This window comes from Polypterus senegalus, chromosome 9, assembly GCF_016835505.1.
Source record: "Polypterus senegalus isolate Bchr_013 chromosome 9, ASM1683550v1, whole genome shotgun sequence".
Taxonomy (NCBI): domain Eukaryota; kingdom Metazoa; phylum Chordata; class Cladistia; order Polypteriformes; family Polypteridae; genus Polypterus; species Polypterus senegalus.
The window spans coordinates 60,763,842-60,835,930 of record NC_053162.1 but is presented as its reverse complement, the minus strand read 5'-3'; positions in this window follow the sequence as shown (position 1 = coordinate 60,835,930).

Below are 72,089 nucleotides of genomic sequence, written 5' to 3'. Positions count from 1 at the left end.
CGGTCAAACCTGTATTTAAGAAGGTAAAGTTTGGGTGGTAGGAGAGCATCAGAGAGGTATTTATTTTATTTGTCTTTTTCAGATGTTTTCACACATATCATTTTATTAAGATAATTGTTGTTGTATAGCTGTATTTGATCCAGTTCCCAAACGATATCACAAAAATTAACCTATGGGGAGTTCACAGTCACAATTATGAAGACTCTGACCAACTGTGTGTCCTTTCCTTGCTGGGAATTCTTAAATATCATTAGTATACAGTATTCTTAAAAGCACAATGAGAAGCAGATTGAATTCTTTTGAATCCCAAAGTTCCCATATATCTCTCCTTTCAATTTCCATGAACAGGAGTTGTAGTGTCTTTTGTCAGATATACTGTAGGTAGCCAGTACTTCTTTATTCAAAAACATTTTTAATGTTATTTTTTATGTATTTAATGCTGTGTAAATTCCATTACAACTCAGATTATAATATGTCTCAAAATCCATCAGAGAAAGAGAGAGATTAACCTAAGCCAAAGTGGATGAGACAAGCTGTGGCAGATGTAGAGCAGGTAGAGACTAAGACAGACACCAGTCATGTTCAGCAGGGTGCTGAAGTTGCGAAAGCAATCTTATCAGCAGAATGCACATTCAGCAGTGGCCAGGCTCCCAGTCTGGGGATTGGTAAGACTGAAGCTAGTAGCAAGGTCTCCTTGAAAATGATTTCAAGAAGTCACAAAAAAATAAATCATACTAAACAGTGAATGGCATAAAGAATATGACAAAGCCATATACTGTATATTGGAATAGTCATATTCAACATGAAATAGAGAACAAAGATCCTGCTCAGACAAACATAAGTAAGGGTGGGTTTAGCGTGGTTTATGATTCTATCTGTCCATCCAATTTTCTAACTTAACAATCCTAAGCAGAATCATGGAAATGTTGGATCCTATCCTAGCAAGACAGAAACAATCTCTGGACAAGGTTCCAGTCCATCACATGGTGAACACACACAGACTAATTTAGTAATACTAATTCACTTAATCTGCATGTGTTATGACTGTTAGAGAAAATCCTATCATTATAAATCTTGTTTCTGAAATATATTGGACTAATTGTATTCCTGATTAAATAGACTTTTAAATTTCTTAATTTTGTTTTCACTAGAATCTATGTTTGTTATATTGTACATTTTTGTATTTTTGGAATGAATAAAATATAAAAAAGGGAGTAGTAGCTTGTTAATGTAGCTGTAGCACCAAGTACCCTACTATGATACCAAGAACTGAAAGAGAATAGAGGAGGATCAGTAACAGTTCCTAAAGATTATATTTTTACTCTTGTGTAAATGAATCATATACACAGTTGTAGTATGAACAGCCTAATCCGTACCAAAAATCAGGACATGTCACAATCAAATATTGTCCTCAGACTGAAATAAAGTTGAAGGCCATCCCTCACACAGATGGACTGTTCTTACCACAGTTAAAAGCTCTCCCTCTCAACATAGTTTGAACCTTCAGAAGACCCTGCCAAGACCATGTTGTCACGTTTCTGACCCAAAACAATATGGTTTCTGCTTCCCTTGTACTCACCAGATCTCACATCCTGTGACTTCTTTTTGCTCACAAAATTAAAAGAGAGAGACTGAAGGGAAGAAGATTTGCTACTGTGGATGAAATCCATATAAAATGCAGGAGACCCTAGACCAGGAACAAAGGATGAATGAAGGAAAAGTTTCCAGGAATGGGAGGAATGCAGGGACAAGTGTATCACATTTCAAGCAGAGTTTTAAATGCGACTAAAACAGAATTGCTGTAAGCTTTACAAAATGTATTTATTTTTTAAATACTTCCAGGAATATTTGGGTCCCCTCTCAAATATTGTATGACGTTTTCATTTCATGTTTTGACATTATGTTCTTTGTTAATGTTTATTCTTTTAATTTATTCTGCATTGACTATTAGAGTATAGCATGCTGTTTAATATAAATAAATTGGAACTAAAAAATGGAATTATACTTAATATGCTTTTGTGCGTCATGTCTTTAACAATTGTTCATATTAATGTATACCTCATGTATTTTTTGTTAACAAGACTGTAATTATCAAGCTGAGCCCAGTCTTTTTATATACAAAAACATTGTGGCTTTATTTTCCTGGTATACACTAAATTCCAAAACAAAATGCATATGAAGAGTTTATAATCACTAGCATTTTTGAGTACTATTGGGTAAATGTTATTTGCTGCCAGCAATTTATTTGAATTTATCCTTTTAATCCAGGTAGTACATCTTTCTCTGGAATGTCCAAATCATTTAGTGTTTTATTAATATCCCCCATAGCTACTGGCAAGTTTCCGACTTTTTCATAGATGAATTATGAAGTGAGGGTATTTGTTTCTTTCTGTATATTTTATTTCCCTTTGCTCACTTTAATACATACACCTTTTCCTTGACCATTCTCTTACTGCTAATACTGAAAAAAGCCCATAGGGTGTACTTTTGCATTTCTAGCTGTGTTCATTTCTATGTGCCTTCTGGCATTTCTAATTTCCTTTTGAACTGCTGCTCACAAGCTCTATAGTTAGGACCAGGAGTTATTCTGTGTCTCTTGTAGTCCTAGCAGAATTATTGTTTCTTTCATAACATCTTTCATATATCATTTCTTATCCATTGAGAAGCTCTTTTAAATTTACTATTACACTAAACATTAGGATTAGTTTATTCTGCACTGTATGAAGTACACCTTTAATTCTGCTTTATTGTTCCTCAGTTGATTTTACACCTTCAAGTTTATCAAGGTTTTCTTTCTTTACGACTTCATTACATTTGCTCAAAATGTAACTTACTAAAATAAAATTTAATACTTTTTAGCTTTTGTGGATTTTCTCTGTGAAACATATTCAGTTAGCATTACTAACGTCTACCAGCCTTTCTAATGAGCTTGTCCATTCTTTGGCCCTTCTTGAACTTATGTTACCAGAATGGCACAATAAAGCATAGAAAACTGAACTGGTTATGGCAATTAACATAAAAAGGATGTCACTACTCATATAGAAAGAATGCAGCCCCTAAGGAAAGAGAATCTGGTGGGCCCTTTCATATGTAGTTCCTCTGTATTACAATGTATGTCCACCCTGTCATCTGTTCTGCTAGAGGTGGGCAGCTAGCACTTTAGAAAGGTTTGGATTAGGGGATTAAACATAGTCAAGGAAGACAAAAAATAACATCATTGTAACTAAAACAAGAATAGAAAATTGTAATCAAAATTTCAGAGCCAAAAGATTAGTAAATTAGAGAAACTTAAAAATAGCTAACATAAGGTGGTTTCTGTCCACAAAGCTACAATAGGAAATAAATGCCAAAGGTGACTTTTTAACCTATCACACAAACAACGTCAGAAGTCACATCCTCCAAGACCATACCCATGGCAACTAGGAGTTGTATCCTAACGACAAGACTTACAAAGCAGACACATCATAGAGCAAATAAAGTGGCATTGATAATACTTGATGAATTCAAAACACCAGAATGAGATTACTTGTGCCAAAGAAAAATGAAAGATCTATGAAAAACATGACAAAACCTGTAGAAGGAAAATTTTTTATGCATTAGCATAAAAAATAGCAAATTAACATAAAGAGCCATACAAAGTAATTAAAAGCTTCTAAAACATTAGTTTAAGCATAAATTAGAATGTTAAGAAAATAAGATAGGTCAAGGAAATAGTTAACTAAAAAATCAGTCATATTGCATTATTATTTAAGCTTACTACAGAATTTCTAGTGTGAGAAAAGAACAGAACTGACGTACAGAAACCAGCTTAGAACAGGATAAGAGTTTGAGAACACCTGTGTCCAAGGCTGGGAAGCTAAGGAAACGATACCTCAGACAGAAGATGGCTCTGGTAGGCATGTAAAGAAACCAGCTGGATTGATGAATCAGCAGAAAGGAAACAAAAGGCTTTCTGCTGTAAGCAAGGTCACACTGATGTAATGCATGAAAGAAAAACATTAGTAAATTCAGGCATTAGCAATAAATATACAAGAATCTATACTAATAAAAGGCAAAGCCCTCACTGACTGACTCACTGACTGACTCACTGACTGACTCACTGACTGACTCACTGACTGACTGACTCACTGACTCATCACTAATTCTCCAAGTTCCCGTGTGGGTAGAAGGCTGAAATTTGGCAGGCTCGTTCCTTACAGCTTACTTACAAAAGTTGGGCAGGTTTCATTTCGAAATTCTACGCGTAATGGTCATAACTGGAAGCTATTTTTTTCCATTTACTGTAATGGAGTTGAGCTGGATGGCCTTGGGGGAGCGGAGTTTCGTGTGACATCATCACACCTCCCACGTAATCACGTGAACTGATTATCAACGCAGTACGTAGAAAACCAGGAAGAGCTCCAAAAAGCGCTAAAGAAAACATGCATTATATAATTGACAAGGCAGCGAAACAATAAGAAGCGAGCGACTGACATTTACAACCATATTCATGAGTGCTGCTACTTCGGAAACAAAGCACGGTGTAAACTTAAAGTTTAAATTAAGTTCATAGACAGGCTGCCGCTGGTGTTTGTCATGACCACGGTAATGCGGGATACAAGTTTAATCAGAGGACGCAGGATATAAACGAGAGTTTTGATCACTTCGTAACTAAGTTAAAATTGTAGGTGAAGGGCTGTGATTATGCAAATTCCGAGAGACTGTGTTTGTGGGGGATTGACAGTTAAGGCGGGTGGGGGAGTTACGTCATCAACTCCCCTCCCATTCACCTCATTTCGCTCTGAGCTGAGCTCCACGGCTAACGCCGTCTTCCGAAGCAACTTCGTCACACTGCCATCAAATACTCACAGAAAAATCCACAAGTTAATACACACGCTGTCTCTAGAGTTTCTACACACTCAATGTATTCCTCGCGTCCCCTTTATCCCCTCTGATCTCCCATTTAATTTCAGATGCCTCCAATTTCCAGTAAGGCTCTGCTGCGCGATGACAAGTAATAAGTCTCAGGGACAGACCCTACAAAACGATGCCATTGATTTCAGGCAAGATTGCTTTTCTCCTGGACAACTATACTTGCATTCTCAAAAGTGACCTCGCAGCTTCGTCATATTACAACCGAGTGCAGCCAGAAACTTTTAAGTGCCGGGTCTTACTTAACATTAAATTAAGCCGTGGACATCGCAACATCACACAAGAGAGCAGCTCACGTGAACTTACTGAACGCAGTACGAGTGATCACTTCCATGCATCAAACCTGTTCAAAAAACGCATTACACAATTGACAAGGTGATGGCTTTATATGGCGTTCGTTTATAAAGCAGCGAAGAGGCTGTGTGAAGGCAACTACACAAAAAAACAGCAGAGCGCCACACTCTGAATGTATTCCCGGTATCACCGTTATACCCCTGATCTCCCATTTCAATTGAAATGCCTCAAATTTCCAGTAAGGCTCTGCTTCACGATGACAATTAATAAGTCTCAGGGACACACCCTACAAAAGGTTGCCATTGATTTGAGGCAACATTGCTTTCCTCCTGGACAAAACTATACGTTGCATTCTCAAAAGTAATATATATATATATATATATATATAAATATACTTTATCTATATCTATATCTATCTATCTATCTATCTATCTATCTATCTATCTATCTATATATATATATCCTTTGGGGTGCAAGCAGCTGTTGCTGGGGGTGCCAGAATCCATTGAGGAAGAAAAATTAAAAACATTATTTGTACAAAATCTTAATTTATCTATCCATTCCTAAATAATTAAATGGGCAGGCTATTTCGTATCAGTGCAATACGCTGCTTGTTAAAACGGATGACTCCTAATCTTACGTGCACTTAGTCCTGCGTGGGTATTATGAACTATCGTATTTGTTCAAGTTCTATTTAAATTTTAAATATAAGTAATTTTTATTTGGTCGACAGAAATATGATTAGTAGGAATAAAAGTTAAATATATTCATCATTGCATAAATTTTTCTTCACCATAGAAATTTAAAGACTAAATCCAACTGCCTGATGGGCTCATCAGGCAGTACATACTCACTGCACCCACTCTCGCGAATCGAACCTCAGACGTCAGCGCTAAAGGCGAAGCCTCTCATGTTGCGCTAGGGTGTGTGGTTCGTTTATTTGACAGTATGTAGATCGGGGTGTGTATACAGTATATCTATGCCAGCAACACTCATGACAATGACAAAACAATTACATTGTCAATCATGTTACGTTATTATTAAAATGTTTCCTTTTCTTTTTCATTTCTTCTTTAACACACTACTTCTCTGCTGCAAAGCACGGGTATTTTGCTATATATGAATATTTATATATGTATATGTACTGTATATATGTGTATTTATATATATGTATATGTATATATATGCATATATATGTATATTTATATATATGTGTGTGTGTGTGTATGTGTGTGTGTCTGTGTCTGTGTCTATATATATGACAGCAACACTCATATCAGTGACAAAACAATTACATTAACAATCATCTTACGTTATTTTTAAAATGTTTCCTTTTCTTTTTCATAACTTCTTTAACACACTACTTCTCCGCTGCGAAGCGCGGGTATTTGGCTAGTATATTATAAATTAACTTTAGCATAGAAATAAAGGCAAATCAAGCATGCCAAGCAATGATTAAATGAAAATATACACCATATTTCTTTTTAATTAAAGCTTAGCTTTAGGCCACCATTATAGCATAGCAAGAAAGTCTAGAGATGGAAGTGACACCACGAAAGACCAAATATAGAATAAGGAACATCTGGCCAGTTGAAGAACCAATCAATAATAAGCAAAACAGAAACTGAAGTGAACAATAGACAGTATAGCCAGGTGCAGAATGAGCTAATTGAACAAGGTCAAAATGATAAGAAATTGTTATATAAACTTCGATTGCTGCAATGTTCAGGGCTCGATCTCATTCAGCCGAATTGGGTCTGTGTTGTTGATTTATTGCAACAAAGCTTTAAAACTCTGTCTGTCTATCCCGAGTCCTAATAGCTTTTATTTTCAGGTAAAAAGCCTTCTGGTGACAAATTTTTTGCCACAACAAACCTTGTAAAAAAATAAATAACAAAATCAACTTATGACATCATAAATGTGGATCCCCAAGTACTTGTACCAGCATCTCCACATTCACTGTATGAATAGTGACTGGGTATAGAGGCCTTACTGGTGAGGCAAAAGACAATGACCAGTTCCTTGGTTTTGCTAATGTTGAGTTGCAGACACTCCTCTTTTCAAAAATGAACTAAGTTTAATACTTGACTCATTTTCTCTTTCTCATCCCTTTACCAATACAAGATCTGGACTTTTCATAATATTTATGTGTAATATTTATGTATACAGATATTGTTTGATATATTTATTTCATGTGGCAGGTACTTTTCCTGAATGGGATGCAATTTTTCAGCAGTGCACACCCAAGTCAAATGACTCATTAGACAACTGAACTATCCTGGGAAACATGCCGTACAACAGCCTTCTTTTGTAGTTTTCTCTCTCTTTTTTGTGAATCTTTGTTTGATTTTAAAGTCTCTGACTCATTTTGGACTTCTGTAGGATGTACAGTATGTCTACAACTAGAGTTTGTGGCTATGCTACCTGAGAATGTGAGGCCTCCTGTTTTGGTCTAGACCTGTGTGGCAGTGCAGATGTGGCTTTTTTTTAAAGCCTGCATCCTTTTTTGTTTCACTGGAAAACTAAACATATTGCAGTCAAGTGCAAAGTGCAGTTTTATATTGGTTAAAGGAAAGGTAATTATAATTACAGGAAAGAACTCCTAAAAAGAAAAGGGGTTTACACTGATTTAGCATTGAGTTGTTCAAGGTGAGATGCAAAAGTAATCCAAAAAGGAAAATTAAATGATAATCTTTTGTTGTATAAACATGCATATAATGAGTTAAGGTTGACATCAAAATTGGGGTGCCATGGCCAATTTTATCACTTGGGTGTGTGTGTGCACTGTGGTGGGCTGGCACCCTGTCCAGGGTTTGTTCCTGCCTCGTGCCCTGTACTTGCTGGGATTGGCTTTAGTAGACCCCCATGGCCCTGTTTTAAGATATAGCAGGTAGCAAAATGACTGAATGACTGACTGCTAGGCAAGCAATATTTCTCTGTAGACAGATACAGTATACAGTATGTTGGCCTTTTCTCTGTGCTGCCTTCTTGTTTATTTTATGTACCGTATATACTCACGTATAAGTCGAGTCTTGAAACCCGAAAAATTGATCATAAAATCAGACCCTAACTTATACTCTTGTTCAAAACTGCAACACGTAATTTTTTTTTTTCATCTTCTTGCCTCCTCCAATCGCACATCAGTTTCACAGATGCATCGAATTTTGTTGCAGCAGCACAGTTACCAATTTCTTTCTCTACTTCAATGATGCTTAATTTAAAACCAGCTTCATATTTTCTTTTGATCGAAGTGTCCATCGTAGATAAGGGATGCTCTTACGATAAAGGTGTATGAGAGTGTGAGATACAAAAAACACAAACAGTGCAAACGTCACTTCTGAATAGTTGGGGTATTTCCACGTGGTCATGTAGGCACAATAGAGAGAAAGAGAGACAGGTTAGGAGCACACACTGATATAGCACATTGCCATACCCACACAGAAAAAAAAGGCAGTGTGCTCGTGGTTACTCTCTCAGGTGAGTGTTAGCAATATCAGAATCTCTTGGACCAATAGCGTGAGTTTTCTTCATTCGACTTATATGACCGACATTATAAAATACCAGAAATTATACATTAAAATCAAGTCCTGACTTATCCGTGAAAGAACCTATCCACGAGTATATATGGTAAATCTTCTTGCTGTCTTCTAAAGGAAGGTAGCATGGTGATGTTCAGCTTTAGCTCACCTAAGGACCAATTTCTGGAGCTGGAACATAAAGGAAGCATAGACAGTAATGGTGTTATTTTCCATACTTCAGATTATATCTTGACATTCTCTTCCCACCAGGCTTCTAGGAAAAAGTGAGACAATGAAAATGCAATTTAAAGTAAGTAAAATATATCTTCATAAAATTTGATGTACTTGAGCACATGCCCTTTTAGGTCAATACTTGCTATAGTCATTGTGTGCGTTTTATGCAGGAAATGTAAATAATTTTATTCTACATCATTATATGCAATAGTACAATATTAAAGTGAATTAATGAAGCATTCAATATTATATGTTTATTTTCTGTTTACTAAACAGAGTATAATGCTTTCTGGTGTTTTGTATTTTATTTATTTATTTACCCATTTAATTCAGCATTTAATGTTTAAACAGATTTATACTGTCAATAAACGAAAAGCAGAGCCTTACTGTCAGTCTTTTATTAATACCAGAACTATAAGCTTCTGGATGGAAAACTGTCTGGGGAAATCACTAAAATGCTTAGGAATCTTCGCATACGCAGCATTTTACAAGCTCCATTTATCTTTGAGGTTAGGTCCTGCATCTTTTTTGATAAAACACAATGATTTCTTTAACATTTTGTCCAGTTATGGAATTGCATCTTTGAAAAGTAATGCAGATTAAATAAAGTTTTAGCATTTCCAATCCATTTGCTTGTATTATTTACATTGTACATTAACTTTCTAAGAGAAATGTTTTCATAATTAAGAATAAGCATTTATCTTTGAAGTTTTTAAATTCTATTTAGAACTTATCTGCTCAGAAGTAATAAGGGAGATTAAAACACTCACAGGCACCTAAAACTGTTCATTCAATTTTATAATAGAAAATGTTTTGAAAGAAAATAATTTTACAAATGTACATAAAATTAGTAATAGAACTATATATAAGTGGGATACTTGTTTTTTTGTGCTCACTATATCTCTTTGATACATTTTTTAACTAGTAATAATGTTTCATTATCTGCTAACTCTACCATTTGTCATCACAAATGTTGCTAATATTCTTAATATGAGGTTACAAACATGCAAACTTTTCAATATTTAGCATGTCAAAATTCCACTCAGTAACATCTGCACTTTGAAGATAAAAGATCCCAACAGATTTTCTACCTGTAGGGATAATGTGGGCACCTTATGATTTCTGAGAATACATAAATTTGGTTAGTTTCACAAAAAAAAAAAACCAAGATGAGACACTTTTAGGTGTACAATATTTTCCATAGTTCTTTTTGAGAATCAGAATAAAAAAAGGTCTAATGATGAAAACGTCAAATACTAAAACCGTGGAATGAGTTGTCAGTAAACAGAATTCCATCAGTGAAAAAATTAAACTCCTGATGATAATGAAAAAATGGAAGCCCTTTTTCATGCTCTGCTTCATCCATAGGAGGACATGTTCAGCGGCCACGGGCTTTGTTAAAAGAAAAAAAAAACCTGGAAGTAGAACATACTTAAATTTGGCCTTTGCTAAAGCATGATGTAATCCAAATACAGTATGACCTGCCTAAGTAAACCTGCTACATAAAAAGGACACCATGTTTTGCTGTATTTTAATAGTTTTATAAAATGTATAAAATACAGTGAAAGTAATGGAAAAAACTTAAATCACACAAATTTAATAATATTTAATGCTTCATTATTTTTGCAATGCTTTTTCTTACTTAATTCCAAATCAGAGCCTAAGATAGCTGAGTGTATTCTGCCAAGAGCAGGTGCAGCTGTAGATTGAATACTAGTTGACTGCAGAAAACAAACAAACACAGCCACACACTATACTCTCTTATAATTCAATGTGCTCAATGTGCTCGAACCTCTTATATACATTGGGATTGGATACTTTGCTCAAGTATATTTTTCAATATTCATGTAACATTTGTAAATTTGGGTTAGAAAGTTTACAAGCTGAATGCACTAAGAAACAGAATGTCCATTATTCTTGCTCCATTAATTTAAACCGATTTGCCATGTTGTCTTTGTATTCTTGTTATTTCTCTTTCATCTTCTCTTCCCTGCAAGTGTTTTCTACTTTAGTTCAGGAACACAATGTGAAATTGCCTATTTTGTGATCAAAATAATTGTTACTCTCTGTCCATTCATTCATTGGGAAAGTATCATCCTGTCCACATATGAGTACTACTTGAAAGTAAGCTCATTGAATAAATGGGAATGTATTATTTAAAAAAAAATCAATTCAAAGTAAATAGTGGGAGAATCCAACAGAATATGTAGATTTTCTGCAAATAGGCAGAAGATTTCATAAAATTACTGCTTCATCCCTTAGTAGAATTGCAAAAACACAAAGTATATACAGTATGTGGTGTTTTAATCAAGCCATTACGACTAATATTTTATATTAAAAATGTATTAATATCAATAAATTGAATTTTCATATAGCAACCCACTACTATCCATCATTGTTTTGGCTGGTAAACTAAGATGCTATAATAAGATTAGAAACAGACACCTGGCTAGAAACTTACATAGACAGGGAAAAAAGCAAAACACCTCAGTAGTATACTGTAATTAATATTTTAATAAACATGCAAACACCACATCCACAGGTTATGCAGTTAGTTTTTTAAAAAATTGACAGATCTGTAATGACTTACAGTGCCTAGACACACTAAGTACATAAATGAGGAAACGTCCTTCCAATTGCAAAAATGAGTCTAATAAAAATCGATTCTGCATAATTAAACAGCCTCCTTCACAGAATATAATTCAATTAAACACATTATTTTAAAGCAAGATTCATAACAGCTTGATTCAATGTACTTCACAATTATTCAGGACACAAAATAGATTGTAACAAACAGATTTAAAATCTACAGAGACATAAACAGCACAAAGAAATACAAGGCAATGAATAAAAACAAACTAAAAAGTCAGGCTCTAAGTTGAATTCACCTGGTGGGGAACTACTCAGAAATATCCCAATGTTTGACAGCCTTTTTTGACATCATCTTCCACAGGTATTGTTTAAACTTCACTGGATTCAGAAAGTATTCAGACCTTTCACTTTTTTCACATTTTGTTATGTTCCTACCTCTGAATGACAAAGTGAAAACCGTATTTTTGCAAATTTATTAAAAATAAACAACTGAAATATCACATTGACTCAAGCATTTAGCTACTGTTGAAAGCCGGCCCCATAGCATGATAGTACCATCATCATCATTCTCTACCATTGGAATTGCATTGAACAGGTGATGAGTGGTGCCTGGTTTACTCCAGACATGACGTTTTCTTAGTTTCATCAGGCTACAGAATCTTGTTTCTCACATTCTAAGAGATCTTGTGATGCCCTGAGCCCTTGGCCTAAGCAGGTTGTATAGACCTGGGCAATAGCCGAGCCGAGCATCAGTTATGAGACACAGACACAAAGTATATAAAGATATTAAAAAAATGTTTAATCTATTAAGTGCCACTTTGAAAACACAACCTGGTGTCAAGCTATCAAAAACAAATACAAATAAAATACGAAAAATGATAAAAAAAAAACAAAAACTGAACCTTCAACTTGTTTCTATCTCGAAGCTTTTTTAAGGGCAAACAGATCCCAAACCAAAGACAAATTATACACAAAATAAAAATAATCATATAACTAGCTGATCTCCCGAGATTCTGTATCTCTCTTTCTCTCTCTCTCTTAGTGGATCAAAAAGAAGTTTGCTAGCAGATGAGCAGATGAAAAAGAACAACCCTTCTTTTTCCAGTTCCAGTAGATACTTCTCCCCACCAACAGGCATACGTGTTTCCACTCTCACAGCATTGTGTGCCTCGAGCAGGAAGGAAGTCCTTCATCATGAGGTTTGATCCCCAACACATGCACATGCAAATATATGTATGACTCCACTACTCAGATTACTGTCCTGAACTCCACTCAGGTAATTTTTGCTGCACTTCCTCTGGGTCCTCAACTCACTCACACTTTTTCCCTTGCGAGCAACTAACCTGATGCTCTTTCCACAGCGCTTGAGCAATACCAATACATCGGTACTTTCATCCTCAGGCCTGGCCAGCCTCTTGAACCTGGGAGCACCATCCAAGTGCACTGCCTACTGAAGCACAGCCTCATGCAGCTACCCATCTGTTTCTTAGAGGCGTCTTGTACGTCCCACTTTTGAACAACAAGTACATAAAAATATTCCTAAAAGGCAAAGTAAAACTATAAATAGATTTATACTTGCTCTAAATCATAGCCTCAAGAAACAGCTTGCCACAGTCCTTTAGGTGCAGTCTAATTGGTTTTCCGTATTTCTTTTACTGAGGCTTTACTATCTCATAAAGCCTAGATTGACAGAGCCTTGCAGTGATATTTGTCAAATCTGCAGACATGTTCACTGAAGCTCACCCATAGTGACGATTGAGTTCTTGGTCACCTCTTTTACCATGGCCCTTCCCCTACGATTGCTTAGTTTTGCATGGTAGCCCGCTTCAGGACGTCATTATAGTTGTTCCTGCATTTAAGAATTATGATGCCAACTGTGCTCTTGGGAACCTTCAATACTGCAGACCATTTGCTCTGGACAAACTGTTTAATAAGAAGGAGTTTGTTATGAGAGTATTTTAGCATGATACTTGACAATACTTATCTGAAAAGCAGTGGAGAAGCAGCACAGCACAGCGGAACCGGTAGGGCAGGCGGGTGTGGTAGCGTAGATGAGATGAGCGGCGAGAGCAAAGCAACAGAAATTATCATACTTAAGTGAAGTATACATGCACATTTATTATACTTAAGTGAAGTATACATGTACATTTTTGTCTTAGGAATATCTCACAATTCAAAAACTAATTAACAGTCCTTTTTTTATTCTAAATGAACTATATTGTTTATTTTTCTCTCTTCTATTAGTTTTTGGTAAAGAATAATTGATAATTAAATTGGCTCCAGCAGACCCCCCGTGACCCTGTAGTTAGGATATAGCGGGCTGGATAATGGATGGATGATTAATAAATAATCCAACATTTTATTTCAGATTTACCTTCAGCTCATGTACAGAACTATGAAATCTGATAACCCATCATGAGATTATCACTTATAGATACTGAGTTATCTGACAGGGTTAACAGAGACTTAGCGTGCTTATTTAGCCTCCTTAACATTAACCCAGAGTGTGTCTTGGGCTCAGAATTCCATGTAAACACAGTTAAGGGTTTAACTTAAGAGCTATTGTCGTTTTTCATTATTAAAAACCTGCATTTCAATAATAATAATGACTATGGTAATATATAAAGTATACTCCTCTGCAAAAAGGTCTTGCTGTTAAAATGTGTTTCTTTTTAATTATTCTTTAAGAAATTATTACTGCTTCCAACTTTTTGCCACCCAAAAGTATTTTTTTATTACAGTAGAAATCTTTAATTCCATCTGTTTGTTGATGTAGTGTAGAGTTATGGGGGAACATAGCCCTTCCCAACAACAAAGGACACAAAGTTGAAAACTATTCTAGATGCGGTGCTAGTTCATTGCAGTTTTTATTATAAAAATATTTGAAATAATCTCATCTACAGTAAAGAAACTATCTACTTAATTGTGGTTTTTATTATAATAATATCTTAAATAATCTCATCTACAGTAAAGAAACTACCTGAGATGAGCTATACACTACATTATATACAGTATCAACACATACTCATTTTGTAACATATAATTTTAATTCAGAAGTAATGAGTCATTTTGAATGTCTAATAGATAATAAATTGCAATGATTCTAGAGTTAAAAAAACATGCAAAAGAGGCCAACAAATGAAGTGTGTCCCCCTGAACCTTTCTTCTTTATTGGTGATTGAAGACTCATAATTTAGTGTTTGAAGATATATAAGAGCAAATGCTGCAACCACAAGAAATCAATGTGGTTCCTCTCAGTATAATTAAAATTCCACAGATGACATTTACTTACATGGTATATCGATCATAATAAGGAAGATTTCTTCTTCATAAGCACATATTGTATTTTTTGGCCGTTTTAACTAGGAATGCAGTTTGTATTCTTCTATCTATATTTATTATGTTTATGTTAATTTTCGTTACAGAACAAACAAAAGAAAGGTGGGATGGATATAGAAGAACCATACTATGGGCAGATACTGTTCCCTTGTCCAAACAGCAATTGAGTGATTAGGTAAAACCACTGGTTGTAGATATTTCTATCTATCTATCTATCTATCTATCTATCTATCTATCTATCTATCTATCTATCTATCTATCTATCTATTTATCTATCTATCTATCTATCTATCTATCTATCTATTTAAATAAACTAAGCAGGGGATTTACCAAATTTTGATTAAAAATATAATTTTATTTACTTACTATTTACTTACAGTTTGTTTTTTGTTAATTTGTTAATTGGGTGTTACACTCCTATGTTTATAAAATTTTAAATTCATTAAAGATGAAACATATGGTATGCATCATTTTAAGAAGCAGCTTTGTCAAAGGTGCAGCAAAGCTGTGTGGCAAAAGCTCTGATAATGATTTAACCAACTGTATTTTGACAAACCGGAGTACATATTTTGTTAAATAAAGATACGTTAAATGATTTGGTATTTACTTGTGTAATGCAATGACTCTGTAGATGTACAGAAAGTTATTGAAGAAACAATTTGTTAAATAATATTATTTTTATGCAGAATCGAAACAACATAACCTGCTTGAATCCTTTAGATCACATCTCAGCTGGCTCTCGGTCGTCTTAGAATCTTGGGCTGAAGCATAGCAGTGTGTGAAGAGAGGGTTTCAGACAGGAGGAGGTATCCTATGGAGACCTTTTAGTAGAGATCGAAGGGAAACAAGAACTGCAGGTGGTTGCAGGAAACACTGGCAGTCACGAGAGAGAGTTAAGTGGGTTTTTTAAGCAAGATTTGTCACAAGGAAGCCTAAAGTCAGATGATTCTTGTCACAAGGATGTTGCAATAGTTGAGCATAGGTTGTCAAAATATTTGTTTAAACCAGCAAGAGCTATGCAACTCATCTAGCTACCATTTTGTAGTTGACACCATGCAAAAGACAGATAGATAGATAGATAGATAGATAGATAGATAGATAGATAGATAGATAGATAGATAGATAGATAGATAGATAGATAGATAGATAGATAGATAGATACTTTATTAATCCCAAGGGGAAATTCACATGCTCCAGCAGCAGCATACTGATAAAAAACAATATTAAATTAAAGAGTGATAAAAATGCAGGTATAACAGACAATACCTTTATATAATGTTAACGTTTACCCCCCGGGTGGAACTGAAGAGTCGCATAGTGTGGGGGAGGAACGGTCTTCTCAGTCTGTCAGTGGAGCAGGACAGTGATAGCAGTCTGTCACTGAAGCTGCTCCTCTGTCCGGAGATGACAATGTTCAGTGGATGCAGTGGATACTCCATGACTGAATGGAGCCTGCTCAACACCCATCGCTCTGCCACAGATGTCAAACTGTCCAGCTCCAAGCCTACAATAGAGCCTGCCTTCCTCACCAGTTTGTCCAGGCATGAGGCATCCCTCTTCTTTATGCTGCCTCCCCAACACACCACTGCGTAGAAGAGGGTGCTCGCCACAACCGTCTGATAGAACATCTGCAGCATCTTATTGCAGATGTTGAAAGATTCCAGCCTTCTAAGGAAGTATAGTTGGCTCTGTCCTCTCTTGCACAGAGTATCAGTATTGGCAGTCCAGTCCAATTTATGATTGAGCTGCACTCCCAGATATTTATACAATAGGTCTGCACCCTCTGCACACAGTCACCTCTGATGATTATGGGGTCCATGAGGGGCCTGGGCCTCCTAAAATCCACCACCAGCTCCTTGGTTTTGCTGGTGTTCAGTTGTAGGTGGTTTGAGTCACACCATTTAACAAAGTCTTTTATTAGGTTCCTATACTCCTCCTTCTGCCTACTTCTGATGCAGCCTATGATAGCAGTGTCATCAGCAAACTTTTTCATGTGACAGGACTCCGAGTTGTATTGGAAGTCTGATGTATATAGGCTGAACAGGACCGGAGAAAGTACAGTCCCCTGCGGCGCTACTGTGTTGCTGACCACAATGTCAGACCTGCAGTTCCCGAGATGTACATACTGAGGTCTGTCTGTAAGATAGTCCATGATCCAAGCAACAAGGTATGAATCTACTCCCATCTCTATCAGCTTGTCCTTAAGGAGCAGAGGTTGGATGGTGTTGAAGGCGCTAGAGAAGTCCAGAAACATAATTCTTACAGCACCACTGCCTCTGTCCAAGTGGGAGAGGGATCAGTGTAGCATATAGATAATAACATCCTCCACTCCCACCTTCTCCTGTTATGCGAACTGCAGAGGGTCGAGGTCGTGGCGAACCTGTGGCCTCAGGTGGTGAAGCAGCAACCACTCCATGGTCTTCATTACATGTGACGTCAGAGCAACAGGCAGAAAGTCATCCAGCTCACTAGGATGTGATATCTTTGGGACTGGGGTGACGCAAGATGTTTTCCAAAGCCTCTGGACTCTCCCCTGTTCCAGGCTCAGGTTGATGTGCTGTAGAAAACTCCCAGCTCCAACGCACACGCCTTCAGCAGTTGTGGCAATACTCCATCTGCTCCCCCTGCTTTGCTGGCACGAAGTCTCCTCAGCTCTCTGCTTACCTGGGTTGCTGTAATTGTGGATGGGGATGTCTCTCCTATGCTGGTATTAGCAGAAGGATGGGTGGAGGGTGCAGTACTCTGAGGTGAGAGTGGATTAGGGTGGTCAAACCTGTTAAAGAAGTTGTTCATCTGGTTTGCTCTCTCAACGTCTCTCTCAATGGTGGCACCCTGCTTTGAGCTGCAGCCAGTGATGATCTTCATCCCATTCCACACTTCCTTCATGCTGTCATTCTGCAACTTTTGCTCCAGTTTTCTCCTGTACTGCTCCATCGCCACCCTGAGCTGGACTCAGAGTTCCTTCTGCACGCGCTTGAGCTCATACTGATCACCACCTTTAAAAGCCCTTTTCTTCCATTTCAAAAGGCCCTTGATGTCACTTGTAATCCATGGCTTGTTGTTAGCATTGCAGCGTACTGTTCGTACTGGAACTACAATATCCATATAGAAGTTGATGTGGTCAGTAGTGCAGTCAACAACCTACTCAATGTTCTCACTATATGATATCTGCAGGATATCCCAGTCCATAGTTCCAAAGCAGTCTCTCAGAGCCTGCTCTGCCTCAGGGGACCACTTCCTGAATGACTGTGTGGTTGTAGGTAGTTCCCTCACTCTTGGTTTGTAGTGAGGCTGAAGCAGAACCAGGTTATGATTTTCTTTCCCAAGTGCAGGCAGCGGGATGGCACTGTATGCGTCTTTAACGTTTGCATACAGTAGGTAAATAGTCCTATTTCCCTGGGTGTTACAATCCACATACTGGGAAAAGGCAGGTAATGCTTTGTCCAGCGTTGCATGGTTAAAGTCTCCAGTGATTAGCACAAGCGCCTCGGGGTGCTGTGTTTGTACTTGAACAACAGCGGAATGGATGATGTCACACTCTATCTCCATGTCTGCCCGAGGAGGGATGTAAACAGTAACAACAATGACGTGTCCAAACTCTCTGGGCAAGTAATAGGGACACAGACTTACGACCAACAGTTCAATGTCCCTGCAGCATGGAGATTTTGACATTTACATGTCCAGAGTTGCACCACCTTGTATTCACATAGAGAGTGAGTTCTCCTCCTTTCCGCTTCCCGCTGGTATTTGCGTCTCTGTCCGCTCTAACTGGGCTAAACCTAGATAGCTCTACGTTAGCATCTGGGATGTTAGTTTTTAGCCACGTTTCACAAAAACAGAACAAACTGCATTTTCTGTAGGTCCTACTATTTTCCACCAGCGCAGCCAGTTCGTCGATCTTATTTTTTAGTGAATTCACATTTCCCAGGATCACAGAAGGCATCGAAGGCTTATATCGCCACTTTCTCGCTAGCCTCTTAGCTTTTAGCTTAGTGCCGGCTCTACTGCCACGATACGACCTTCTTACCTCTTCGGGTAAATAGGGAACCACACTGGCACAGGCCTTTGTTCTCAGCGCTAGAAGTTGACTCCCTTAATAGACGAGTCTCATCGTGTACAAATCCATTTCCAAGTAGTAAAAAGTGTCCAGGAAACGAGTCCACATAAAAGAAAGTGGTAGGAGTGATCAGTGAAATAAAGAAATATAGAGAAAAAGTTAGAAAGATAAAGTCATTCACGGAGCTGCTGGAAAGGCTGCCACTTGCGGCGGTGCCTGTCAGACAAAACAGGCAGTACAGGCTAAAAAAGAACAAATACCAATATAAACAGAGCAGGTCAGCACTGGAGTGTAGGGCATTCACAGATGGGACATTGCTGGACACAGCAGTAACTAAGACATAGGACAGGACATGACGGAAGTTCTTCGTGTTCTTAGTAAACACGACCCGACTACAGTATCCTTTGATGTCATGCCCTTTCTCTGTGGGAGGGCCCGAGGATGAGACATCTAATAATAAAACAGAATATTTGGATGAAAATACGAAATGCTCACTACAGATAATGCATTCAAACGTTGATTTGCTCATCAGAAGGTTACCAAAATCATGGGTCAAACAAAAAGACAAAGCAAGGTAAGGAAAGCAATGTGAAACACAAGTTGCAATAAAAACAAACTCCAAGAAATGCTGCTCAACACTGGGAGCTGTTAAGAAAAGGCAAAAAGTAGGTTAACTTCCTGGGGTTGACAGATAAGTTTCTGATTGTTGACTAAGAGTTTTGCTTCAAAAGTTTTTTTTTTTTTTTTACAGAGCTCTACAAGCAATTGCTTTCAGTTGTAAAGAAGCAAACTGCAATATGAGAACTAATGTAATTCTAAGGTAGTTCTTAAAAAACAATAAAAACATATAACAGTGCATGTCTCTAAAATATTCATCTTTGGGGGAATAGTTATTTTAGTGGTACTCTTACTGTATAGTATTTTAGTATTTTTGTTTTATTCAACAGCAAAGAGTCAGTTTTTGCAATCATAAATACATAATTATTCTTACTCTGCTGCCATCAAATATGTGGCTTCTTCATAACTTTATTTCCTTAAATTGGGATTTTCTTTTGTAAATGTTTGAAACTATTTTACTTTTCCCTTTGTTACATTTTCTCAAGTACTTCTGTATCCATAACTGTCATTGCAGACTATGACACTTAATTCTGCACACATTCAAACACTGCTCAGTGTAAAGCATTAGATTTAAAAAGAGAAAAAAAAGAATTATTGTGGTTGTAATATAAATGAACAATTGCCTTTGCACAATGGCAGATTTCTGTCATCTAGGACATATCTACAATAATCTGTTTGCAATCATAGTTTCTAAAATCTAAAGTCATCTAATGGACAGATTAAAAAAAATATTAATATGCTGTAAGCAATATATTAAAAGTGAAAGCAACAAGAGAGCAGAAAGAAAAAGGGAATAAAAGAAACAAAATGAGCATATATTAATTGGAATGTTGAAAGACTTTAACTTTATATACTGATTTTACTGTACTTAAAAGTAGAAAACAATGAGAATGCCACAGCAGCATTCTACCCTATTATTTGTTACATTAAGCTCCTAAAACAGTGAATTTTTATAGCGCTTGTAGTTTAATTGTTAAATGCATTTATTGATATGATTCTTATTTATTATTTTAACCTGCAACTTCATTTCCATTTGTGAAATGCCAGACTGGGATATGGAGCTGCTCCAGCGTGATGACATTCTTAGAATGGCTAGTGATGAGTGTGAAAACATCATTCTCATCATCTGCATTATTTTTGTGCCTTATCCTCACTCACACATGCCCTGAAACATGTCAGCTAAGTGACCTGAGCTGATGTAGTGAGATAAATTGAGTAGTCTCTGACAGATTCTTTTTCCTTCATTGAAGAGATGAGGGCAAAATCTCTTTCACTCTAGGGTCTCAAACCAGCAATAGATGTCGGCAGTGTATGCAGCATTAATCAAATACTTCATTGTGCTTACACCAGCTATGCTGGATGAACCAGCAGGATGCCTGTTTTTTTTTTCAATTTTCTAGGCGCCTTCAAGTTAAAAAGTTTATTACCATGTCAAATAATTAACTTTGTAAAGCATTAAAAGAGCTACAGATATTCATCTGAAACAATTCTGTTTTATTATTCTACTTCTTAACTGCATCTAGTCATAAATGTCTGTGCCTGAATTTTAAAATTCATAATTGCAGCATACCCAGCCTGCAGGGGACTGTCAATCACGATTTGTTCCTAGCCAATGCTGTTTGTCGTTAACAAGGCTAATGCTGTCAATCATCTAAATCACAGTAGGTGCTGGAACAGGTACCATTTTTTTCTCTACAACTTGCTGTACTGTTGTTTTAAAGTGCTAAATCCTTAATGGTGTTAATTTGATGCATTTTTAGGTTGTGCCACAGCAGTTGGAAAAGATTACAGCTCTAAGGCTTCCAATTTTATTATTCAAATTACAAATTGTCTTTTGCTACAAGTCATATTTTATTTCCTTAAAGTGATATTGTCTAGTGTAACAAAGAATGCACAGTTTTAGGGAATAATTTTAACTTTAATGCTTATTTGCAAATATTGTTGCTTCTGATCACAAATGCAATGTATCCAAATCTGATATTTTATCTTAATGATGGAAATTAGATAACCCAGAATTAGCAAAATCCCTGCTGAAGGAACTGAACAAAATTATCAGATGAGCACATATTTAGCAAAAGTTTAATGTAAATAAAGGAAATTTAATTTTGTTGGGTTTCTGCTGTTCCTGGAAGTAGATCAAAGTTGTTATCTCTGTATAGTCATTTAATTTTCAACCAAATGGCTTAAAGTTAGCCTCTGGCATCAAAAAGGAGGAACTGCACAAAATCACCCCTTTGGAAGAGAAAGTATAACCTCTTCCATCATCATTCATAAAAATGTTAGCATTTTCCAAAATAGGTCAGGTCAGGTTGGGGAGCATGCACTGGTACAGCACATTGCCGCACCCTCCACATGATGAAACAGCTCGCAATCCTGGTTGGCAACCCCCCAGGCAGACACATGGTCCAGTCCCATCCTCCGGAAATGACCCTCTTTTTATCCAGGACACATGTAAGCCCAGACACTCAGAAACCTCGCTCAGTCTTTCAAGAGCTTTGATTAGAACCTCCATTGACTCAATGAAGCATCGTCAGCAAAGCAAAGTCAGGATCACTGTATCTTCGCCAACAGATGCCCCACAGACACTGGACCCCACGACCTTGCCAAACACCTAATACATGCAAGCATTGAACAGAGTTAGAGCAAGAACACATCCTTAATGAACCCCAGAATCTACTGGGAAAAACACAGAGGTTCTGCTCCACTCTGCACAGCACTCACAGCACCAGTGCACAGGCCAGCCATGTTATCCAGCAACCTTGAGAGGATCCCACAAAGTCTCAGGATGTGCTACAGGGCAGCACGATCAACTGAGCCGAATGGTTTATGGAAATCAACAAAGGCTACAAGGAAACTCTGCTGATTATATGCGCTCCATGAGAACCCTCAGTGCCAGGATGCGGTCAATGGTAAAATTCTTAGGTGTAAAACCGGACTGCTCCGGTCGCTGGTAGGTGAGCAAGTGATCACGGATCCTACTGAGGACCACCTTACGAAGGACCTTACCCAGCATCAAGAGCAGTGTTGTCCCCCTGCAGTTGCCACCCTTTCCAAATAGGGCGACATGTCCTGTTTTCCAGTCAGTTGGGATGACTCCCATCTCCCAAATGGAAGGAAAGATTGCTTGCAATGCCAGGAGGACAGCCTTACCACCAACCTGGAGAAGTTCTCCCTGGATACCTCAGATCCCTGCAGCCTTTTCTACCCCCAGCTGATGCAACCTCCTGTGAGATTCGGTGGTTCACAGCTAATTGGAGGATCATTCTCAAGAACCGTGGAACTAGAGATATCCAATATTAAAGCCGGAGGATCAGCTTTAAACAGCTGCTCAAAGTAGCCAGCCCAGCAGATCACAACTGCAGTGTCATATGTAATGACCATTCCATCAGCTGCCCTGACTGCAACTCTCCAAGGAACAGATTCAGATGTGCGTAATGCTTTGATTCCTCTGTAAGCAGGATGTGGGTCACTAGAACATAAATGGTGTGTCACATGCTTACAGATTTCTCTAGCTGCTCTCAGAGCCCTCGCAGCCGTCCTTATCAATTCCTGGTACAGACTGGAGTTGCCATTAAGCCATGCGCTACGACTCCTCTCAATGATATCCGGAGTGCCCTGCAAGATGAAACATCTGCTTCTGGAAACACTGGTAACACCAGTACAACCCTCAGCAACCTTCAGGGTTTTGTCATGGAAGATCTCCCACATCACATTAGGATTGGCAGTCACAACCAAATCTGTAAGTTCCTCACACAAACTGCCTGCAGACTCATCAGAAATAGTCTGATCTTGCAGTCTGGCCAGGTCTAGCCTCATTTTCCTAGTAGGTGGTAACCTACTGGACATAAGCCGGATCTACAGAGCAGCAACAACAAGTATGTTGTCAGAATTCACAAACTGTGCACTTCTATAGACCCTGCGGTTCTGTAAGAGCCTCCAGTGCCAGCCCACAAGGATGTGATCGATCTCCATCACTGCACCAACAGTATTGAAGTACCAAGTCCAACAATGCAGCTCAGGATGCTAGAACCAGGATCCAGGGATCCGCAGCCCCTGACCTTTTGCAAAGTCAAGGAACATGAAGCCACTTTCACCAAGCTCACCAGACTCATAGCCAGCCCTGTCAGTCCCAGGGCTTGCTTTGAAGTAACCCATGACTAGAGGAGTGTCACCTCACGGGCATCCATCAACGACCAAGCAAAGTTGCAAATAAAAAGTCTCCCTCACCAAGACATCACTCACTGTGGTCACAGCATACACTGGGACAACAGACAAGGCACCCAAATAGTGCCTTAATTTGAGTCTCATAATATGCTCGTTGAAAGGAGTGACATCAGACACCATCAGAAGAAGTCAATCCGCAACAGCAACAGCTACCCTCTGAGTATGACAGCCATCAGAGCAACAAGACCAATAAAAGGTGTACCCACCTACAGAGATCTGTCCAGTCCCAGGTCAGTGCACCGTTGAGAGTGCCACCACTGAAATGTGGAATATATGCAGGAGAGACAGGTCATTCCATGCGCCTACCCAGATGGCCTGCCTCAAATTGGGACCAGAGTGCTGCCGTGCAGTGGGTGACGCCTAAGCACCATACCAGTTCTGATCCCCGACAGGCCTGACCCTATTAGCTCTCTGATAATTTTGAGGACTTTCCCCCCATCCCCTTCATAATGTGAGCAGCCTTCCTATGAGCAGCTGCAGCAGAGCTACTCCTGCGGATAGCAGAAAGGAGTCCTTTCTGTTGTCTCAGAGCTGCATGAAGTTTTTTACGGTGGCTGGGCTGGAAACCCTGCCACCAACCCCCATCATTACCCTGCAAGTTGGATTACTGCTTTCAGGGCCGGATGCAGTTTAACATCATTCCCAGAACAAAGATAAGTTGATTTATTTTAGATTGTAGTTAAAGGATGTGAAAGGCGTGCCATGTAAGGACAGAAAAAATATGTCATTAATATTTTTAAGGTAAGCAGTTTTTTTTTTGACTATTGCTAAATTAGTTGAAATTGTTTGTTTTCCTTGCACCTATTGCTTTATTATATAAGAATTTAACTGTAAAGTTGATTAGTTGGATGTAATTGTCCTGAAACAATACCTTTGATATGGTTAACTGCAAATTAAGGGTCTGTGACAAATCTAAAGCTTATATGGAAGATCTGGGGGTCCTAGTAAACTCATCACTACCATCAACCAAACAACATTCAACCGAATAAAACTGCTAATCAAATCTATGTTCAGATATAAAACACACAGTATGAAGTACACATAAAGAGATGATTTGATTCATATCTGAACTACTATGTACAGTTTTTATTTTCATATTACAAGAGCTTAACATCACTCAAAAAAGTCCTAAAGGAGAGAAAAAGTGATAAGCTACTCAACTGATCCCATGAATATAATAAATGATCTATGATTATTAGGAACTGAATTTTTTCAGCTCCTAATTGTCCCAATTGAAGTTTAAAAGGAGATTAAAATGGATTTGTCCTTTCCTCCCGAACTGTTCCTTGTAATCTTGCACTGGACAGTTGTAATTTTACTATTAATGAAAAGAGAATCAGGAGAAGTCGCACAGTCAAAACAAAAAGCCAAAGGCTGACACAGTGAATAGATGAAATAAATAAACAAAGCTTGGGATGTGAATTAAAGATCAAAGTCAGAATACAATGTTGGATTTCATAGCCAAAAGGGCACAGTTAATCTGAGCCAAACCAAGTACATGGTAAACAAAGCCAAAGAACAGAAGAATTTGTAATCGGAATCTATATGTATAAAATGATAAGGTTCTGTCTGTGTGTCTGTCACACAATTACTCACAAACTGCTGAGGCTGGAAACTTGATTTTGATCTTAATCAAATTCTTATGAAATGATAAATTCTGGAAATACAAGAAGATTGAAACTGACAACCTCAGCAAAGTGAGCATTATCACTAGAATCCCTGAAGCCTGTGAAAAAACCCATAATCCCAGGCCACCTTAAATTCCTTTGCACATTTCCATCAATGTCTTTTGTTTTGCAAATGTGTCGCTTTAGTTGTAGACCAAGTTCTCCCAGCTCAAGCCTGTTTATCTGAGGTGCATTGAATGTTATAGGGTAAATAAGAGTTGCATTTGTAGACAGAATGTTTAAGAATATTAATGTTCAGATCTACAGAAATTGAAACACATTGATTATCTAATTATTTTTGTGACATTTTTATTTGTAGTCGCTAAGTGATATAATTTACCAAAACATTTTTGTTGACAGATAATAATGACACTCTAGTCTTTGCAGATGTAAATATTGAAAAATAGCAGGATGTAGCCAAAAGACATGCAACAAAATGGCAGAAAGTAGAAGGCCAGAAACCACTAAAATATCCTGCTGAACTGTAAGTAACTCTAAAAATCCATGGTCCTTTTTTGGATCCCTGTAAACTGCAGAACAGCTGTTTTAGTCAAATAACTTTTGCTTTAAAGGCATTGTTAAAACTTCACATTATTATGTAAATGTGCATTTTATTAGAACAATATAATACTTCAATAAAAATCAATACTTAGAATTTGCCATATATTCATATTTTTCTTTTTGAAAACTATAACTATCTGAAGCAAAACCAGATTGATGCAGTAGATGGAATGTTGTATATTTATTCTTTGGCTGTTCATGTTGCTCTCTTTTTATATAAGATTTGGATAGGCCAGACTGTCATCCTTAGAATGACAGAAAATCAAAACTGTAATGCAGATCTCTCGTTAAAATAAAAAAAAAAACTCCACATGTGTGATATATTTTGTTAACAAACTGATTTTTTAAGTCACTGAACACTGGCAAAAGAACTTTCAGCTGTGAGACGAGGTCACTTGCTCTGTTGTATTCTAACCACACAATAACTCAGTTCCAAAACCTCCATCCTAGAGGAGCAAGTCCTTATGGGCAACAAGTAATGATGCTTATAACCTGTTTCCAGGGAGTGACTTGTTTGTACCAATACACTTTCTTACCTCCTCCTCCTCTATCAACTGGACATCTCCCTACGGCAGCTTTAGTCATCAGATACAGTCAGCCTCATTTATCTAAGCCTTAGCCCCAGTCTGGCAGAAGATTAATGCCTTGGCATGTTTTGGTCTGCTGGCTCTGATCCATATATCCCAATACACTACATATATTGCAGTATTCGCCTAAGAATCATTAGCAAATCTGCTCCAGGAATTTAGGGCCCCAACCAGTACTGAAATGGGGTATGTGATGGGCAATGGGAGGTTAACATGTTACTTTAAAAACTTGCCCTACTTCAGCCTGTATAAGGAATAGGTTTGCTGCTTCTCATTATACCCTAGTATTGTTACACACTTTTACTGTTATGATAAAATAATGTAAACAAATACATCCAATATAAAAATCAGCACAGAATAATCCCACTTGGATAATCTTGTGTAGGAAAATCTCACATATATACTAACTGAAAATAAACACTTGTTATACACTTGCTGGTTTCATTAGCTAAATAACTTACTGTAATCTTTATCATGACTACTCAAATCTAGCACAGGTTTGTAGTAAATAATTCAAAATCATGGTCAAATTATATGTGTAATGTGTAATCTAAGAAATCCAGAAAATGGAAAAAGGTCAGATATAAAGGGCCACAATGATGAGCTGGAACTCTTAGACAGAGGTGGGTAGTAACAAGTTACATTTACTCCGTTACATTTACTTGAGTAACTTTTTAAAAAAAATGTACTTCTAAGAGTAGTTTTACTGCACCATACATTTTATTTTTACGTGAGTACATTTGTGAAGAAGAAACACTACTCTTACTCTTACTACATTGGGCAACACTCGACTCGTTACTTTTTTCCATTTATACATGACACTATATTTTTGTCAGAGAGAAGTCGCCAGTGCATCAACTGCATGACTGTTTCACCAATCAGATGTAGCAATAATAATCACATGACTACGTTTCACCAATCAGACTTAGCAACAATAATCACATGACTCTGTTTCACCAATCAGACATAGCCATGCAGTTACATGACCACACACAAACTTCCTGAGTCTACAGCCTCTGAGAGACTTTTTAGTCATGCGGGGCTCCTGTTCACTGCTAAACAGTCACAGCTTCACTGCAAGAACCTTGAGAACCAACTCCTGCTGAAGCTTAACCATCACTTCACTGAGTGAAGAACAAGCATGTTTTAACCAAACATGCACAGACAGTCATGGTAAAGTGAGACTTCTTGTACGTGCACAAGCTGCCTTGTTCTAATGTTATTTTCTATCGTGATGATGCCGATCCCCTAGAAACTCCCTCTTCCCACATGGGAGTCTGCTGATCCCACACCGTCAATAGTTTTGATCGAGATGAGCTGACATATGAGGATAATTCACTGATGAGGCCAGACGATGGTGGAAAAAGTGCTCAAGTGCTTTTATTAAAAACCATTCAAAACAAAAGTGTTCTAAAAACAGTACATATATACTATAAATCCATAAAAATCATTGTGAAAAGTAAGGATAAAAAAATCAATAAATAAATCCGTTATAAATCTGAGGTTAAAATGCAGACTAACTCCTCTTGATCTCAGCCCACCTCCTTCTCATTCTCCTGGCTCACCCACTGCTCGCGTAGCCGGCGGAGACTCAGCAGCCACAAGCTCCTTTTAGCTGACCTCCGTCTTTGCTCTTTTCTTTTCTCCTTTTCTTTGATTCCCCCTTCTTTTTTTTGTGCTGACCTCTTGGGCCTTAAGCACACGCTGCAGGAGGCCAATGAAGCAATTGAGAAAGATTGCACCCGCGTGTGCAGGTGCGACTCACTCCAACTACCTCATTAACTCCTCAAATTGCGCCCATGGAGAGTGACACAGCTTTATGGATTTGAAACTGGCCTTTTTTTTTTTTTTTGAAGCCACGGACCCGCTACACCGCAAAGTATATCTTGTCACTTTAAGTAGTTTGCACTGTTCAAACATACGTTACCTACTGTAGATATTGACTTAAAAAATTTGGTTTTGAAAAACTGAGATTTGGAACTTTGTGTTATTTGTGCATCTTTATTTTGTAAAGATTTTATTTATTTTTACTCATTTTTTTTTATTTTATTATTTGCAAGTAGTAGAATTAGCACATTATTTTATATTTTTGTCTGTCTTATTATAACATTTCTAAAAAATAAATCATTTATTATGATCAAACAGTTACTCAGTACTTGAGTAGTCTTTTCACCAAATACTTTTATACTCTTACTTGAGTAATTTTTTGGATGATTACTTTTTACTTCTACTTGAGTAATATTATTTTGAAGTAACACTACTCTTACTTGAGTAAAATTTTTGGCTACTCTACCCACTTCTGCTCTTAGATGAAGTATATGTGCAGTGTGACCAGGGGCAATAAGGAAATAGTGGTACCTGCTGACAATGGTGGTTTTAGGTCCAACCCCAAGAATATGTGGTGACTTTGGAAGGTTCTACTCGAGGAAACAATAAACTAGACCTGTTCTAGTGAAATGTTAAAGATGCCTATAAGTGTAAACAGTTGTCACCTTTAGGCAGATCCGATCACAACCCAGCTCATCATATTCCTAGCTAAAAGCCAGTTTTTAGACAGCAACCTGTTTCCACCAGGAAAGTGAAGCCTAAACACTGAAATGTCTCTGAATGTCTGTTTCCAAATGCCAGACTGGGAAATGATGTGTGAGTTACATGGGGACAGTGTCTTATCAGAAAATAACTTTAGTAATAGTTAAAGTTTCCTATTAGTATATTACTTGTGTAAAAGTCTTAAAGTATCTCAAATTTTCTGTACTTAAGTATCAAAAGTATTTTTCTGATATTAAATGTGCTTAAGTATTGGAAGTAAAAGTAAATACTGTTAATAAAAAGGCAAGCAAATTTTGAAGAATTAAGTTTATTACTTTAAGCATGTACACCACCTTAAAATGCAGACAGTTTTACAACTGCAGGAAAACTAGGTCTTTACAACTTCTATCCTTCCATTCATTAATCTACCCCTCATTTCTTTCCTACCTCCCTTAATCAGTCCCTCAGGATATAGTTACATGATTTAAAAGCTACTCAATAATACGTTTACATATTAGTTTTACCCAATATGCAACTGTAATAAGTTAATTATGTGCATCAGCTAGCCCTAATGTGTGCCACTGATTGTAATAATCATTTTATTTTTTTTTAATTTATTAATTGAATTTTGAATTTTGACTGTTTTGGTTGACACGTCTCTGCAACATCGCATGGACATCGGGGACAGTGCCTCTGGATTGGCAGAGCAGGGTGGTGGTCCCCCACTTTAAGAAGGGGGACCGGAGGGTATGTTACAACTATAGATGGATCACATTCCTCAGCCTCTCTGGAAAAGTCTATTTGGGGGTTCTGGAGAGGAGGGTCCGTTGGATAGTCGAACCTCGGATTCAGGAGGAACAGTGTGGTTTGCGCCCTGGTCGCGGAACAGTGGACCAGCTCTACACCCTTAGCAGAGTCCTAGAGGGTGCATGGGAGTTTGCCCAACCAGTCTACATGTGTTTTGTGGACTTGGAAAAGGCGTTCGACCGTGTCCCTCAGGGAATCCTGAGGGGGGTGCTCCGGGAGTATGGGGTACCGGACCCCCTGATAAGGGCTGTTCGGTCCTTGTACAATCGGTGTCAGAGCTTGGTCCACAGTAAGTCAAACCCGTTTTCACTGAGAATTGGACTACACCAGGGGCCTCATGTATAACGCCGTGCGTAGAACTTGCACTATAACATGGCGTAAGCACAAAAGCCGAAATGTGCTTACGCACAGAAAAATCCAGATGCAGGAATCTGTGCGTACTCCAACTTCCACGTTCTTCCGCTACATAAATCCCGATCGGCATGAAAACTAACGCTCGTGCACGCGCATTATGTAACGCCCCAAATCCTCCCAGAATTACACCTATTTGAATATGCAAATCAATATAAATCGCCTTTAAGCGCAGCCTTCTGTGAAAAGACAATGGGAAAAGCGCGGGGGGAAACATAAGAATTTCAGCGAATACCAAGTGGAGGCAAAGGAAAAACATACTACTGTATTTGTTCAAATAAACCGTGGTATAATCAACAAAAGGAAGTTGATCGAGTGGCATAGCGTATTGGAGAAACATGAAAGCTCACATCCACAAAATCGCACAGTGCCGGAAATAAAAAAGAAGTCACATATCAAAGTCGCCGTGGAAAGCCGAGTTGTAAGCCCACTGTCTGAGTGTCATATGAAAGCTTATTAGGGTACAGAGAAAAAGCCACACGGTGGGGAAAAAGCACGAAATGTCCACTTCAATCTCGACATTTCCACTTTAATCACGTAGTTTATTTTGTCATTAAAGCAGAACATCATAAAATTCATCTTAAAATTATTTAATTAACCAGTTTCTAAAATCACATCGTAATTAAAGTAGCACGTTAAATGCTTTGTTTTGTATTTGATTTTCTATGTGCTCTATGTGTGTGAATCACTACTTGTTTCTTAAACCGGCTCTCTTCCTCCAACTGGACACAGAATCCATTACATTCGTGATATTACAGCTCTCTGAATAACTAAAATACTGAGATGTATACGTGCTGTAATTTTCATGATGATAGGAGTTAAAGCACGTTATTAAACGTGTTTCACTTCGATGAAATAATTTATTGCAGCAGGACAATCAGGGGCGGCTCTAAGCTTGTGGTGGCACTGGGCAGAGGAAGAATCGGTGGCTGGCTCCTTCGCCGCCAATGTCAGTAAAGTATCTTATGCACAGTGGATGGCCACGTATGTTGCAGACACTAGCCGCCTCGTGCTCATGACACAAGCATTTAACTTTTGCTGAAATTTGTCGCTGCGTTTTTAGCTGTGTTGTTATTTTATCTTTCTGTTTTATATTCAATATATATTGGCGTAGCCGTCACTGCAGTCAGTGCTTTTCTTTCCCCAAGTAACCGATTGCCATACAATCAGCTCTGTAATAGACGTTAAGCCATCTGTAAGCTTAGCGCCGATTCTTCAAAACATTTAAAGAACATTGAAATATCTTCGTAGTACATGTTTAATTATTCTATCCTTAAAGACACTCCCAGTGAAGAATATAGATTATTTAAATGAAGTTAAAGATTTATCTGTATAATTTAACAAACATATTTTGCTGCATTTCACCTTAAAAATGATATCGTCATCATATGTAAATACGCGCTTTATAAAGTGGCTCAGGTTGTGCGATATTATAACTATAGTGCAAGTTTACAGTGGGGTGATTGTACTTATAAGTACAAACAGTTCTACAAGGAGCACTTGATTGGCTGCATTTAAAGTTCTTGGGATTAAACTGTTTTGAACCGCGAGGTCCGTACAGGAAAGGCTTTGAAACGTTTTGCAGTGGCAGAGACAGCGTGTGCTTAATGCCGTATACCGATAATTCTCTTTCCGATCAGCTGCTGCTGTGATTTACACTCAGATACAGTGATATAAATACTCCGAGTCGTGCAGTGAGAGTAATGGAAAAAGATGATCCGCTGTGGCAACTCCTAACGGGAGGAGCTGAAAGAAGAAGAAGAAGAAGAAGAGGAAGGTGCAGTGAGAGTAACAATGCTAAATCAGTTATGGTATTTGAAATACTATGGCTATTCCCTGGACCATTATATTGTTACGAGTTAATTACAATCAGATGCATTACACTAATAAACAATATGCGGTTAGTTTCTGTGTATTTATAAAGCCGCGTCATGAAAATAATGAGTAACCACACAAGAACAGTACCATTGCTTTGACGCTGGGTGCCGCCAGTCTGCAAAACCGAGCGGAGAACTTGCGTACGACAAGGCATGAGGTACCGTGGAAAAGTGCGTGGATTTACGCCAAGTGTAGGTTTTATACATCGCGATTTGAACATGGAAAAGTTCTTACGCAACATTTCTGTGCGTACGCACCGTTTATACATGAGGCCCCAGGGCTGCCCTTTTTCACCGATTCTGTTCATAACTTTTATGGACAGAATTTCTAGGCGCAGCCAGGGTGTTGAGGGGGTCAGGTTTGGTGGGCTCAGGATTGGGTCACTGCTTTTTGCAGATGATGTTGTCCTGTTTGCTTCATCAGGCCATGATCTTCAGCTCTCTCTGAATCGGTTCGCAGCTAAATGTGAAGCATCTGGGATGGGAATCAGCACCTCCAATCCAAGACCTTGGTCCTCAGCCAGAAAAGGGTACAGTCCCCACTCAGGGTTGGAGGTGAGATCCTGCCCCAAGTGGAGAAGTTCAAATATCTCTGGGTCTTGTTCACGAGTGAGAGAAGAATGGAGCGTGAGATCGACAGGCGGATCGGTGCAGCGTCCGCAGTGATGTGGGCTCTGCATCAGTCTGTCGTGGTGAAAAAGGAGCTGAGCCATAAGGCAAAGCTCTCAATTTACCAGTCGATTTATGTTCCTATCACCTATGGTCTTGAGCTATGGGTAGTGACCGAAAGAACGAGATCGCGAATACAAGCAGCTGAAATGAGTTTCCTCCGCAGGGTGTCTGGGCTTTCCCTTAAAGATAGGGTGAGAAGCTCAGTCATCCGGGAGAGGCCTAGAGTAGAGCCGCTGCTCCTCCGCATCGAGAGGAGTCAGATGAGGTGACTCGGCATCTGATCAGCATGCCTCCTGGACGCCTCCCTGGTGAGGTGTTCCGGGCACTTCCAACCGGGAGGAGGCCCCGGGGAAAACCCAGGACTATGAAGGGACTATATCTCCCGGCTGGCCTAGGAACGTCTTGGGATTCTCCCTGAAGAGCTAGAAGAAGTGGCCGGGGAGAGGGAAGACTGGGGCTCTCTCCCTAATCCTCAGACTATAAATAGAACACTAGGTCATGCCACTTGCAGAAGTGTTCTGATAGACAAAGACTGAATCACCGCTTGTTTTTCAGAGGTCAAAGATTCAAGATCCACTGACAGGTGCCAAGGAAGTCCCCGGTATGAGGAGGATTTCTTGCTTGAGGTATATTGGGTAGAGTGAGTAGTGGAAAGTTAGAAGTAGTCAGCACTGAAGTATTTTCAAGTATTTGGATCATTGAGCTTCTCAAAGGAAGATGTTAACCTTTTTTCAATCCTTTACTGCTTGAAGAGGTTTAAGATTGGTATATGCAGTGGAATAAAGTTTCATTGATTGTTCAATTGCCCAGAAGAAGTGCAGCAAAAAAAAAAAAAACTAATTCAATTTATATAACTCATAAAATAAGCACCACAACAACAAAATGAATACATATACAGTATCAAGAGTGTAAATACAAAATTAAATTTGAAGGTGTTATTAGTAACTAATATTTCAAATTGCAGTTCATAAAATGGAGAAATACTTTGTTGTTATATCAAAGTGATTTGCAGGCTTTTTTTTGTCAGTTTTTATAACACTTAAATATAGAGCATGGTATGTATACAACTTACTGTAATTAGCACAGTTTGTACTGTGGGTAGCACTACCTTCTAACAGATACGGTGTCCTGGATTTTCATGCACTCTTTACATCTGTATAGGTTTTTCTCTGATTACCCTTGTTTCCTACCACATCCATAAGTATGTGTATGTTAGAGTACTTGTCAGTTCCAAACTAGCTCGAGTCTAGTTCGGGTGTGTGCATGAAGGTGTCCTGGCACCTTGTCGAAGGCTACTTCATGCTTTTGATTGCAGTGCTCCAGTCCCCTACAACCCTAAACTGAATTACTGTAAGTGGCTTTAATAATGTCATGTTACATAATATAAAATTATTTGTCATTTGCAGATAATCTAGAATCTGTTTAACATAAACAGACAATTATTTCCTATCAGGATAATCAAAACATAATAAAAAAAATATTTCTCTTGGGCTTTCGTGCCTTTATACTAATGATAACCTTCAGGTGGATGTTCAAGTATTTTGCTGCTTCCCTGGTTTAAGATTTTGCTTTCCTTATTGATTACATCCTTTATTACACCTTTTTAATCAAGGTTAGGATAATAGGACTTGGAGTTTAATCTAGCAGAACAGGGTGCAAAGCAGTAAACAACAAGGTGTGGAGAAGAGACTCATTATATACATCCATACTCACTCAGTCATTCAGAATCAGCAGTTAACATGACCTGCTTCCCTGGCATATGGAAGAAAGAGAGGAAAAGAAAGTAGACATGGTGAGAACATCTGACCCTTCATACAGACAATGACTGGGTTGGGATTCAAATCCAGGAATCTGGAGCTGTAAGGCAGGAGGCAGCACAAGTTTTGCTGCAAAGTCCCTCTAATCCAATTTCCATTTCTAAAGCAACAAAAACCTGTAACTGGCTTCTGGCTGTAAAATTGCAAAACTTCTTCTATATTTGGGTTGTTATCTTTAACTGATATTTTGATTTATTCCAATTGGAAAGTGTTTAGTGAAGTTTGGGTATTACTAAACAATTCTGTAGCAAAATCCTAAATCTGCATGCACAAATACGGGAACTCATTCTGATGGGAATGCCAGTTGTTATTTATCATCCAATTTGTGACATTTAATTTTTTGAAGAAGTGTGATATTATTGCTAAGTAAAAGTAGCTGGATTTAAAACCCATAAGATGATTTTTTCAAAGGAACTATAGGCATAATATGTCACCCTAAGAAAATCATATAATCTCCCTTTGCTCTGAGCATAGAGTAGCAATCAAAAGTGTATGGTTGTGGAGTCCAGTTGAATTGAACTGAATTTAATATTGCACTTCCATTACGAAAATACTTTAAAATACCATAAAACAGCAGTCTTGGTTGTAATTTAGGCACAGATTATCAATAATGGTGGAAAAACGATGGTCATTTATTTTTTCAACTGCATATTTATACCATTTACTAAAAGGAAAGTAAGGCTCTGTACATTATATTTTTATGAGAACTTAAACTAATTGATATGTGAAATCAGATACTTTTTAGATTTACCAGTTAAGTGTAAGAGTATTCCACAGTATAGGCTAACAACAGAACAGGTATTTTAAAGATCCAGTAAGGAAGAAATTACTTAGAATAAGGGTCCATTTCAAGATTTTTTAATCAATTCTAGCTGCAGCAATGTTAATACACCATCTAAAGAGCAATAACCACAGGAAATGAAATGTCTGACAGGCAAATTGTAGCACTTTTTGTGCAATGGCTACAGCCTCTGGGTCTCCACCATCCTTCAATGATTAAGAAAAGGTGCACGTGAAGTGAATATCTTAAAGTGTACTAGAAAGTGCTAGAGTGTTAGAGTGAAATTTTAAATCCCTGAGATTTTTGTCTGCCTTTGGTTCCAGGAAGGTAAATGATGAATTATTCTTAAAAACATTACATTTGTAGGCAGTTTTGTACTGGTAGCATTAGTAATTCTGTATGCTGTCAGCAAATAATCCAAAATTAGTCATCTGTGCAAACCAGAATGTTTTTCATATATCAAGGTGATTATTTTTACTTTTTGAAGACAACTAATGTTTTATATTTTTGGGGGAAAAGTACATAAAATTTTATAGAAGTACTATTCAAAACATGCATACATAAAAATAACATATTTTATCTTTAATTGTTAAGAAGCAGTTGTTCAAGACATTTTTCATAATTTACCATCATTGGAATTGGCTAATTAACATATTAACCTCACTCAATCATTCATTAGCGATTACATCATTCTTTTAAATGTAAAAAAAAATACATCGTAAGTAATGTAAAGTCAAATGAATTCCAAAACAAATCTAATATTTCATTAAAAGCAATTTAACATAGAAATTTCACTTCTTGTATTGCAATTGAACTATAGATAAAATGCACTATTATAGTACTATAAGCACTATGGGTATCAGGGAAAAAATAATAAATGGTCACTTGCGCATTTTTAATAAAAGACTTGTAGTACTAAAGAAGAGATTACACATTCAGCTCAGTGCCTATCATGTGTGCATTTATAAAACAACCATATGGATTTGTTAATATATTGATCAAATCAGCTATCTTTTAGAGAACAGTAAATTAAGCCTAAGAGGTAGGATATAGGCTAACAGTACAGAATAATAATAATAATAATAATAATAATAATAATAATAATAATAATTCATTTTATGTAGATAGCACAAAAATAGGCTTTTTTAATCTCCTTTACATAGTTAAAATACATGAAAAGAAGTAATACAACATACATAAAAAGAAATACACACTAGATAAAATGCATTAAGGCAGAGAATATATGTTAAGATTCATGAACAGAATGAATAACCATTATTAATTAATAAAGTTTTTTTTTAGTTTCATCTAAAAGTTCTCTGTGATGATGATGCCTAGACACAGTACAGCAATTTCTTTGACAGGCATGATATAATGAAACAGAAGGCTCAATCACGTATGGCTCAGAGCTTCATCTGTGGTAAGACCAAAGAGTTAATGAATGCAAGCCAGAGTGAACTGGCAGAAGTGAACAAGGTGAGTAACTCCCAGAGTTTAATGGGGGGGGAGTAGCAACAACACATTTATAAACTAGGAACTGAATTTTCTACCGGAATCTCTTCTTATCAGGCAACCAGTGTGAAGAATCCAGAAACAGAGCTAAGTAGGAATATTTCTATTTATGAGTAAATACACGTACAGCACTCTTGAATACTTACCAAGTTCTGGACGCTTTTTAGTGGATACCAACAAACACAGAATTGCTGGGGTGATATAAAACTCATGGACCAGCTTTTCAACATCTTGTATAGATAGAGATGATCAGACTTTCCATCATTTTCTAAAGTGATGAAAAAGAGTTTTTCTACCAGAAGCAATACTTCCTTGAAAAAACACGACTCACAATATCGTGATTACACAGGATAGTGGAATTGGTTGTCCATTAAGAATAATCTGAATAATAACAGGCTTTTTTATCTGGAATATGGGGTTCACAACAATGGTTTCTGATTACCACTGTTTAGCCGCAGATAATTTTCACATATCCAGAGGTGTATTTTGTACTGTCATTTGTTGGCCTAAGATAGAACAATATGATGACCAGGTGAGAAGACAAATTGTACTTAGAAATTGTAGTAGACAGAGCATGAATAGAATTCAACCTACTTCTGACATCTGGGGAACTCCAGAAGAAACAGTGTATAATTGTGACTAGTCTTTACTAAAGGTGACAAGTTTATTCTACCAGGTAAGATAAAAAATAAATAAATCATCCCAACAGAGTACCAGATATTCTGATGTCCCTGAGGCAATGCTGTAAGATGCCATGGTTGATAGTATCAAAGGCAGTAGTCAGGTCAGACAGGATAAGAAAGGTACAGACTGCAAGATCCCAAATCTGCTACCATAAGAAGGTCATTTACATCTCTGAGTAGCAATATCTTACTGTTGTGCAAGAATCAAAATTCAGACTTAATGGCTACAAAAAAGTAATTTAAGTTTAGATACATCTGCTGTTTAGAAGCAATGGGGAGGTTAGAAATGGAATGGCCATGTTCTTACATTGTAAAATCAAGATTGGCTTTTTGAACATTGACTTTATATTAAGTATGCTTAGAACCTGCATGAATTCTGCCAGATATCAGGGACGAATAAATAAGTAATGAGAAGTGGGCAAGCTGCTGTTAGGCAGTTACTTTTAGCAGAGAAGTATGACTAGGGTCCAGGGAACAAATAGTAGAATTCAGCCCAAAAACAATATGAGAATCTACTGAAGTAAAGGATTGGAGAAATAGCAGAAGCAAGGCTAGACTGAGTGGAAAACATTGAGTTTAGTTCACTTATATTTCTAGTTTTTGCCTAGAAATGCTAAACATGTTGTTCACATATACAATCAAATAATAACAAAAATGTTGAGTAGGCTTACTTATAGAATCAGTTATTGAGAATATATGCTCATTTTCTTTTAATGATAGAATTTATATGCTTCAGGTAGTATCAGAACCTGGCTTTTCTGAGTGTAATGGACTATAATTAATGATGTTCTTTAAATTCCAGTCCGTGAACAATTAAGACTGATTTCATCCATCTGCACTCCCGTCTGCAGCACAGCAGCCTTTTTAAGGTACTGAATTCACCAGTGTGCCGTGGGGATGCATGGTGAATTGAAATGATGTTCACTTTCCTTGGGAAATATATGCTAAAGTTGTTCGTAAGAACAAGAATTTTAATGATAAAGAGTAGGTTGAGATGACAATTTAGTTTTGTTAAATTTGACTTGATTGTATGAAATGTCACATGCTTTTAATAAATTTAATAAAAGAAAAAAAGAGATAACAAGGTAGAGTATAACACAAGTGAGAAAACAGCTTTTATACTGTCAAACGTTATAGTTCATTGACATTCAGAAGCAGAAGGAGTAGAGAAACATAGGCCAGCACATCATTGAATCATCAGAAACACCACTGTCCATTACTTTAGTTTCACTAATTGGGACACATTCAATACACTTTAGAAATTCTGTTGCAAATGAGCACTTTGGAACATCAATATGAACACTGAAGTAACCAAGAATGATTAAATTCATAAGAAATTAGATGCGTAAAAAGTAAAAAATTTATAAATGCTGTTAAAAATGTGTTACAAGATTTCACAGGGAGATGGCAGAAAATACGTAAAATAATTAATGATTGTGAGCTTTTCCATTTCAATACCAAACATTCAAAAAGTAGAGAGTTTAGAATTGTTCTAAAAGAAATACTGAAATTGCCTATATAAAATACAAAACAACCCCCCACCCACTATCACAGGTCCACAGTAGTTCAGAATATTTATAATTTACCATAGCAACCTAATTCCAGGTTTCACATAAGCACAGAAAATCAATCTTGTCCTCAATGATAAAATCATTTTAGTGTTATGAGCTATTCATCAGTAATTTAACATGAAAGAGAGCAGATTTTGTAGGTGCAGACTGTAAGGACAGAGGCTGAAAATTTTGAAGCAAGTTAAGGCTGCTGGTATTAGATCCATGGGTTTTAGGTACTCTGCACATCCTGGGATCATATAATGCAAGTCATCAGTTAGAACACTTGTTCTTGAATATTCCAAGTTCTTCAAGCAAACCGAGCACTATTCCTTGCATTGATGGGAGAAATCGTACTGTCTGCAAAAGCAAAGGGAAAGTAACAGAATAGGCCAAAATAACAAAAGGTTTAATCATAATGGATCTGCAAGTCAACTTTCTGTATACTTGTCCTATATTTAAATATCTCCTACATAGAGTAATTTCCTTCTAGTTAGTGGCAATATTGTTATACAACATTTTGACTTACTACAAATGGATCAACTAATAATGGCATCCAAGTAATACAAGAATTAACTGCAAACCAAGATGATGGTGACATGCCAGAAATGTATTTGGAAATCAATGCAATTGCCTGAGTTCTGTTCAGTAATTGAATAAATCCTTCAAGAGCACATGTCTAATATTTGCCTGCTAAGCCAGTTTATAAATTTCTACAGACCGAAGATCACTGTGGTTATGTATGTTTACATAAAACTTCATACATATATTGAAAAATGTCAAATAGTAAATGAGATCGGTGACTTTCACTTCAGTAAATATAATGACAGTAATCACTATTATCACCTATCATGATTCCTGTTTTTAATTTCTTTCCAAAACAACACATTGCCTTTATACTCTTTGTAGCTGCCGTAACCCCTGAATCAGGATCATGTCCCAAATGTGGCAGGCACAGAGGCAAGCTACCAAGGTGTCCATAGTTGACTGCCTCTTGCCTGGGAATCCTCAGCTTTCTTTATACTAAATCTAGTAACCTATAACGTTTTAACTGATTTCCCCACTTTGATTGGCTAATATACTTATTTGCTAAACTGCTTATTGGTGATGTTTTTGAGTGATGCTGCGGATTTCTGGTCATTAAAAAGCTGAAAGTCCATAAAACAGCAAGCATCTTTAATTGGAAACCTTCAACCAACATCTCACACATTACGTCACAAGGACAATATTATAGAAATGTAGTGCTTTCTTTATCCATTTGGCTTCGGAATGAATGATAGCCTTTTAAATTGCCTCAGTTGCAGGACATCAATGACCTAATGTTTTGCTTCTCAGGAAACCAGTACTGCTAAACCTTTTTTTCTTGTAATGTAAAACATTCAATGTGCATTGATGTTTAATAGGCTAGCCTGGAATATCTGCAGGTTTAATCCTAATGAATGACTCGATGTCAAGTCACTTATCATGAATGACATTTCACTGCATAAATACGTAGTTAGTAAAAAAAAATCAATCTGCTGAACTTGAAATAGTGTGAAAAAGGTTTAGAAGATTGTTAAAATGTATTTTGAAAATACTTAAAATTACATCATGTGATTTTGTGTTTGTCTCCCACAATTCCATGTACTTTTACAACCAATGCACATTTGATGGTCTTGTCTTTGTAGCATAGTATAAGTGAACAAAAAATTGCATAATTTATATAAATTCAGAAGTGACAAGGAAAAGACCAGAAAAAGGAATACTTAAATGCAAATTATAAAATTTTAGGTCAACATTTATATTTAACGAAGCATTTAGAGGTTTTGGTTGTCATTTTATAGACATGAGTAAAATTTCCCTAAAATGACTTTCCTTATTTTTATCTGTTCAATCCTAACCCATGGACAGAGCATGCAGAGCTGGATGAAACATTTTGGTCTCTAAATAGAAACCTGCAAATCAGTCTTACTGAACTGAAAGTCGATTTATTCTGACATCTAAAGAAAATGTACATTTGGAACAGTGATGTTAGAATGAGCTCTGTAATTTTTGTTTTAGTGTAGGGTATTCAGAATTATCACAGCATGCAGGTACATTCACATTAAAATGGCCATTTAATTTATGAGCATTTTTTTAATACATAGAACTCCATAAAAGTGTTTTGCTCCTGTTCAATGTTGGGCATTGTTGCTTATTTTTCAGTGAAATAGGGTAGATCTGCTCATGACTTTTAAATAAAGGCCATAAGAACATCTGTGAAAAATGAGAGTAGACTACTTATTTCATTGACCTTGTTTAAATGGTTCCCTTCTTATAGCATGTACACCAAAATTGCACCACATATTTCAGATGTGATTTCACGAGTATTAAATTCCATAGGCATAAACTCTCTTGATTTTACTTTACATACACCATACTGTACCAAATAACCCAACATCTTATTACCCTAATTAATATTTTCTCATATGTTAAGTAATAAGTGTACAAGATCTCTCAACTCTGTCTATACCATGTATTATTCAGAGCTTGATAACTGATTGTCTCTGAATAATAAAATATTTAACATGCTTATTTCTTATATAGAGAATGTTATATTAAACCCATCGCTACAAGGATAATCTCTGGTCCCCAATACTCTGAATTGGATAAAGCATATTCAGGAAGGTTAGATGGTTTGAATTACTCACCAAATCTTGCAGATCTAAATTTTATCCAACTCTGTTTGTAGTAATGTTAAAAAAAACTGCCTTCCAAGCACTGATCCCTACAGGCTTCCAATTTTAACCATATTAAGCACATTATATCCCACATGTCTGACTTTTGTAGGATAACTAGCCTCTCGTGACCAACTTCATAGACATATTTGGAAAAAAAAGGTAAACAGCATTATAAACTATGCTAAACACAAACATGTTTTATTGTTCTCTCATAAATGTTATAATTTACATTTTGTACATTATTTTTATGTTATGCAATCTTTTTGACTTGCAGAATGCATTTTGACTATTAGTTTTTTATATAATGTTGATTTAAGTCAGTAATAATAATTTATCATTTTTGTTAATGTAGTCATCACTACAATTTAAAGAGTTAGCCTAGCAGTTGCTACATGTTGCCTGAGGATGACATTTGATCTCGCATTTTATATTAAATCTGAATTGTGCATTGAGACCATTGTCATTTTCCTTAAACATACTAAGAATTTTCAGTCAGAAATCTTTAACTTTTGACCTCAAGGATGTTGAATATTTAATTATTTTACACTTAGTAATGCTTTCACCATTTATAAAATTAATTATTAGTTACTTTGTATTTACTATGAGAACATTTTTTTTTTGTTACAAGTCTCATCATTTTGTTTATGGTAGTTATAAACGCTGACACACTAATTTTCCTGAAATACATCTTACAATAGCCATCCTTTACCTTTATATATAATGGAATGTTTCCTATTTTTTGAAAACATCACTTTTAGTCTGCATTCAGTCACTAACCAACCTGTTATATCCTAACACAGGGTCTCGGGGGGTCTGCTGGAGCCAATCCCAGCCAGCACAGGGCGCAGGACAGGAACAAACCCCGGGCAGGGCACCAGCCCACTGCTGTTTTAGTCTGCATAATCATTTCATTTCTCCTTTTTGCTTTTGCATGCAACTGACTTATTAGATTATAACATAAGAAATAAATATGAATCTGGATTTTTTATTATTTCATTTTCTGTATATTTAATTCATCCTTAGAGCTGTTCTTAATGGATTTTGTTATTATTTCATTTTCTGTATATTTAATTCATCCTTACAGCTGTTCCTACTACACTTCATTTCTTCTTTGACTGTCCTTTTATTGTTAAAATACGGGAAGAGCAACCTCATGGCTACATTTTAATTCCTGAAATATTCTTCTCTAATTGTATTTTGCCATTTCTAATTTATCATTTAGCAAGTCCCAGTGTCTTAAATATTGTGGCACCACTGAAATATTGAATTTATGTGTAATGACACATGACATGCTAAAAAGCATGTAAAAAGGCAGTGGATGAGACAAACAAAATTAAAAATATTAAAAAAGATATTTATTTTAATGGCTAAAAAGGCCAGAACACACCTTATGAAAACAAAAGAACATTACAAAATTTTACTAAGTGATTCAAAGAAAAGTAAACCACTTGAATGATTATCACTAAAGTTCTTAAGTCATTTTGTAAAGAATGAGATACAGTGGTGTGAAAAACTATTTGCCCCCTTCCTGATTTCTTATTCTTTTGCATGTTTGTCACACAAAATGTTTCTGATCATCAAACACATTTAACCATTAGTCAAATATAACACAAGTAAACACAAAATGCAGTTTTTAAATGATGGTTTTTATTATTTAGGGAGAAAAAAAAATCCAAACCTGCTTTCAGGACCCTCTGTGTTTTATAGCAAGTGTGTTAAGGTCACCAAACAGAATGAGATGACATCATGCGTGGCACAATGCAAACTGTCAAAAAAACAAAATGTTGATGTCCATGAAGCAAAATAGAAGAGCAAGAATAAAAAAGAAAACAAAAAGAAATGCTAAAATAGCAATAATAAACAACAACAATACTGTTTTTCAAAATATTTTGCAGTAACATAATTTTTAAAATCTATTGTGCTTTCATTTTTTTCCTTATTACCTAATGGTTTGGAATTTCAATAATATAGCACATTTTAATGACTATTACTATTCCAATTACTATTTTTTAAATGTTAAGTATAGCATCTCTTGTGCTTCTCGTTGTCATTTCTTAGCCTAAAGTGTCCTAAAGTAAACTTCAAATAGACACTCCCTACACTCTTGCATTCTTCTATTCAAATGCAGCTGTGCTCCACTAGTCCACACCAATATGTGAGCCATGCATTAAACCTGATCTCCTCAAATGTACTTTGACCAAGTTGTGGTAAAGGTAATATTTTTCCACAAAAACCTCCTTGCCTTTGTCCTTTTTATAAATGAATATCATTAGCAAATCTAACATTATTAGATTGAGGAGCTACTGAATTTATACAAGCAAAATACAGCACATCTTGGCTCTTGTAGTTAAGGCTTACCAGCACCTCTTCCTATACACACCTCTGAGGTCACCTTGTATTTCTCCATTCTCACCAGTGGTTGAAATGGAAAAATGGAAGAGGAGGTACTCCAGTGTTTCACAATTTCGTCATCAAATGTTTTTTTTTTTCACATCCCACTAAAGTTTTAAGGACAGCCAGTTAACACATATGATATTATAGTACTGTGGGGTAGTGTATAGTGCCAATACTACATACTGGTGAGTACCACCTGACTTCAAACACTGCCGGTGTGCATAGTGTTACAATAGATGGCACTATACCAGCACTTAACCCGGCACAGACAGACACAAGAGGCACACTTACACAAGTTCACGTTTTTTATTTTCTTCTTTTCCATTTCTGCACAGCACACACTGTGTACAAACCCCAATAAAGCTCAGTCCCTTTTCTTTTTCTCTCTCTCTGTCTCTCTTCTTTTCCCTTTGGCCACCTCCACTCCAATCCTCCCCTCTACTCTCCTCTCCTCGTAAGCTCTGTCCTCTGATTCCGGCTCCCTAAATGGAGTGAGGCGGCCCATTTATAATACACCCAGATGTGCTCCAGGTGCTCCTCGATGATCTTCCTGCAGCACTTCCTGTTGTGGTGGAAGTGCTGCATACCATGGTTTCTGAACCATCCAGGCACCCCCTGGCAGTGGCCATGGATCCCCACAGGGTTGAGCTTCCAAGCTCTGTTCTCGTGGCCCCAACACCCACCAGGGAGGCTGCCTTCTCGTGTTCTAGGGGAGGTACTGCTCCTCTCCCGGTCCTTCCATTCTCCAGGCATCCTGTCTGTGAATGAGCCTCAGCTGCCAGCCACAATCAAAAAACTCAGTAACACTTTAGTTTAAGTACAGCAAAAACACACCTATTAACATTAACTCTTATGAAACAAGACCTTAACAAAGGCTTCTTTTGGTATTAATAGCACTTATGAAGCATTAGTAAAGTGGTTATTCATCTGAGCAATATGGCATTCTAAAATAACTTCACTTTGGAATAGTCTGAAATGGCTTAACTAAGATGCATCTCTCTTGAAAAGTGAAACTTCCCAATTTTTATAGATTTATTTCTATTTAGATGAAGCCTGTTAGTTTGCTTTTTTACGGTTTTTCAACTTTGAACCCAGTAGCACAGTGATCTCTGGTAAAGTGTAAGCATTTCTGTGTTAACAGGATATATAGTTAAATAAGAATATCAATGTAGAACCATGAATGCTACTAATATTAGCTGGAGGGGTTTTGTTGTACACAGCTAGTAGCTTTAAGTCAAAAACAAGAGACACCACCTGAATAATCAATTAACCCTTGTGAAATCAAATGTTTATTACTGCTGAAGTTGAATGAATCACTTTAGAAAATCTGCCCTGGTTGTAATAAATCTTGACATCAGTAAAAGATTAAATAAGGACCCAAAAATTATATGAATGGTATTGCAAGGTACCATATAATAATTCACAAATTAAAGATGAAGAACTTGTATAACACTTCTAAATACAATGAAAATTGATTTAATTAAGTTTGACATAAAATCACATTACAACAGTGCTTGACTACCTTACATAACTCTATTCAGTCTGTCCCTAAGGCTTCAGAAAGTGCCTTTGATGTGGAAAACATTCTTCATTGTTCCTGTAAACCTAACCTAACCCTAATCCTCTTCACCTAATGAATACAGACCAATGGCAGTTACGTCTCACGTCATGAAGACCTTTGAGAGATTGGTCCTGGACTATATGAGTCCACTCCACCCACTGCAGTTTGCCTGTCAGACAAATATGGAGGATACAACTTCCTGTGTAGGTAGAAGGCTGAAATTTGGCAGGCTCATTCCTTACAGCTTACTTACAAAAGTTAAGCAGGTTTCATATCGAAATTCTACGCGTAACGGTCATAACGGTCGACAACGTCCGCCATGTTGAAATTTCTTATTTATGGCCCCATCATGAAATTTGGTAGGCGGCTTCCCTGCACTAACTGAAACCAATGTACGTACTTATTTCGGTGGTATGATGCCACTGTCAGCCGCCATATTGAACTTTTCAACGGTATTTGTTACTTATGGGCCCATCTTCAAGAAACTTGGTACGTGGGTTCCCAATGCTAACTGAATCCTACTTAAGTACATTTATATGTCCATAGCCTGCAGCTCGGTCACTGTGTGAGGCGGCGTTGGCTCCCCCATCCCAATGCCTCCCACGTTGTTGGCTGCCTGCGTATATAAGGCCGTCCATCACTCCGGTCTCTACATTGCCTTCCTTGCTTCGCCACGGGATTCATGTCTCCCTGCTGATAACTACAGCCTTTTTATTTACTCCACAGCTTCTCCGCTGTTTTATTGTTCGTTTATTACAATTATAGTTATTGTTTAGGTATTTTAGATTTACTTTACATTGTTCAGGTACCCATTTCCTTTATCATTCCAATCGTACCCCCATTAACATGTCTATCGAGGTGATCACCATCGATCAAAGAACTGTCACTTAACGAGTGGTTTCCATGCCCGGACATGGCACCTACCTTTTCTATTCTCTGTGTTACATATTGCACGGCCATATCAGGCTCACTCTTGATATCCGGAGGAACATTGTGTCTTATGTATTGAATGACTGGGACAGGTTCAAGGTGTGGACTGATGACAGTACAGGAGATAATTATACTACACAGGAGCACTGTAAGAGTGAAATGCTTAAGCCCTTCACCTATGGTTCTGCATGTGAGTTGATGGCTGCCGCTGAATTGTTCGGTTGTCGCTTTCAAGTGTACCTAAATGGCCAAATATTTTACATGTTTCGACAACTGCCAGTGCCTCTTAAACATCTTAGACTCACAGGTGACGATTTGAGTAGTGGACACTTTGATGTTTATGAATGTTTAAACTCTCAAAAGCTGGATGTGAAGTTATCGATGAAACCGGTTGTATGCTTACAATGCTTGACAGATTCTGAATGTCACTTCAACATAAGTCCTGCAAATACTAACGTAATTGAAACAAACCATGAAACTCAAACCGATTATGACAGCAGCAATCCAAGCTGTGAGATCTGAAACAAGATTACTGTTCACATGGCCAACTGTACGTTGCATGCTCAAGAGTAAGCTCAGCTCACAGCTTGGTCATATTACAACTGGCGGGCCGAACTCACAAAGTGGTATACAAAGAGATCCTTAACAAATAATTATTGGTATATTTTCCCTCAGTTTAAAAATGTTTGATTTTCTTCTTAATAAAAATTTTAAGGCAATACTTCGCCGCTGCGAAGCGCAGGTATTTTGCTAGTGATATCATAAGCCACATCCATGTGATGTAATACTAACATGGTAACGACCTGTTATAAATATAAATATTGAGGCAACCCTGTAAACAAAAAGGCAGCATTATATAACTAATAAAATACATTTAAAATAACAATTTTATTGTAAAATGTTCTTAAATTAACAAAAAAATAACTAAAATTGATTCTAAATTTGGGTATGTGTTTTGCCATTCAAAGTATCACTAGATTTCAAGGTAACATTGCTGATGCCAGAGCCCTGACACGGACAAGCATAATACAAATGTCATTCCATAACTGGCTTGATGACGCAGGCTTTTTCTTACACTGTTGGTTTTAACCTCGGTTTCTAAAGGAATATTTTATTTGACTGACTTTTAACCTCCACTTGCACTTGTTTTTATGCATAATTTATTTATTATAGAAGAAGCACCTTATTTATTAACACTGTTCATTTGACTGTTTTTTTGTTTTTTTAATAAAAGCACTACAGCACTTTTTTTACCATCCCCTTTCTTGGTGTGTGTTTCTACTCATCTAGCTAGGCTCATCCTGGTCATGACTATCAGCGGTGTCGGGTTCAAGAGGCACCCAAACTTGAACAGGAAGCGTAGAGCTGACCAGCACCATCACAGTATAATATTGTGTTTTTCTGCTCCTATTTATAAAGAAAATGTAACTCTCTATAAATACTATATTACCTTTATTTCCCCAATTTACTTTTATTCCTCATATTCCATGGAAATCTCTGCATGGGTCTATTCTTGAAGCTTTATCACCATCAAATTACACTTTAAAGCTCAACCTTTTCTGCCTTGCATTTTAATCAGCCATACCTGTAACTATTTTGTGTAATTTGAATTTTCTGTAGTAACAGATTTTGCTGCACTGTTTACTTAATCATGTCCTGTCAAGCTTCACTTACTTTTACAGGCTCTTCAAAACTTGCTTTCTTGTATTTTATTACTAATTAATGCTAGCATTATGACATCTTAGTTTTTCATTCTCCTGAACTGAAAGTTGGAGAATACCATAACTGTTGAAATTTTACAGTTATTGTTGAGATTTAAATTATGTTTCATTTTTTCATTTACTGTTTTCACACCACTGTTTTGTTTTTGTTTTCTCTGTCATCACCATTTGGGACCCTTATTTTACAGCAGCCGCAGTATTGTTTATGGTTATTGCGGCCAATGCTGGTCATGCATACCTACAGTATATAAGATGGTCCTGCATTCAAGGTTTTGGATAAACTTAAAACAATGACAAGAAAGCAACCGGTAATAAAACAGCAATTAAAGAATGTATTAAACAATAATAAATTCATTCATTTTCTGTCCTTTTGGGACTGGAATTTTATGAACTTTGGCCAGGTAGGTAGATATTGGGGTTGTGCGGAAGAACAGTGCTAGTGATTCAGAAATGCAAGAGCATGGATTGACTGCAGGTCCAGTCAAATGTTATTATAAATTCCACTATTGATACTAGTTACCCTAGAGATCAATTAAGCATTTATCTGTCTTCCTACATTTTAGACTCATGGTACAGGTTATTTCACATCTGTAAATGGACTCAGTGGATTTGTGTGTGATATGCTTTGTTTTGGAACGTTTTGACATTCCGCATTGACTTTTGCCTTGTGCCCAATGCTTTTAGCATAGATTCCTGTTCATTATGACCCTGTATTGAATTGTGAAGGTCACAAAATCTGTGGATGAATAAAGTGTTTATTAATTTTACCATAAAGTTAATTTGTTTGATTGATTGTCCAGTCTTTAAAGAGTTTACGCTTTTCTGTAATTGCTGTGGATGTTTTCTTAATGTTCTCCTCTTACATCTCAAATGAAATAATACTATTGGTGGTGGGAAACAAATTTTTATTGTTGACGCTTTAATTGATAACAGCGAAAGTTAACCTTGTTAGAAAAGTACATGCATTTTCAAACAATAGGGGTCTCATTTACAATACAACACAATACAATCCAATTTATTTTTGTATAGCCCAAAATTACTCAAGGAGTGCTGCAATGGGCTTTAACAGGTCCGCCTTTTGACATCCCCCCAGCCTTAACTCTCTAAGAAGACAAGAAAAAATTCCCCAAAAAAGACCTTTGCAGGGAAAAAAATGGAAGAAACCTTGGGAAATGCAGTTCAAGGAGAGACCCCTTTCCAGGTAGGTTGCATGTGCAGTGGGTGTCAAAAAAGGGGGCAAATACAATACAATACAATACACAGAACTGAACACAAGCTAACCCTCATTACAACATAATAGAGCAATAGAAATATTACAAATACAGGCAGAATTTACCAGTAGATGATATTACATGATAAGACTTGAAGGTCCTGAAGACCTTGGCCATCAAGCTGCCTCCCCCTGTTGGCCATTCCACAGCTGGGTCAGTGCTGGGCCAGCCAATCCGATGAAAGGACAGGTGTCCCCGGTGGAGGGCCTAGTTTTATCTGTTGGTCTAATTATACACCTTATATTTTGGTTATCAAGCAATTTAAGGTCTGCATCATGACTAATTTACCCGATGCCTCACAACTGGGATTATAGGTATTAGCTTCAAGAAAGTAACAGGTGGGATAAACAACAGCCTGTGATTTAAGATTACATGACTGTGGCTTGAATGCTGCTCTAATCAGTCAGCCAGGCAGTTTTGCTGCCATATTTTGGGATAGTACAAAAGATCCCCTCTAGTTAGGATGAAGACCATCTATTTTGAAAAATCCACTCCTTTCCCAGAAATCATCCCAATTGTTCACAAAGGCTATGCTTTTATTTACACACCAGGATCTAGCCAGCAGTGAAGGGAATGCAATTTGTTATAAATCACATCCCTCCGATATAATCTTGTTAAGGGGCCAGATACAATTAAATTCTGACATTTTCTTTTAGCTTTGGTGCATAAAGAGATGAAGTTCCATTTTAATACCTCAGATTGCTGTAAATAAATATCATTAGTGCCAACACGCAGCAATAAGGTAGACACTTCATAGTTGGCAATACAATCCATTTGGGCATCTATGTCAGTAGTACTAGAGTGTTGTTAGCCGTTATGAATGTAGTGAGAAGTCAAGCAAAATGACACCTTAATTTTACTTGACTTCTCACTGGTCTCTATGTCAGAAATCTTCGACCCTGGGAGGCATTTAACATTAACTCCTGGTTTAACATACAGTAGCTTGGAATACTAACATTTTGCACTATGGAATCACCAATTATGAGCACTTTGTTGTACTCAGGATCCACAGGAGCACTGCAGAGTGGTGAGAATCTGTTCTGTGTCCAAATGGGTGACCTGGCTGCCAAGGGACAAGTTTTGGCTTCTTAGACCCCCATCTTATTGTTACCCATTCACCCTTGGCTGAATTGGTGCTGTTGATTTCAGCCACGCACTGACTATAGTGTGATCTGGAGAGACTGAAGCTGAATCAGATGTAGCTGAATTGTCTAAGCAAACCGAGTCAATCCAATTTTCAGTTTGCCAAATTGCTATCAGGTTCCCAACATGGTCTTTCAATTTTCCTGACCAACTCTAAATAAACTAAACACTTTTGGCACATGAAGCTCTCTACATTGTCGGCCGGAAAACCTGAAATGTACATGCTGCAGAACAAACAACTTATAAACATGCCCTCAATGGACAAAGAACAGATGGAATTTACATTTAGCACCAAGCTCATCTTCTCTGTTTCAACAGTAACTTTGGTAGTTTCTGTGCTTTCCGTGTTCAGCTGAATCACTAAGAGACCTTCGGCTTTAAGTTCGACTTTAAGTTTCCACCGCCTGCTGGATGACTGACTACAACTTTTCACTGCCGATTACTTCTCCTTGTCGGACTCCAGGTGAACTTGCTCTGGTGCTTGTGAAGAGCTACGTGTGTGGGGGAGACACCGCTGCTCTGTGCTTCCGCTCACTGCTGCTCAGAAAAGGCGGGGCCTGAAAGAGAGAGAGACTACATTTATTTGACAAATATTTGCAGAATAATTGGTGTGATTTTTGATTGTCCAATATAAATTCCCTATTAACTGTGGAATTGTCATATGCATTTAAACCAGGGTGATACTGTATATATGTACATTTGTGACCTCTCCTCTGTGATGATGACTTTGAAAATAATGTTTTGTTCTAAGTATTCTCATATTATTATTTTTTAATCAAACATCAAAAATGCATAAAAGAACACAACATGTATTGGTCAAAAACAACAAAACCATAGCATTTGAACAGTTTTTAAGATATTCTACAGGAAACAGAATTTTCATTATTTTTCAGTTGATAATGAAATTAATTGATTTCTGTTGTGTGTTGAATTTGCCATTGTGTTTAAACTTAAATTTTACAGTTCAAATGGCATATACCCATGCAAAAGTATTTTGTAAAAGTATGAGGGGGGAACCCAAACACTCCCAAATGTTACATTTTTTTGATTTATAAATTCTTTTTTTTGTCCCTGAGCTTCTCGCATTCTTGGAAACATTTCCTGTCGTTGTCATTTGTGAACATGTTTAGAACATACAGCATTTTTTTCCTGTATTGCTTAACATGGTAGCAAACTTTGTTCTGTTCAGTCTTAATCTTAAGAAAGTCACAGGTGTGAAGCAACAACCACATTTTTTTGACCAAAAACTCTTTGACTGAAACACAGAGTAAGCAAAATGCAGTTTTTTGCACACCAATGTTCCAGACATTTTTTTTCCTGATGATTTCCCGTAGACACTTCAGTATTGAAGTGTAACATCACTGATAAACGGGAATAAACTATCAGTAAGTCGGTAATCTTCGAAAAATGAAAAACGCAATCAGAATTGTTTCTTGGAAAATCTGCTGTGGTAACTTGGAGAAAAAAAAAACATATGCACTATATCAACTCAGCACGATTCTGTTCAGCAGACTGATTAACCATACTTGAAAGCATAAAATGCCTAGCGATATGTTCAATAACTACACCCTATTCTGATGCTATTGACCAATTCTGGGAAATTTAAATTCTCAACTCATGTTCCTTTCCAAATTCAAAATAAACAAAAAAAAAAAATACTTTCCAAGCAGGAAACGTGCCCTTAAGTATACCTCAGGTATATTTACAGGAATAAATTAACAGGCAAACTTAAATAATTATTAAATATATTATAATGTAACATTTTTTTAAAAATAAACTTTGTTATATTTAACTTCAATATCAGGAAAAGTGTGGTATGGTTTGCTTTGTATAAACACTCACATTAGAACATATCACTTTTTAAAACTAATATTTTTGTAAGACCAGATGTAATTTGTAAGAATTTTATATCAAAATTATCTATAATTTTACAGCATTTAAAGCCATTTAAATTTTAATATTTCACTTAACATAATTTAAAAAAAAAAGCATCAGGAATGGCATACAGAGAAAAATCACATTAGTGATCACAATGTTTTAAAATGTGCCACTTAAAAACTTCCTAATGTGTAATGTCCTGCTAAATATATCTTCAAAATGCACACTTTCAATTATATTTTTGATAACATATTACGCTTTTCTGACAGTACCTTTCACAATGCATTTTCAAAGTAGAGAGTACTGTTTTAGCTTCTTTTTTATGCAAAGACATATCAATATTCATATAAACCCCTTTGCAGTATGGCATGAGATCAGGAAAGGTGATCTTAATTAAGATAAAAAGCTTTAATATCAATCTTTATCTGTAATAGCTCTCCTGTCCTTTAAACTAAAATCAATCATTGGAGATTATTCAAAAGAGCAAATCCACATGTACGTTACCATCAACAAGACAGAGATATGGTTTGAATGTGTATATAAAAGGCTACCTAATCACTTCATAGGTATTACATCTATTTTCTGATAAGATATCTCATCACATGTCCTTTATATAAATATTGGCAAGGTCAAAGTGGCTACAGGAAAACACTTTCTTAATATCCTAGTAGCAGCAATCCTATGATTTCTATCCATGACTGACATTAATTGGAAGCAAATATCAACAATTCTATATAATTGGTAAAACATCACTTTATTTTTATAAATAATCCTTTGTTCATTCTATTATTAATGATGCCATGCAACTAAGCTTTAACAACAAACAAAAATTGTTTAAAAATTAAAGACCAGTCCAACTAGAAATTAAATTGTTCAATTTTATGCACTACAAAATTGCATAATATTAATGCACTTTTTATCATTATCTACTGCAATTTATGCTGTCAAAAACTATTATGTTTGACATAATGGAGCTGAATTAATGCAAAGGTGGGGAGCAGGGCATGTTGGTGGTTTGGGCACATGGTTATAGTATAAAAAAATCTGTTACATTTTGTAATGTATTTCCAAACCCTCCCAATTAAAAAAATAATAACATAAAAGTTAATATTATTTTAAAGAACCATAACAGAACCAGGGGCAGCATGGTGGTGCAGTGGGTAGCGCTGCTGCCTCACAGTAAGGAGATCAGGGTTCACTTCCTGGGTCCTCCCTGCATGGAGTTTGCATGTTCTCCCCGTGTCTGCATGGGTTTCCTCTGGGTGCTCCAGTTTCCTCCCACAGTCCAAAGACATGCAGGTTAGGTGCATTGGCGATCCTAAATTGTCCCTGGTGGGTGGGGGTGGGTGTGTGTGCCCTGTGGTGGGCTGGCACCCTGCCTGAGATTTGTTCCTGCCTTGCGCCCTGTACTGGCTGTGATTGGCTCCAGCAGACACCCGTGACACTGTGTTAGGATATAGCTGGTTGGATAATGAATGACTGACTGATAACAGAACCAATAAAAATGTCTCAAACTTGTAGTCACACTGGCCAACTAGAAACAAGTTCCTGAAATTGGTTATATGATGTTTAATTTGTCCTGTTTCTACTTATCCTAGATTGTCATTATAAGTGTAATGTCATAGTTCAGCTAACATGATTCAAAGTTGGTAAAATTGGAAGATTTTGCAAGCTGCAGGACAGTGGGTTTAAAAAAAGAAAAGTTCGAAAATTTAAAAAACAAAGCGAGCAGGCTTTAGTGCTTAAGATATCCAAACTGACAAGCTATTTTACCCAGAAGCCCTGGTGATGATCTGATAGCTACATAAGATATAGCCAATGGATTAGTATATGTTTTTCTAACCTCAACATCATGCCCAGCATGAACAGGCAGTGGAAACACCAATCTTGAACATCATTATTTCTATGAGCTATGAAATTACTTATCAATTTGTGTAAAGTTTTCTGTAATGTTTTTCAATAGTGTCCCATGATATAGCCCCCGATGTCATGAGTACATAATTTCCCAGTCTGTTCTTTGAAAACAAAACCATTTAGAGACTTTTCAGGGTCCAGGGTCCACGCCCTCACTAGCCTGGTGGCAACAGGTTGCCTGTAATATCAAGCTTGTACCTGGGTGTTAGACAATTCACATTGTGGTCAGACAGATCTGCCTTTTACATATAAAGACAACTTTAACATTTGAATTAAGCAGGTCCATTTTGTTATGACAACGAGTGGAACATGTCACATATTAATTGAAGCTTGTTGTTAATTCCTCCAGATTCCTGTGGTTGAAATCAAGACATAAAGTTTTTTAACTACAGGGTCAGAATGACTCATCATTAGATTGTTGATAACAGAGAGAAATATTTTTGTTTCCAGGTCACTATTTGTAGAAGGGAGAATAAAAAGATTGTGTTATGAACATCATAATGAACACATCTAAAGCAAATTATGCTGTCTTTTGTTTATTCAGTAATACTGGCCATTGTATAATTTTAAATCTAGTGTTAATGAATAGCCAAACAATGTACTTTCTTTAAAACATATTTAGACCTAGATGATGACATGTGCCTTGGTAGCACAGCCTGCTTAACAAATAAGGTGTTCTAGGTTCAGATCCCTTGTAAATTTGCCAGTGTAGACCCCCTGATTTGGATTATGTAGTCTAACAAAGTCTTCAACAATACTAAATTAACAAGTTAATTAATTTAGTGTAAACCTTGAAACCCATGATTCTGATTTAGATTAAGTAGTTCTGAAAATGTCTTCCACAATACTAAATTGACAAGCTAGTCAGCTTTTTTAAAATATGATCAGTCAATATATCATAATTGAAAAATGTTACATTTAAGTCATAACATAAAAGTAAATATGTGTTATGCTTTATGACTGTGGAAGAATCCATCAGTGTGTTAATGATTCTATAAATAACACAGCTACAACACACTGTCATACATGTGACAATATGTCTTTTCTGAGATCCCATGTAAAGGGAACAATGGGGAATGACTTGAGAGTTACACAACACGCCTACCTCTTTTCCAGTTCTGTCCTTAGCCAAGTAGACCTGGATCAAATTGAGGATGCCTGGTCTTACCCAAACCCCATGTGCCTACTGCTTCCTAATTGTTCCTGTATTTAAACTACAACCTATTTAGATAGTTGTCATCAGATGAAATACAACACATATAAGCCCCAGCCAGTCTTAACATTTTGTTAATTTTCCTTTCTAGTTTACACCATATTCCCGAAACAAAATGACCCCTTGAAGATACAAGTTTTAATTTTGTAATTTTAGGCCTTCATGCACAATTAACTCAAACAATTACCTAAAACTAACAAAAACCATACTTATTGGTTAGTTTTAGTTTATTGCAAATGCACTGACAAATCCAGAATGAAGCACAACTAGAAATTTTTAGCAACAAATGTTTTTCCAGTGACGTATTTGATGTGGATCCGGTGATGAACTGGAAACCTGTCTAGTGCTGGCACCTGCCTTTCACCAAGTGATGCCAGGATGGTCTCTGTATAACCATTGTTGTAACCAATTTTATTAATTGCATTCTCGAAAGGACAAAAGTATGTTAACAAAAGACTTGAAAATAAACTGTGCTTTAGGGAAAATTGTGATCGAGTAGTCGGGAGAAGTCAGACAGGTCTAGCTGTTATGAATTAATTCATTGTGATCTTTCTTTTTTGTGATATTAATAATATGTTTTTCTAGATGTTTTCATTCCCATTAGGGGTTGTGAAGCATGCTGAAAACAAGGGTTTCTGGATTAAGAATTAATTTAATGTAGGTAAAATATTTTCATGGATTTTTCACAGGCACTGCCATTTTCAAAAGTGGTTGCCACACTTTTGCTTCGGACACAGAGCAGAGTTGCACTGTGTGTGATTTCAATGACATGATGGGGTTAAAGATCATCATTGTGCATTAATCCAATTTCCTTCAAACATAGGTGCAATTTTTTAGTAGTATTCTTTACAACTTGACTTCAATATAGGATTTTTTGTTTTTGGTTTTGTAACCTGTGTGTTTTGTTCCTCCAGGCTTGACCTTTGCATCTTTTTCACTTAAACCATCTGCTTATCCTTTTTTGCTAATTCTATTTGAAGCAGGAAAGCATGGTTTAAAAAGGCTGGTGGGCTTGCCTATGCCATGACCTAGCAGAACTGCTAGTTTTTTGTATGGCATATAAAATAATTTTTCCTTCTTCCGTTCCTTCTTTGACAGCACACTAATGAAGTGACAGTGACCGTAACCAAAATGAAAACCAAAGGTCAGTAAGAAAGAAGAAGCACAAAGTCCTGTCTGCAGCTAGATATCCCCTTCCAAACTAAACAGTATTCTCAATGTTTAATTGTATTTATTTATTTTTTATTTTATTGAAAATTGTATGAGGAAATGTGTGCCACCATCTTAAATAGTGTTAGCAGAGTGATGTTTCACACAACCTCAACATAAAACTATGAGGCAACAGGAGGCGTGACAAGGTGTGGCTATAAACAAAACAGCAGCAAAATGATGGGAACCATATTATGGCAAACAAAATGGTGCCACTATTATGAAAACAAAATGACATAAGTTATTAACTATAAGATAAAATATATAAATCTAAAAATGTGTTCTAAACTGTTACTAAGAAAAACGTAGAATTTGGGATGCGAGTAAAGAATTTCCTTAATGGTGTTTAGCCTTAATAATGCTAACTAGTTGATAACCTTGAAACTTTATATATTGGTAACACTATTAAGGATGTAACAAATCCTGTGCTTGATGCAGATCAGCATGTCACAGAAGCTATGAAAGTGTCATTTCCGGGTGACTTGAGCATTTTTAAAAGTAGGTCGGGATCAAATGCTTGGAGAAAAAATGATTAAAAAGAACATAACATAAAAACTTTATGCATAGGCCTCCTTTATTTTAATGGAATCCTGTGCTAAAATGGTCAGAGTGCTAGAATTGAAAACCAGACAGTTCTTTCCCCAAATATGTTTGTTAACCTGCCTGACCTAAAATTGTAAATGAATATGTGTATAAAAAATGCATTCCATCTTAATAAATTAAATCACCTTTTGAAAAATTGTCTGCAAAATAACAATAATAACAATAAATTCCAGGGATTTAATGTTGTTTGGATGACTGTTACACTTAGCAAGTACAAAGACCACCTAGCAAATCTTGAAGCAATTCTCTTATAGTGGTATAATTTAGAGTAGGATGGAACAAGTAACTGTTAGATGTTTGAAGATTCTTTATGTACTATTGACATAAAATTAACAAGAAGGGTATTTGCATCTCATAAACAATATTAATGCAACAATAGGAGCTCCTAAGCATGGGAATGTGAGGTAGATTCATACAGTATCTTCCTACGCCTTGTTCAAAGAACATCCACTAAGAATTCCTGATGTAGTTTCATGTGTGCATTATATAATTTAATCATCTTTTAGTTCTTTTTCACCCTGTTTTACAAAATAACCAACCATTTTATTGGCCATTATAATTGATTCTACACAGTGCCTGGAGAATGAAACAGTTGTGTCAACCTAAGCCCCTAAATCCTTTTATAATTAATGTTCCCTTCACTTGCAAATAATGTAGCACTATGCACTTGTCCAAATTAAATTGCATTTTGCAAATGTTTGCTTAGTTTTAAATACTCTTCAGATTCTCCTGAACTGTTTTTGCTGTTCCAAAATGCTGCCATCTGCAAAGCTCACAAGTCGCTCATATTATGTGACTATATGTTCTTAATATTAATTGTGAACAGTATCAGTTCTAACACATATCCCTGAGGGAGTCCATTGATGATCTCTCCCTGTTTGAGGTATTCCACTTCTTTTATTCTTTGTTTACTTCACATAACCAGCTCACAATTCAGTTTCATAAATTACCACTGATGCCAGTGCTTCAGGCTTTGAAAACAGACAAGAGTCGCTGCGTTACACTTCAGTCTTTACTAGAGCTGTGGCATTTTAATTTGTCTGAAGTCACAAATAGAGTTTAAAATAGATAGACCTCAAAGTCAATGTTTATTTTTTTAAATAAATGTAAATTTATGTTTTCTAAAAGGACTTGTAACTATCAAGGAATTTATTTGCCTCTAACATTGATTAGCCTTTCATTTTTGTTGTGTTTTGTTATTTTTTGAAATCGCAAAATAAATAACACAGGCTTACATTACAACTGCTCATTTTTTTTCATATGTGAAATTTTATAGAGACATAAATTGTTACGGTCATACAGTGGTTCATTATTTAACTTTAAAAGGCAATCAGATATAACTACTGAAAGTGCATTATGCATGCCAAATGCTCAATAAAATAGCATTCAGATTAAATTCAAACACCAATGCTTGACTGTGATAAGTTTTACCATCAGATTTTAATGTACTGTTTGTGATATATGTATTTTATTAGCATACTGATATACTAAGTCATTTGAAGGTCCACCCTCCATAGATGATATCTCTGAACATGTTATGCTTTTTACCATTTAACTCTACTTTGGATTTTTAATTTTTTACAACCCCATGTGTGCTTGATTTACTATGTTTTAGTTGCTCCTTACTCATCTGTTCCTTCTGACTTGACGTTTGCCATGTGGCTGCTTCATTTATAGTTGCATATGCAAAATTCTTCTGTCTCTTCAGGGTTTCAATATAAAGGACAGAAATGGGAGAAAGACAGCTGAAGTCTAAAAGGCTTAAAGATCCTCTGCTTTCACCCTCATCCCAGAAAATCTTGACTAACCAGAACACACTTGACAGCATCTAACCACATCCTCCTCAAGTGGTCCATCAGCCATTTAAAAAGTGCCTGTTCAAGCCCTCGGCATCCAGAGGCTAGACTGGTCAAATAACACAGACGACATAAAGGGCATAGCAGGCTGTTTTTTTCTTAGGAGACAGTGTTCCTTTAATGTAACTATTGACATCCTTCACATGTTCTGCAATTCTGTGATGGTCAGTATGATTTTCTATGCTGTACTGTGCTGGGCCTGTAACATCAAGAGAGGTCAACCAAATTAATAACGTAATTAAAAGGGCAGACTCAGTTATGAGACACATTCTGAACAGTGAAATGCCATTTTCTAAAAGTACTACTGGGGCTCCTTTACACCAATGGCAACATGCCTTTATATTGCCTCACTGTGTGAGCGGTCTTTTTATCTTTAGCCAAGTCAGAAGCTTCCTTTCCTTTTAGTCTTTTTTCTTTTTTAGCAATTCTTTTGTATATTTCTTTGTTATACTTATGTATTTATTTATTTAACATCTGTAAAAAGCCAGAGGTAAAAAGTGTACTAAAAATGTCTACAGTTCTACTCGAGAAGTATTGTTACTTAAAAAAATACCTTATTTTAACTTTCACTTTTACTTAAGTAAAATCTTAAGTATCTGACATGTGACCTACTGTAAAATGTAAGATTTGAAAAAGATAGTCAAGTAATAGTACAATTTAGGAAGAAAATAACCTAAATTAGTAAATATCCTCGGCTATGCATGCTGCGCTTTGGAGTAAGTAGAATATGCATAGTAAAACAATAGATTTTATTTATCAAAGTCATATAAATAACATATATACACATGCATACAAGTACAAACAGTGTAATTTGAGCATTAGACGAGAATAGGCCATTCACCCTAACAAAGCTCACCAGTCCTATCCACCTAATTCCCCCAAAAAAACATCAAGTCTAGTTTTGAAGGCCCCTAAAGTCCCACTGTCTACCATACTATGTAGTAATTAATCTATGTGGCCGTGGTTCTCTGTGAAAAGAAAAAACCCTAATATTTGTTCAAAATTTACCCTTCACAGGTTTCCAACAGTGATGATCTTCTTGATGAAGTAATTTTAAAATAGCAGCTTCAATCCACTGCACTAATTCTCTTCATAATTTTAAAAACATCAATGATGTAACCTCTTAATTTTCTTTTGCTTAAGAACTGAAAAGGCTCCTCTTTTAATCTTTCATCAAAATTCATCCCCTGTAGCTCTGGAATCAGCCTAGTCACTCTTCTCTTGACCTTTTCCACTGTTGCTATATCCTTTTAGTAACCTGGGGACCAAAACTGTACAGTACTAACTGCAAAAAAGAGCACACATTATGACAGAATAATAGAAAGTGTCCATAATAAACCAAAGGTTTTGTTCTCTGTAATTAATAAACTACTTCAACCTGTATCTGGCCCAATTAACTCCTCTAACGAAGTCTGTGTAAACTTCCTCCACTTTTTAAAATTAAAGAGCTAAATAATTCAATTAACAAAAATCCATAATCCATTTATATCTTTCACTGTTTTCCCACTCCATCTAGCTCCTTTTGTAAATTTTCACCAGTCATATCTGCATTTGTTAACAACCTGCTTTGTAAGATGAGGCCGACTACTTGTGTACTAGGCCTCATTCCCACCACACTTGTTAAATCCTGCCTTCATGCCATAATCAAGACTGTTACAAAAATAAATACATCTCTTCACACTGACTTTGTTCCAGCCACTTTTAAAATTGCTTCTGTAAACCCACTGTTAAAGTCTGGTCTTGATACTGATAACTTAACAATTTTTGGCCTATTTCTTGCTTACATTTTCTGTCAAAAGTTCTTAAGTGTGTTGTAGCCTCCCAACTCACCAATTACTTAACCTCTAAATTGTTGTAACCCTTTCAGTCTGGTTTCAAGACGCAGCACAGCTGTGAAACTGATCTGCTTTGGGTAACTAATGATTTGCTAATGGCAGCAGACTCTGGACAAACCAGCATATTAAGTCTGTTAGACTTCAGTGCAGCATTTGACACTGTCAGACATGGCATTCTACTGTCCAGAATGGAAAACATGCTGGGCATCTGTGGCACTTTGACGTCCAGTGGTTTACGTCCTATCTGATTGACCGGTAAGAGTTTGTTAGTCTTGGCAACAGCAGATCCAGCTCAGAGTAATTCACGCAAAGGGATTCCTCAGGGCACTGTCCTCGGCCCTCTGCTTTTGTGTATCTATATATTTCCCCTTGGCCACAATATTTGTAGACTGGGTTATCATTTTTATGCAGATATTGAACTCTGTTGCAATGTTAAAAGTGAAACTTCATCAGGGCTTTCTCAACTCACAACATGCCTCATTGAAATTAAAACCTGGATGAAGCAGAACTCTTTAAAATGACATTGCAACAAAACGTAATTCCTTCAAATTGGCACTGGTGCAACTTAAGAAAATGAGCTCCTTCTCAGTCACTCTTGATGGTGATCTCACCAGACCATCTAACGCAAGGAATCTTGGTGTTATTTTTGATTCCCCTTGTCTTCTTCTGCCCACATAAACCTAAGAAACTTTCCTACTTTCACCTCGGTAACATATCCTGTGTTCATTTATTCCTCTCCTTTTCTAATGCTGAAAACTTGCCCACACTTTTATCACATTCTGCATTGATTATTGTGACTCTTTACTGGCAGGTGCTGTTTCTAATCTTATATCACAACTCCAGTTGATTCAAAACTCTGCTTTATGAGTCCTAATATGAACCAGCAACAACAAGTACATAACACCCATCCTGCTTCACATTTACTGGCTCCCTGTGTCTTACAGAATTGAATATAAAATTCTGTTATTAACCTACAAAACTTTAAATGGCCTTGTACCGGACTACATCAGTGACCTTCTCCATCACTATGCTCCTGTTTGCCCACTAAGGTCCTCTGATTCTGGCAATCTTGTTGTGCTCCACACTAACCTGCACTCTATGGTAGACAGGGCCTTCAGCTGTATAGCACCCATAAATTAATCAGCTGTCTCAGTTTCTTTTATAAAACAAGTTTAAACTCATCTGTTCACAAAGGCGTTCACTAAGCCTAATATTCTACCTCCTCTTTCAGTCTTCCTCTCTGTCCAGATGCTCAGTATAATTTATGTGTGTGTTATATCATGTTATGCTATTTGCTAGGCTTTCGCTTAGTATTGAATTTGGTATTTTACTCTGGTTTATTGTATTTTATTCTATGTTATACCTTTTTATATCTTGTATCTATCTGTATTAGTGTTATATTCAGGAAACATCTTTATCCAATGTTACATATACCATGTTTCCCTGAAAATAAGATAGTGTTTTATATTAAATTTAGGTCCAAAAAATGCACTAGTGCTTATTTTCAGGTAGGTCTTATTTTTATTGAAGTTCAAAAAAGTAAAGTACATTTATTCCTGTTCAACAATTCTACAGTACAAACTACTAGTACGTTAATGCCTGTTCCACAATCAAATCAACATGTACGTTATTCATGTTCTACAAACTACTGTACGAGGGCGTACCCAAAAGAATTTGCAATAGCGCCGCGCTGGATGGAGCCCCCGGAGCACACACCTCCCCCACCAAAGCAGCTAAGCACAGAACAACTTACTCCAAGGTAGTGCCCCAAGTTTCAACCCCGTCTCCTGCCGTTCTCAATCCCTGTGGCCAGCGCGTGGCTGCGAACGGAAAAATGCCGCACCTCACCCCTTCTCAAATGAGAAAATATTTTTTTTCTTGCCTAAAAAAAGGTGAAATGCAGCACTCCTCCCCAGCAGGAAACAAAAGCCCACCGTTGCACGCCAACCACAAAGAACAAGAAGAAGCAAAAAACGAGGTTGAAAGCTGTTCCACACTCACCCACCACAGCAGGAAAAACGTGCACCCCAAAAGCACCGGCCAGCACAGCGCTACCGGTATCACGGACTCCCTTGGGCACCCCCTCCTATGTTAACTCTGGTTTAACAATCAACATGTATTCATGTTATACAAACTACCGTACGTTAACTGCTTCTACATTTATTCAAATACAATCATGTCTTCTTCTTCTACAATATCATCATAACTCTCCATATCTGAACCTGCAATTCCTTCCTGGATTTCTTTTGACTCTAATTCCTTTAGAATTAATGGCCACAATCTCTCATGTGCAGCAATACTGCTCTCCTTAAATGAACACTTCTTGTCCAGGTAACCTGCTCGTAGTGTATAGGCAACACAGCTTTCAGTGATTTTATCCCATGAATTCTTCACCCAAGTCACCACCTCTTGCAGCTTAGGCTTCACAAAGTTCCCCCGCTGATTTCTATCCATTCTGTTTTCAATGTAATCATTGACTTCTATTCACAAATGGTCCTTGAATGGCTTGTTTATTACAATGTCAAATATAACCAGGGCAGCTTTTAGGCTAAATACAGCAGCTCTCAGGACAGATGCAAAAATGGCAGATTAGCGGTAGGTCTTATTTTATGGGTAGGGCTTATATTAGTGGAACATCAGAAATTACTGCTAGGTCTTACTTTCGGGGTAGGTCTTACTTTCAGGGAAACACGGTAGTATTCCAGGTGAGGCCTTGCCATGTATATGGCAATTCAGTTTCAAACTGTAATTATCATGTATTTTCCTAGAGAATGAAGAGTAAACAAGTATTCCTTAAATATCAGTTAACAATGTAGTCTGTGGTTATCAATTATAAATCTTATTTGAGACAGCAGACACTTCAGTTGAGACAAGAAAATCTTAATTTTGCAAATGAAGTTTTGCAATGGCAGACTTAAGAAATGAAAGCAGCATTTACATCCAGCAGTCAAAGGCTTTTTAATCTTGTTGATATTAGGTAAGTAGTGTCAATATAGCACCAGCATGTGGATTTTAATAACACAGATTCATGTGTTGCGTTGCACTTACTCAAATACGAGAAAAGACGGTATAAGATGACAAATATGTAAGAATTTGGAGCAGAAAGTTTCTCAAACAGAAAGAGTTATTGATTATGGCTGATCTGAAATACAGTACTAAATATGTACAGGTTCTTTATATTTTGTCAGTTGTTGCCTGAAATATGTGCTTAGACAAAATAGATACATTGCGTTGGATCCTGGTTATATATGCCAGCAATATAAAGTCATTTGCAAAACAATGCAGTTATTGTATGCACTAAAGGGGAAGATCTAATTTAAAATAGTGTGCCCCGTTATTGTAGCTTATCTTTTCAAAAACTGGGCACTAATCAATCACAACAATACCTCGCTACAGTAGTGGATTTACTGTTTATGGGAGCCAATGCACAGATCTTGCTTGAGCCTTTTTTATTATCAGAATATTAAAGCTGATTTTAACAGACTCAGTAACAGCACACAGTAACCTAATAATGTTAATGTTACATTTCGAATACCATTCAGCCTTAAAAAAAGGTCAGAAACATAGACGCATATATGTTTTATATCTGTAAATGTAATGCAGTAAATAATTAAAATTCTATCATCATTACTATTAGATGAAGTTATTTCAACTACAGACCAGAATATCAGCATAGAATCCATTACATTTAAATGTAAACCTTAAATAAACCTTTCATAACATGTAATAGGCTAGAAATCAGTTTTTTTTAACAAAAAGACATTTCTGTGTGTTGCTCTCAGGAACAAAACATTTAAATAGTAAATGTAAAAGCCAATAGATAAAAGGGCAACAGGCACCCATTATTTGAGACTAGGGTGAAAAGGCAAATTTCCTGAATAACTCTGTTAAAGGTTATTGTTGATTTCTCTCTACAGGACATAGATGTTTACCTATGTTGCAAAAGATTACCTGCTTTAAAAGATCAAACTGCTTTGATTGGTATCTTATCAACATTCAGCACCGTGATAACAGGAAAATAATATTTGCATATTATACATAATATCTTTAAAAATATTTAGTGTTTTAGTACAGAAGAACTATTAAATAAAGGTACTAAAACACTGCTTAAAATTTAAATAAATATGCATTTATCTTTTAAAAAACAATTGCATGCTTAATTGTATAACAGTTTTGGTGTCCAAATATATAATACATTTTGTGTAATTTTATGAGTTTTTTTACATTGCAATAGGCAGTGTCATCTTTTTCTATAACTACTACAACAGAAGCATATATTGTTCCTGGACCTTTAAACTTGACTGTGTTTGGTTATCAGAATGCTACTGTAGCATCTTTCAGATACTACTAGTAGTCATTTTATCATTTATGCTTTATTATTATAAACAACCTCCATTGCACAAATAACAACAATAAACATAAATTTACGGCACATATGATTTAAGGCAGGATCTTTAATAGTTGCTGGCCAAAACACTAGGGGACTCGTGTATAAATGGTGCATACAGAAAAATATGTAGTACAATATGTAATACAAGTATGGAGGTAATGAGAGAAGTGGAGATCGCAGACGTAATGGTTGGAGACCAGCTGAAACCAGACAGGAGTATGTTAAGACTGCTGATTTTGATAGAGTTTTGGGAATAGTGTGGGAAATTGTGTATGTTTGAGTGCCATCCTGAAGCAAGAGCAGCGGCCTCATGTATAACGCTGTGCGTAGAATTTGCACTATAACATGGCGTAAGCACAAAAGCCGAAATGTGCTTACGCACAGAAAAATCCAGATGCAGGAATCTGTTCATACTCCAACTTACGCGTTCTTCCGCTACATAAATCCCGGTCAGCGTGAAAAATACGCTCGTGCATGCACCTTATGTCCTGCCCCAACTCCTCCCAGAATTACGCCTCCTTAAATATGCAAATCAATATAAATCAGCCTTAAGCTCAGCCTTCTGTGAAAAGACAATGGGAAAAGCACAGGGGAAAATATAAGAATTTCAGCGAATCCCAAGTGGATGCAAAGGAAAAACATACTATTTGTTTAATTAAACTGTGGTATAATCAACAAAAGGAAGTTGATTGAGTGACATAGCATGTTGGAGAAACTTGAAAGCTCAGATATCAGTCACCATGAAAAGGTGAGTCATAGCCCACCACCTGAGTGTCATATGAAAGCTTATTTGAATACAGAGAAAAAAAGGCACACAGTGGGGAAAAACACAAAATGTCAACTTCAATCTCGAAATTTCCACTTTAATCATGTAGTTTATTTTGTCATTAAAGCAGAACATCATAAGCGTCATCTTAACATCGCTTAATTAACCAGTTTCTCAAATCACATTGTAATTAAAGTAGCACGTTAAATGCTTTGTTTTGTATGTGATCTTCTATGTGCTCTATGTGTGTGAATCACTACTTGCTTCTTAAACCAGCTTTCTTCCTCCGACTGGACACAGAAGCCATTACATTTGTGATATTACAGCTCTCTGAAAAACTAAAATACTGTACTGAGATGTATACGTGATATCATTTCCATGATGACATGAGTTAAAGCATGTTAAGGTTTCAGAACGCAGTGATTGTGTGCGACCTTCGATGAAATTATTTATTGCAGCAGTACTCATGGGCTGCTCTAGGCTTGTGGCGGCCCTGGGCAGAGAAAGAATCGGTGGCTCCTTCGTCTGCCAATGTCAATATGGTATCTTATGCACGGTGGATGACCACGTCCATTGCGGACACTGCATAGCCGCCTCGTGCTTATGACACAAGCGTTTAACTTTTGTCGAAATTGCCGCTGCGTTTTTAGCTGTGTTGTTATTTTCTCTTTCTGTTTCATCTATACTAATAAAAGGCAAAGCCCTGACTGACTGACTGACTGACTGACTGACTGACTGACTCACTCACTCACTCACTCACTCACTCACTCACTCACTCATCACTAATTCTCCAACTTGCTGTGTAGATAGAAGGCTGAAATTTGGCAGCCTCATTCCTTACAGCTTACTTACTTACTTACTCATCATCACGCCTCCCACGTAATTGAGTGCCTGCCCATATAAGGGCATCCGTCAGCGGCAATCCAATAGAAACACTCTGCTGCTAAATATTTGCGGGTGAAGGACTGTGCTTATGGAAACAAAGATGAGATGGTCAGGGTGGTGTTTGGCACAAACGCAGCGAAACTGCGAGAGAAACTTTTAAGTGCCGGGGTCTTAGCTAACATTAAATAAAGCCATGGACATCACACTCGATCGCGCAAGCACAACTGAGAACCTTCGATGCATGTACCCCGAGCGGCTCACGTGAACTGACTGTAAACGCAGTACGCAGACAAAAAGCAAGAGCTCCAAAGAGCACTGAACAAAAAAGCATTACACAGTTGAGAAAGCAGCAAAAGAATATGAAGCGAGTGACACATACAAGCATATTCATAAGTGCAGCTACAGCGGAAAAAAAGCACACGGTGGAATAAGTCAATATCCAGCTAAAGGAACACAGCGTAAAAAAAACCTGTGCATGCAGTGTGTGATGTCTCAAATAAAGAGGAAGACGAGCTGTTTATTGTTGCAGTAAGAAAGGAATCGATGAATGAAACCTGATATCTTTACAACGGTTGACAAACACGGAATGTAACTTGAACACAACACATCCGCCAAATACAAACCTGACTGAAAGAAATAATGACAGCAACACTCATAACAGTGACAAAACAATTACATTGACAATCATGTTACGTTATTTTTAAAATGTTCCCTTTTCTTTTTCATAACTTCTTTAACACACTACTTTTCCGCTGCGAATCACGGGTATTTTGATATATATATATATATATAAACGAACCACACGCCGTGGCGTTAGCCGACTTGCTGACCAACCACAAGCGTTACCTGGTAGGTAACCACCCATACAGTCAGACTGTGATTCAGACTACGAATGCCTTGAATGTAATTACCCCAATCTACATACTGTCAAATAAACAAACCATACACCATGGCGCAACGCAAGAAACTTCCCTTCTAGCACTGATGTCTGAGGTTCGATTCCTGAGGGTGGGTGCAGTGAGTGTGTATGCCTGATGAGCCCAGAATTAGGGCGTGTACTCTTTGCATTATTTGACAGGAAAAACTATTTTAACCATTTTATGATCTGCTTCTCGCAACTGAAAGAGGGCACCGTGGCGGACATTAGCCGACTTGCTGACCAACCACAAGTGTTACCTGGTAGGTAACCACCCATACAATCGGATTGTGATTCAGACTATGAATGCCTTGAATGTAATTACCCCAATCTACATACTGTCAAATAAACGAACCACACGCCATGGCGCAACATAAGAGGCTTCGCCTCTGACGCTGACGCCAGAGGTTCGATTCCTGAGAGGAAGTGCAGTGAGTGTGTATGCCTGATGACCCCAGAATTAGGGTGAAACACGTGTCGCGTACTCTTTGCATTATTTGACAGTAAAAACTATTTCAACCAAATATATATGTGTATATGTATGTGTGTATATATGTAAATATGTATATATATATATAGATATGTATATATGTATATATATGTGGATGTATGTGTGTATATATATATGTATGTGTATATATATGTGTGTGTATGTATGTGTGTATATATATATGTATATGTATGCATGTATATGTATGTGTGTATATGTGTAGATATGTATATATATATATATATATATATATGACAGCAACACTCATAACAGTGACAAAACAATTACTTTGACAATCATGTTACGTTATTTTTAAAATATGTCCTTTTCTTTTTCATTACTTCTTTAACACACTACTTCTCCGCTGCGAAGCACGGGTATTTTGCTAGTATTCAATATAGATTGGCTTGGCCGCCCCTGCAGTCCTTGCTTTTCTTTCTCCAAGTAACCGATCACCACACAATCAGCTTTGTAATAGATGTTAAGCCATCTGTAAGCTTAGAGCGCCGATTCTTCAAAACTTTTAAGGAACATTGAATTATCTTCGTAGTACATGTTTAGTTATTCTATCCTTCATGCCAATCCCAGTGAAGAATATAGATTATTTAAATGAAGTTAAAGTTTTACCTGTATAATATAATAAACATATTTTGCTGCATTTCATCTTAAAAATGATATCGTCATCATATGTAAATACGCGCTTTATAAAGTGGCTCAGGTTGTGCAATATTATAACTGTAGTGCAAGTTTACAGTGAGGTAATTCTACTTATAAGTACAGACAGTTCTACAAGGAGGAATTGATTGAGTGTGTTTAAAGTTCTTGGGATGAATCTGTGATTCTGAACCGCGAGGTCAGTACAGGAAAGGCGTTGAAACGTTTTGCCGTGGTTGAGGTAGCGTGTGCTTGAAGCTGTATACCAATAATTCTCTTTCCGATCAGCTGCTGCTGTGATTCCTCACTCAGATACAGTGATATAAATACTCCGAGTGGTGCAGTAAGAGTAATATGGAAAAAGATGATCCGCTGTGGCAACTCCTAACGGAAGCAGCTGAAAGAAGAAGAAGAAGGTGCAGTGAGAGTAACAACGCTAAAGCAGTTATGGTATTTGGAATACTATGGGTATTCCCTGGACCATTATATTGTTACAAGTTAATTACAATCAGATGTATTACACTAATAAACAATATGCGATTAGTTTCAGTGTATTTCTAAAGCTGCGCCAGGAAAATAAAAGAGTAACCACACAGGAGCAGTAGCACTGCTTTGACGGTGGGTGCTGCCAGTCTGCAAAACTGAGCGGAGAACTTGCGTACGACAAGGTATGAGGTACCATGGAAAAGTGTGTGGCTTTACGCCAAGTGTAGGTTTTATACATCGCGATTTGAACGTGGAAAAGTTCTTATGCAACATTTCTGTGCGTACGCACCATTTATACATGAGGCCCCAGGACACAAAAATAGCCATCATGATAATTGAATATAGCAATATTGGTGATGTGGCTGCATTTATCGAGAGAAGACTTGAATTCGTGTTCCAGTAGAAAGAGGGCTCACTACACTCAACATTAGTCTTATTGGATTTTTTTTAATTTTTATTGATCTCATAACACTGTTGGATCTGTTTTTAAAGACTTTACTTGAGAAAATTAGTTTATTAAAGGGAGAAATAAATAGATGGTAAGTGAGATGATTAAAAGAATGAAGAGACTGTGTGCCTTTATCACATCTGGCGTAGCCGGCAGGATCACGGTCCGTCTATTTGGGCCGGAACTTGCAGTAAAATTTGAGGAGAGACCCGGCATAGCGAAGCACATCAGTGAGAGGCACATGCTCGACACAGGCAAGCACGCACAGAGTGCACAGCACAGTGCAACGAAGCACGCACATGCGGCAGGAGCCACAAACCAGCACGCGCTGCTCAGTGCAAGAGAGCGCAACCAAGGCCGCCAAGGAGCTGCTGCAGGCACTGTTTAAATGGGGAACAAGAAAGCTGGGCAGACACAGAGGCCAATTGGCAGACGCCGCCACGCTAGTCCTATGCACAGGCTGCAACCAGAGGTAGGTGACGGGCCCAAGGCTGAAGGGCCGAGGGTATGTTTTTCCGCATTTGGGTCATCCAACCTCCTAGACGCCGAGGGGCGAAGCACCCGATGCGGGCAGGGGGACGTGTGTCCATGGCGTGACGGCAAAGCCAGCTCGGGAGAGAATGAGGCGGAGCTGTGTCTTCCCTTTGGCCTGATCCAGCTGCTGGGGAAGGAAAGCCTGGACGAGCTTCCCAGCGCGGTGCCGCTGCAAGAGGAGCAGCTCCATGAAGCAGGTAAAGGGGGGGAGGGCGTGTGTCAGTCACCCGCCGAGGACGATTGGCAGGCGGGGATGATGGACCCTCTCCCCACACCTCTGGAATACCCGAAGGGGCCTGTGGGGGATCCACAGAGCCTTGATGGCTCGCGGTCGGCGGGAGGCGACAAGGAGGGCCCAAGTCCACCGAAACTGTTAACTTTTCCTGGGCTGTAGGGGAGGTACAATCCATTGTCCTGGCCCTACAGTCCTTGTTTAAAGTCTTTCAGGTCCTGCAGGAGTCGAAGGAGGGGCTTGAGAAGAAGCTCGGCAGCCCATGCGGAGCCCTGGCTAAATGGCTTTGTACACGCAGAACGACATCCTCCTACTGGCAGGACAGAGCGGTGCAGGTGAGTGAGATCTGTGCCGTAGAGAAAAGGGGGCGGGACGCATTGGCAGTAGTGATGGTTAGTGCTGCCTGCCTGGCAGCCCCACCCACTACACGAGAGGCTGCTGCGATGGCCGACAGCTGGGCAGGAGAGCATGCAGGGAGGCAAGAGGCAGAAGCCAGCTGCCAAACAACCCCGCCATTCTTGCGGCAGTCCAAAGGGATACAGACGGTGAGGGGTCCCTCCTTTTCCCATAGGGGGACTCAAACCGCCAGTGTATCCCAGAGAAAGAGGAGGGTCCAGAAGAGGAAACAGGAACCTTCTGACAAAATGCAGTGAAAGCTTATCGGCTTGAGACCACAGGAAGGATACACTGCGGAGGGGCGTAAACGTCACAGGCCCTCCTCTGAGGGGGCGAAGGGGCAGGGGTTTTCTGCCTGTTTCTGCTCTCGCAAGGGTTGAACCGGAGGGGGGTCGGCTGTGCTTTAACTGCGGCTACGGTGGCC